General features: G+C 45.9%; 1 long non-coding RNA gene and 1 pseudogene across 1 annotated transcript; both read right to left on the bottom strand.

Annotated features, from left to right (window-relative positions):
• Window positions 1-32,086: 32,086 nt before the first annotated feature.
• Window positions 32,087-39,274, bottom strand: LOC109740766 (protein LNK1-like; annotated as a pseudogene).
• A 4,073-nt stretch (window positions 39,275-43,347) lies between these two features.
• Window positions 43,348-44,581, bottom strand: LOC120962969 (uncharacterized). The gene is made up of 2 exons (XR_005754343.2): window positions 44,186-44,581; window positions 43,348-44,090 (listed from the first exon to the last, which is right to left on the bottom strand). It is a non-coding gene; the product is annotated as an uncharacterized lncRNA (long non-coding RNA).
• Between the last annotated feature and the right edge of the window lie 27,508 nt (window positions 44,582-72,089).

Here is a 72,089-nt window from a genome sequence, read left to right on the forward strand (position 1 = left end):
AGGTATATGGTGGGTGTATGATACCGGCGAAAAGTGTGTGGTATTAGAGAGGCTAGCAATGGTGGAAGGAAGAGAGTGCGTATCATCCATGGACTCAACATTAGTCATAAAGAACTCATATACTTGTTGCAAATATCTACAAGTTATCAAAGCAAAGTATTACGTGCATGCTCCTAGGGGGATAGATTGGTAGGAAAATACCATCGCTCGTCCCCGACCGCCACTCATAAGGAAGACAATCAATAAATAAATCATGCTCCGACTTCATCACATAACGGTCCACCATACGTGCATGCTACGGGAATCACAAACTTTAACACAAGTATTTCTCAAATTCACAACTACTCAACTAGAATGACTCTAATATCACCATCTTCATATCTCAAAACAATTATCAAGCATCAAACTTCTCATAGTATTCAACACACTCATAAGAAAATAAATTACTAATCTTGGATGCCTATCATAATTAAAGCAAATTACCATGCTGTTGTGTAGGACTCTCAAAATAATATAAGTGAAACATGAGAGAACAATAGTTTCTATAATACAAATCCACCACCGTGCTCTAAAAGATATAAGTGAAGCACTAGAGCAAAAACTATATAGCTCAAAAGATATAAGTGAAGCACATAGAGTATTCTAATAAATTCCGAATCATGTGTGTCTCTCTCAAAAGGTGTGTACAGCAAGGATGATTGTGGTAAATTAAAAATAAAATACTCAAATCATACAAGACGCTCCAAGCAAAACACATATCATGTGGTGAATAAAAATATAGCTCCAAGTAAAGTTACCGATGGACGAAGACGAAAGAGGGGATGCCTTCCGGGGCATCCCCAAGCTTTGGCTTTTTGGTGTCCTTAGATTATCTTGGGGTGCCATGGGCATCCCCAAGATTAGGCTCTTGCCACTCCTTGTTCCATAATCCATCAAATCTTTTACCCAAAACTTGAAAACTTCACAACACAAAACTTAACAGAAAATCTCGTGAGCTCCGTTAGCGAATGAAAAGAAAACACCACTTCAAGGTACTGTAATGAACTCATTCTTTATTTATATTGGTGGTAAACCTATGTATTCCAACTTCTCTATGGTTTATAAACTCTTTTACTAGCCATAGACTCATCAAAATAAGCAAACAACACACGAAAAACAGAATCTGTCAAAAACAGAACAGTCTGTAGTAATCTGTAACTAACACAAACTTCTGGAACTCAGAAAAATCTACCAAAATAGGAAGACCTAGACAACTTTTTTATTGATCTACTGCAATTGGAATCAGTATTTTATCACGTTCTGTTGATTTTTAACAATGGTTTTTGTGAACAGAAAGTTTCTGGAATTTTCAGCAAGATCAAATAACTATCATCCAAGAAGATCTTATAGGTTTAACTTGGCACAAACACTAATTAAAACATAAAAACAAATATAACCAGAGGCTAGATCAAATATTTATTCCTAAACAGAAGCAAAAAGCAAAAAAAACTAAAATAAAATTGGGTTGCCTCCCAACAAGCGCTATCGTTTAACGCCCCTAGCTTGGCATAGATAATTTTAGTGATGCTCACAAGAAAGACAAGAATTGAAGCACAAAGAGAGCATCATAAAACACGTGACAAACACATCTAAGTATAACATACTTCCTATGCATAGGCATCTTATAAGCAAACAAATTATCAAGGCAAGCAAAAACTAGCATATGCAAGGAAGCAGAAAGAAACAAAAGCAATCTCAACATAACGAGAGGTAATTTAGTAACATGAAAATTTCTACAACCATATTTTCCTCTCTCATAATAATTACATGTAGGACCATAAGCAAATTCAACAATATAGCTATCACAAAACATATGCTTAACACGATCCACATGTATGCAAAGTTGACACTCTTCCAAAATAGTGGGATTAACATTAGCTAAAGTCATGACCTCTCCAAACCCACTTTTATCAAAAACTTCATAAGATTGATCAAAATCCAAATATGTGGGATCTAAAGTTGACACTCTTCCAAACCCACTTTCAATACTATTGCAAACATTATTATCAATCTCATATTCATCATGGGGCTTAAATAAATTTTCAAGATCATAAGAAAAATCACCCCAATCATGATCATTACAACAAGTAGTAGACATAGCAAACTTAGCATCCCCAAGCTTCACTTTTATTCACCACATGATATGTGTTTTGCTTGGAGCGTCTTGTATGATATGAGTCTTTGCTTTTTAGTTTGCCACAATCATCCTTGCTGTACACACCTTTTTAGAGGGACACGCATGAACCGTGATTTATTAGAATACTCTATGTGCTTCTCTTATATCTTTTGAGCGAGGCGATTTTGCTCTAGTGCTTCACTTATATCTTTTTAGAGCACCGCGGTGGTTTTATTTTATAGAAATTGTTGAACTCTCAAGCTTCACTTATATTATTTTGAGATTCTTTCTAAACAACATGGTAATTTGCTTTGGTTATGAATTTAGTCCTAATATGGTAGACATCCAAGAGGGATATAATAAAAACGTTCATATAAAGTGCATTGAATACTATGAGAAGTTTGATTCCATATGATTGTTTTGAGATATGAGGATGATAATATTAGAGTCAAGCTAGTGAGTAATTGTGGATTGTAGAAATACTTGTGTTGAAGTTTGTGATTCCCGTAGAATGCACGTATGGTGAACCGTTATGTAACAAAGTTGGAGCATCAGGTATTTTTTGATTGTCTTCCTTGTGAGTGGCGGTCGGGGATGAGAGATGGTATTTTCCTACCAATCTATCCCCCTAGGAGCATGCGCGTAGTACTTTGTTTCGATTACTAATAGATTTTGCAATAAGTATGTGAGTTCTTTATGACTAATGTTGAGTCCATGGATTATACGCACTCTCACCCTTCCACCATTGCTAGCCTCTCTAGTGCCGCGCAACTTTCGCCGGTACCATACACCCACCATATACGTTCCTCAAAATAGCCACCATACCTACCTATTATGGCATTTCCATAGCCATTCCGAGATATATTGCCACGCAAATTTCCACCGTTCCGTTTATTACGACACGCTTCATCATTGTCATATTGCTTTGCATGATCATGTAGTTGACATCGTATTTTTGGCAAAGCCACCATTCATCATTTTTTATACATGTCGCTCTTGAGTCATTGCACATCCCGGTACACTACCAAAGGCATTCATATAGAGTTTTGTTCTAAGTATCGAGTTGTAATTCTTGAGTTATAAGTAAATAAAAGTGGGATGATCTTCACTATTAGAGCATTGTCCTGTGTGAGGGAAAAAATAAAAGAGGCCAAAGAAGCCAATAAAAAATGAGAGAAAAGAGAGAAGGGGCAATGTTACTATCCTTTTTCCACACTTGTGCTTCAAAGTAGCACCGTGGTCTTCATGATAGAGAGTCTCCTATGTTGTCACTTTCATATACTAGTGAGAATTTTTCATTATAGAACTTGGCTTGTATATTCCAATGATGGGCTTCCTCAAATTACCCTAGGTCTTCATGAGCAAGCAAGTTGGATGCACACCCACTTAGTTTCTTTTTTAGCTTTCATAAACTTATAGCTCTAGTGCATCTGTTGCATGGCAATCCCTACTCACTCACATTGATATCTATTGATGGGCATCTCCATAGCCCGTTGATATGCCTAGTCGATATGGGAATATCTCCTTCTTTTTGTCTTCTCCACAACCACCATATTCTATTCCACCTATAGTGCTATGTCCATGGCTCACGCTCATGTATTGCGTGAAAGTTGATAAGGTTTGAGAACATCAAAAGTATGAAACAATTGCTTGGCTTGTCATCGGGGTTGTGCATGATTTGAATATTTAGTGTGATGAAGATGGAGCATAGCCAGACTATATGATTTTGTAGGGATAGCTTTCTTTGGCCATGTTATTTTGAGAAGACATGATTGCTTTGTTAGTATGCTTGAAGTATTATCGTTTTTATGTCAATATTAAACTTTTGTTTTGAATCTTATGGATCTGAACATTTCATGCCACAATAAAGAAAATTACATGGATAAATATGTTAGATAGCATTCCACATCAAAAATGGTGTTTTTATCATTTACCTACTCGAGGACGAGCAGGAATTATGCTTGGCGATGCTTGATACGTCTCCAACGTATCCATAATTTTCTTATTGTTCCATGCTATTATATTATCTATTTTGGAAGTTTTATATGCTCTTTTATATTATTTTTGGGACTAACCGATTAACCTAGAGCCTAGTGCCAGTTTTTCCTTGTTTTTGAGCTTCGCAGAAAAGGAATACCAAACGGAGTCCAAACAGAATAAAACTTTCGCGATGATTTTTCTTGGACCAGAAGACACGTAGGAGACTTGGAGTTTAAGTCAGAAGAGCCACGAGGCGGCGGCAAGAGTGGAGGGCGCGCCCAGGGGGTAGGGCGCTCCCCCCTACCTTGTGGGCCCCTCGTGATCCCCTGACCTAGTTCTTCCTCCTATATATTCACATATATTCCCAAACCACCAGAGCCATCCACGAAAACACTTTTCCACAGCCGCAACCTTCTGTTCCCGTGAGATCCCATCTTGGGGCCTTTTCCGGCATCCTGCCGGAGGAGGATTCAATCACGGAGGGCATCTACATCAACCCTATTGCCCTTCCGATGAAGCATGAGTAGTTTATCTCAGACCTACGGGTCCATAGCTAGTTGGCTTCTTCTCTCTATTTGATTCTCAATATCATGTTCTCCTCGATGTTCTTGGAGATCTATCCGATGTAATCTTATTTTGCGGTGTGTTTGTCGAGATCCGGTGAATTGTGAATTTATGATCAGCTTATCTATGAATATTATTTGAATCTTCTCTGAATTCTTATATGCATGATTTGATATATTTGTATTTCTCTTCGAATTATCAGTTTGGTTTGGCCAACTAGATTGGTTTTTCTTGCAATGGGAGAGGTGCTTAGCTTTGGGTTCAAACTTGCGGTGTCCTCAGCCAGTGACAAAGTAGGGCTTGCGAGGAACATATTGTATTGTTGCCATCGAGGATAAAAAGACGGGGTTTACATCATATTGCTTGAGTTTATTCATCTACATCATGTCATCTTACTTAAGGCGTTACTCCGTGCTTTATGAACTTAATACTCTAGATGCATGCTGGATAGCGGTCGATGTGTGGAGTAGTAGTAGTAGTAGTAGATGCAGGCAGGAGTCGGTCTACATGACACGGACATGATGCCTATATTTCATAATCATTGCCTTGGATATCGTCATAACTTTTTGCTTTCCTATCAATTGCTCGACAGTAATTTGTTCACCCACCATACTATTTGCCTTCAAGAGAGAAGCCTCTAGTGAAACCTATGGCCCCCGGGTCTATTTTCCATCATATTACTTTCCGATCTACTACTTTGTAATCTTTTACTTTCAGATCTATAAACCAAAAAACCCAAAAATATTTTATCTTTTGTTTAGTTTTATTTATCTATCTCTATCAGATCTCACATTTGCAAGTGACCGTGAAGGGATTTACAACCCCTTTATCGCGTTGGGTGCAAGTGTTTGATTGTTTGTGCAGGCATTGGTGATTTGCGCGTTCTTCTCCTACTAGATTGATACCTTGGTTCTTAACTGAGGGAAATACTTATCTCTACTTTGCTGCATCACCCTTTCCTCTTCAAGGGAAAAACCAACCCAAGCTCAAGAAGTAGCATCCGCCTCAACCACCGCCACCACCGGTATGCTATCTCCGTGACTAAATTACGCTCTAGGGTTTTGGATTTTCCTCTAGTTAATTAATTTCTAGATTAACTTATGATTTAGGGTTTGAACTTCAGCATACTAGTTGTATAGCATATAAGAGAGCGGCACAACATCAGCAGTCACTACTGCAGGATGCTGCTAACGCGACACTACGATCAGAGACCCTTCAAGAAACTGTGTGCGATGCCATAATCGCAAACGGTGCTATATGAAAACCGTCAAAAAGGTGAAAACGTTTGCGATGGAGGATGCATCAAACACGGTTCAGATTTTAGTTGCGTGTGCAATCCAGGGCATACGGTTCAGTCCAATGAACTGTTTGCGATGAGGCGTAACAAAAGAAACCGGCAGCCTGATGAAGGCATGTGCGATATAGAGCATATGGTTCACTCGGATGAACTGTTTGTGATTAGGCAACACAAAAGAAACGGGCAGCCAGATGAAGGTGTGTGCGATATATAGCATACGGTTCACTCGGATGAACTGTTTGTGATTAGGCAACTGTAAGTGCATCTAGTGCCACCCCTAGTTGGTTTTGGAGTATTGACGACAAACCTGGTTGAGGGACTAATGTGTTTGTGAGAATTGCAGGATAACACAGGTAGTAGTCCCTCATTGATTCGGTTTACCTACCGGAGATGACCCCTAAAAATGTACGAAGACATTGAAGGCAATGGTGGTATGTGAATATATTCACATTGAAGACTATGACAAGAGAAGACATTGCGTGAAGACTATGGAGCGCGAAGACTTAGTTGTTTCGTTGTTTCCTTTTCTTCTTTGTTGAGTCATAGGAACCACCATACTGTTAAGTGGGGTCCTAGTGAACAAAGTCAGAGTGACTGAAGTGATGCTCAACCAAATCCTATGTCTTTGAGTGAAGACAATGAGAGCAAATCTTATCCAGAGCTGGATGAGTCAGCTTTACTTGTAGCCCAAGTCAAGCTGCCGCGTGTGTTTGAAATCTGACCGTTGGAACACGTGTCAGTTCCTTAGTGACCCAGGGTCATTTTGGACAAATCAGGTCGGGTTGCCTAGTGGCTATAAATAGCCCACCCCCTACACCATAAATTGGTGGCTGCTCAGAGTTAGTGCACGGCTTTTGTCGTTTGAGAGCAACCCACCTCCGAAGCATTTGAGAGAGAGAAATCCTTGCGAGGACAAAGCCCAAACACCCAGAGCCAAAGTGTGTTAGGCATCACTAAAGTCTTTCTGTCCGCGTGACCTGAAGACTTGTTACACTTCAAGACTGTGAATCCTCCAGCCGGTTAGGCGTCGCGTTCTGAGCATCGAAGAGTCATTGTGGATCGCCAGTGAACAAAGTCTTTTAAGGTTTGGAAGTCTACCTTGAAGACTTACCAGAGTGATTGGGCGAGGACTGGGTGTCCTTAGCTCAAGGGGAATAAGGTGAAGACGCGGTCTTCTAAGTTGAATCTCAGCCTCCCTAACCAGACGTACAGTTGTCACAGCAACTGGAACTGGTGCAACAAATCAAGTGTCCTCAACAAGTGACTGGTTCTATCCTCTCCCTCTCTTTACTTACAGTTTGTCTTCGTGAAGTCATTACCTGTTTGCTTTACCTATTTGTCTTCACTGTGTGACTACTATCTTTTTTTGGCTTCATACCATCTTCCATCATGATCCTTACTACCTAGCTGCTATTAGTCTTCGTGCTTTCACTTCATTGCATACTTGACTATGGCTTGCTTAGTGTAGTTTACCTTCCGCTGCATATCAATAGGTTCATTTCTATTGTCTGTCTTCGAAACTCTCATGTTTTGAAGACTTTCATAAAAATCTCCTATTCACCCCCCTCTAGTCGATAACTAGCACTTTCAATTGGTATCAGAGCGAGGTACTCCCTTGTTCTGTGTGATTCGGTTTAACCACCTGGAGTTTTAGCTATGTCGACTGCAGGGATAATCAAAGTCTCCGTTGCTTGCCCCGTCTTCGATGGAACTGAATATCCCTACTGGAAGAATAAGATGCGCATGCATCTTGAAGCCATTGATGTCGACCTCTGGTATGTCGTCAAGAATGGCGTTCCCAAGACTGGTGAAGGTGTCACTCCTGCTGATGTCAAGAAGTTCATTCAACTGGATTCTACTGCCAAGAACATCTTCTATGGTCATCTGACCAAAGGACAGTATGGCCGTGTGAGTGCTCTGGAAACGTCGAAGCTGGTCTGGGACTGGCTCTCCAAGGTCAACGAAGGCGTCTCAACCCAGAGAGATCAAAGGATCAGTGTTCTTCGCAACCTCTTCAACCGCTTCAAGAGAAACGACAATGAGAATGTCCAGCTCACGTTCGATCGCCTCACTGACATCACAAATGAGCTTCGTGCTCTCGGCGCCACTGAGATCACCAAGCATGAAATCGTCAAGACACTACAGAGATCACTTGACAGCTCGTTCAACACCCTTGCCCTGATGATACAAGAACGCCCTGACTTCAAGACACTCGATCCGTCTGATATACTTGAGAGGCTCAACACACATGAGTTCCAGCTATCTGAGAAAAGAGATATCTATGGTCCCAACTACGGCCGAACTCGTGCTTTGAAGGCAAAAGCTATTTCCTCATCTGAAGAAGAATCTGACTGCAGTTCTGGTGATCCTGAAGACATTGGAAAGGAGCTTGCTATGCTTGTGAAGAAGTTCCAGAAGTTCACTAAGAAGAAGGGCTTCAGAAAGTCTTCACGATCCAGCTCAAGAAATGATGAAGCTTCCACTCATGATTACAAGAAGAGAACATGTCACAAGTGCAAGAAACCTGGACACTATATCTCGAAATGTCCACAGTGGACAATGAGAACAAGAAGAACAAGAGCAAGGAATATGATTCTGATGACAAGAAGAAGAAGAAATCCTCAAAGTCTTCTTCCAAGTCTTCATCTCATAAGAAGAGCTCATCTGGCAAGGCTCGTGCTTTTGTTGGCAAGGAGATGGATTCAGAGGAGGAGTCTGCTTTTGAGGAGGCGGAGGTGGAGTCTGAGGAGGAGTCCGACCCTGGCATTGCAAGTCTGGCTCTAGCTATAGCCTACGTTGCCAAGTCCATCTTCAACACTGAAGACAATGGCCCCGTCACCAACGTTGAAGCTAATGACAAGGATGACTCTGCTCCCACCTACTGCTTCATGGCACGTGGTGCCAAGGTAAAATCATGCGATCCTTACTTTCAAACTTCAAGTGAAGATGACTCTGATTGTGAATCCAAACCCAGCTACAAAACACTTGCTAAAATTGCAACTGAACAATAGAAAGCTATGGAACATACTCAAAAACTGTTAGACAAAAGCGATGACCTGTTGGACGCTGAAATGACCCGTTCTCAGTCCTTAATTGAAGACATAAAAAATCTTCATGTTAAGTACCAGGAACTTGAAAGTCGTCATGAAACGCTCTCAACCACTCATGAAAAGCTCTCCTATAATTATCTTCAAAGGAAGCAAGAGCTTGAGAAATTGAGAGCGGCTCATGAAGATCTTCAAAAAGAGAATGAGTCACTTCGCGCTCAACAGATCAGTTCTGCTCAGGAAGGATTTGAACCACCTTGTCTAAAATGCCTTGAGCGTGATTCTGTTGCTGAATGTTCTACTGCTGCTACTGTTGCAATATCTTCAACTGCTGATGTGGTAACAACCCCTCTGCTGAGGATACCACTACTATTGTTGATGAAAATGCTAGGTTGAAGACATTGCTTGAAACAGGGATGTACAAAAAGTCTCAAAGGGCATCAGACACTGTGCGATGTCCTCAAAAAGCAGATTCTGAACCGAAACCCTAGGAAAGAGGGTGTTGGGTTCGAGAGGAAAATGAATGTTGATGGCTCCTACTGGAAGCCTGAGCAGTACCCCAAAACCACATGGGTTGCTGCAAAGGGACCTTCAGTGGATCCATCCACCTTATCTGGCTTCACTTGTGCTAACCCTATTATCATTGATGAATCCTTTGATGCAAACTATAAACTTTTTAGGAATCAGAATGGTGAAGTGTTTGCCAGGTATATTGGTACTAACTGCAGGAATGGGCCACCTATGAAGAAGATCTGGGTTCCCAAAAGTTGTCTTGAGAATCTTCCTGTGAATGTCATCATGACACCACCTGGGAAGAAGATAAATCCCAGACCAAAGGCTTCATATGGTCCAAAGGCTTCATATGGTCCAAAGGCTTCACACAGACAGAGGACTCACCTGAGTCACCCTAACGCCAATGTTTTGCAGGGAAATCATACTCAGACTTATGAATATGAGCGTGTTTCTTCAAACTGCTATGTTCATAAAACTAAGAACTTTTCTGCTTATTCATATGAGTATCATTCATCTCCTGCAAGGCTATTTGCTAGGGCTCCAAAGCCGAAGTTCTCAGATGCTTCACTTAGACTCATTGCTTCTAAGCCACCCCTGAAGATGTGGGTGGTTAAGAAGAATTAACTTTATTTTGCAGGGAAAGGTCTCCAGCCGGAAATCAAAGGCGTCTGATGCTTTTGCTGGGGACCTAAAACATCTTGTAGGGCGCAAGATCAAATGCCCAAATGGTCTCACTATGTATTTTGTTCCTAAATCGTTTGCCAATCATCCTATCAATCCTAATCTTGATCTGAGCTTTGATAATCCTCTTGCCCGTCAAATGTTTATGCTTCACAATACTCTTGGTGAAGCCTATCCCCCTAACTGTACTGTAGGGTATGACACCTCATGCTTCAGAATGGATTATGGACAGCGGATGCACTAATCATATGACTGGTGATCGAAGTCTTCTCATGGACTCAACCTTACGTCCATCTGACAAGAGTCACATCACATTTGCTGACACTGGTAAAAGCAAGGTATTGGGTCTAGGTAGAGTTGCAATCTCAAAGGATCAGCACATGGATAAAGTGATGCTTGTTGAATCCCTTGGTTTCAACTTAATGTTTGTCTCAATGCTTTGTGACTTGAACATGATTGTGATATTTGGAAAATATCGTTGCCTTGTACTAATGGAATCTGACAAGTCTCTAGTCTTTGAAGGGTACCGGAAAGATGATCTGTACATGGTAGATTTCTCAGCAGGGCCACAGCTTGCCGTATGCCTTCTTGCAAAAGCTTCAGAGTGCTGGCTCTGGCATCGGAGGCTAGGGCATGCTGGCATGAGGAACTTACACACTCTCGCAAAGAAGAAGCATGTCATAGGCATCGAGGGCTTAAAGTTCAAGAAGGATCACTTGTGCGGTGCCTGCGAAGCTGGAAAGATGACTAGGGCCAAGCATCCCTCGAAGACAATCATGACGACATCCCAACCCTTCGAGCTGCTACACATGGACTTATTTGGCCCTACTCACTACTCTACTCTCACTACTACTGCTTGTCTCTATGGCTTCGTCATTGTTGATGATTATTCAAGATATACATGTGCACATAATTCTCTACAAGACTGAAGTGCAGGATGTCTTCAGACGCTTTGCCAACCGTGCCATGAACAACTATGGCGTCAAGATCAAGCATATCAGGAGTGACAATGGCACAGAGTTCAAGAACACCGGCCTCGATCTGTACTTGGATACATTAGGCATCACTCATGAGTTCTCAGCTCCGTACACCCCTCAGCAGAATGGCATCGTGGAGCGCAAGAACAGAACACTCATTGAGATGGCTCGGACGATGTTCGATGAATACAAGACACCAAGGAAGTTCTGGCCTGAAGCTATTGATACTGCATGCCATGTCATCAACCGTGTTTATCTTCACAAGCTTCTGAATAAAACATCCTATGAACTCCTCACTGGTAAGAATCCAAATGTCAGTTACTTCAGAGTATTTGGTGCTAGGTGCTGGATCAAGGATCCACATCACACTTCAGAATTTGTACCGAAAGCACATGAAGGTTTTATGCTCGGTTACGGAAAGGATTCACACTCCTACAGAGTCTTCAACCTCTTCACTATAAAGTGGTTGAAACTGTGGATGTGCGGTTCGATGAGACTAATGGCTCGCAAAGAGAGCACCTGCCAAATGTGCTAGCTGAAGTTCCACCCAGTGAATCCATCAAGCTAATGGGAACTGGAGAAATCATACCGTCTGAAGCACAGCCTGAAGAGGAACTTATCGTTTCTGTACCTAATCAACCTGAAGACAATGCTCAGCCCGAAGACAATCCACCCAACGATGACAATGATCAGCAAGAGCAAAATCTTCGTCCAGTTCATCCTCGTGTTGCAAATGAAGTGCAGATTGAGAAGATAATTGATAGCATCAATGCACCTGGTCCACTCACTCGTTCAAGAACAACACAACTAGCAAATTTCTGTGGGCACTTTGCTTTTGTCTCAATATCTGAACCCGAGAAAGTTGTTGAAGCCTTCATGGAACCTGAATGGATTCAAGCTATGCAAGAAGAGCTTCAACAGTTCAAGCTGAACAATGTCTGGGAACTTGTCAAGCGTCCTGACCCCCTCAAGCACAACATAATAGGCACAAAATGGATATATCGCAACAAACAAGATGAGCATGGTCAAGTTGTCAGAAACAAAGCTCGTCTCGTTGCTCAAGGATACACTCAAGTTGAAGGGATTGACTTCGATGAAACATTTGCTCCTGTGGCTAGGCTTGAAGCTATTCGCATATTGCTAGCCTATGCAAACCATCACAACATCTTGCTGTATCAAATGGATGTGAAGAGTGCATTTCTCAATAGCAAGATTGAAGAAGAAGTGTATGTTGCACAACCTCCTGGCTTTGAAGATCCAAAACATCCTGATATGGTGTACAAGCTAAATAAGGCACTGTATGGCCTCAAACAAGCCCCTCGCGCTTGGTATGACACACTCAAAGACTTCCTGAAGAGCAAAGGCTTCAAACCTAGTTCCCTGGATCCCACACTCTTCACGAAGACATTTGATGGTGAACTGTTTGTGTGCCAAATATATGTGGATGACATTATCTTCGGCTGCACCAACCAGAAATACAGTGATGAGTTTGGACACATGATGCAAGAGCAATATCAGATGTCCATGATGGGTGAGCTGAAGTTCTTCCTTGGTCTTCAAATTCATTAGCAAAGCAATGGCATCTTCATATCTCAAGAGAAATACCTCAAAGATTGCCTGAAGAAGTTTGGAATGCAAGACTGCAAAGGTTACACGACGCCAATGCCAACCAAGAGTCATCTGGGTCCTGACGCCAATGGTAAAGAGTTCGATCAAAAGGTCTACCGCTCCATGATTGGTTCTTTACTTTATTTATGTGCATCTAGGCCAGATATTATGCTTAGTGTTTGCATGTGTGCTCGATTCCAAGCGGCACCAAAGGAATCGCATCACTTAGCTGTGAAGTGAATTCTTCGATATTTGGCTTACACCCCAATATTAGGAATATGGTATCCAAAGGGCTCAGAATTTGATATAGTTGGATTCTCGGATGCTGATTATGCTGGTGACAAGGTGGATCGCAAGTCTACATCAGGCACATGTCACTTTCTGGGACGATCACTTGTCTGTTGGTCTTCAAAGAAGCAGAACTGTGTATCTCTCTCCACTGCTGAATCTGAATACATTGCTGCTGGATCTTGCTACGCTAAGCTTCTATGGATGAAGCAAACACTCAAGGACTATGGCATCCATCTGAAACAAGTACCACTCTACTGCGACAACGAAAGCGCCATCAAGATTGCCAACAACCCAGTTCAGCACTCGAAGACAAAGCACATTGAAATTCGTCATCACTTTCTCAGAGATCATGTCATGAAGGAAGATATTGATATCATACACGTCAACACTGAAGAGCAACTGGCAGATATCTTCACAAAGCCCTTGGATGAGAAAAGGTTTTGCAAGTTGCGGTGTGAGCTAAATATCTTGGAATCCTCGAATGTCCTGTGATCAGGCACACATCCTAACACTTATGCATGTTGATGACTTAGATGTGCAACACACGAAGTAAAGTATATCTTCAATCAATGAAGACTTACATTCTAGGTGTGAATACATTAACGCGGAATTTGACTTCGGAGCACCACGATAATTGTGCGTCGTGTCTGGGCCTAATACTTCCTATGCGGTGGGTAACGCCACCACCAAATTCTTCTGTTTGAAGTGTTTTTCTCATGGCGTTACATTTGCTATGTCTTCGCATTTGGTTTGTCTTCAATTTCAACATGTCTTCATGATTATCTTCACTATGTTGATTTGGTTGTATTCTGCTATATACATATATTAGTGTTCTGTCCTCTACAGCATTCACTTATAGCTATGTCTTCTCGTTTGAATCTTTTGAACTAAGTGAATGTGATCGGACCCTAACCTCTCTATGCTTTCTACCTCAAACTCTATCTATCCAAATCATATGCATTCTGTTGAAACTGTCGAATGTCTTCTCTGTGTCCTTGTCAGCAGAAGATACAGAGATAAACATTAAATCTGTTCTAAATGTTCAATTCTTATTGCCTGAAACCCGGAGAAGCCGGAACGACCATCCGACAGTCCAGGCGGGCGTGGGAACGTGGGACAACTCCCAATGTGTTGCATGTTCGCCACGTGTCCCTCAGATGTGAACCGCCAGGGGCACCTGCGTAATTGCGTTGTGCCGTCCCTTTCCCTATAAATACACATCCAATCGCGGTCAAAATTCTTCTTCCACCTCTCCGCCTCGACAAACCCTAGTGCCACCGCTAGCTCTCGACAACGACGGCGACGAAGCGCTTAGCTGCCGCGACCTCTCCGACGTCGTCTTCACGCCGGCCGCAGACATCGTCTTCTCCGCCGCCGCCGTAGGTGTCCTCTGTCGCCAAGTTAGGGCACGGAAGATCGAACTGCTCGGCCTCATCTTCTACTCCGTCTAGCAGTTCATCGTGTGGTAAATTAAAACCCTCTTTTTACCGTCTTTTAGATCCTATAGATTCATCCTTTTTACCAAAAGTGGTTTCTGCCTCCACAAATTTGGATCTATCATGTCTGCATCTCATAGGATGCCTAGTATATTCACTTATGCTTCACACGTAGTTAGATTCCTCACTTGTACTTATTCTTGGATTCATACAAATCTGGAACCAACTCTCAACATATAAGTGAATGTCTTCGCGCTATGAGGTCAATGTCTTCTAAACTGATTTATCTTCAAAATCTTCTGAGAATGCATATGACCTCTTCCCCTTCCCTCGCATCTCTAATGTTGTCACAGGTACATGTCCGTGGGAGAATCCCTTGGTTCTCATAGTCTGCATTCATTTGCAGAATTCTTACAGCATCACATCAACTCTCCCGAAGCCAGTTCCTGTCTGACCAGCAGACGGAAGCCTTTGACAGTGTTGAAGCCATTCAGTCTGAACCTCATGGCAACAGAGAAGTCTGCAAGGAAGGGTGGCAGACAGCGCCGTGGGAACACATCAAGAGATTTGGCTCCTGACCTCTATGAGCTGTACAAGACAGATCCAGAGGAGGACTACAATCAGCGAAAAACCCGAATCCAATGGATTCGAAGATATTGGGCAGAACAATGGTACAAGTACATGTTCGTGACCCAGGAATATGCTGAGAAGAATGCCATCAAGCGACCCTGGGGAGACATCTTGTACAAAAATCTTCCTCCCAGGTCCAGAGCTGAAGCCATTGAACAAGGCTTCTACCCTTGGATGGTCCGTGGACCACAGCCTGCAAATACCGACCCATCTTCATTGCTATGGTGTCGTGATGACAATCTGATCAAGCGCAACTTCCAGTTTGCCAAGAACTCGGCCAAAGAAAATAAGAAGTTGCGGGGATTAGACTTCAATCCAGGTCCCTCTGCTCCTCGTGTCGATGGCACGTGCGAAGCTGAACCCAATCTTGTTGGGCCCTTCTACAATCTAGAAGGTCTCATCACTCATATTATGGTTCAAGGGACAGACGTGGATCAACCTGCAGACGACGCTGATTGTGACGAAGCGCCTGCACCACCGAAGCCAAAGAAGCTGAAGAAACCCAAGGCTTCGAAGCCTTCCCCTGCACCAAAAGCTTCGCGAGTGAAGCCTCTGGCCACTGCTCCTCCTGCACCAAGTGTGCAGTCTGAAGATCTCTCACGCATCTCCAAGTTTGAGAAAAAGAAGAAGAAGCCCATGCACACCACTGGTCCAGCTCTGACCCCTGCTGCTGTTCTGAGGAATGAGAATGACGCCATTGATCTGTCAAGTGACGATGGTCTTGCTGATGACGCTCTTGAGCAGCTGATAAAGAGCAAGCAAGAGGCGGAAATCTTCAATGATTTGCCTCTCTTTGATGTGGAAGTACTGAACAACTTCATTGATGAGTGGTTTGACACCCCCAATCTCAGCTTTGACGATCTGCAACTTCCCATTGGCCTAAGCGTCTCCTTCCATGGCGCCATTGCTCCTGAGCTGGCTCTTGCTCAGAAAATTGTTGAGCTGAAGCACAAGATCGATTATGAAAAGGCTCAATTCAAGAAGCACATGGCCAAGCTCAGCGTGGCAGACGTCCAAAACTTCAAGGTCATGCTGCATGAGCTCAAGGAAGTGTTTCACAAGAAACGTGATGAAGCCAAAGGTTCTCGTGAGCGCATGAAGATTCTCGCTGCCAAGTGTGTTCAAGCTTACAATGAAGCTGAGAAGCGCAAGGCACTTGGGCGTCCTGGCATCGACCCTAAGATGGCTGCCAAGCAGAAGAAGAAGCCATGTGTGGACCAAGCTGAACCATCCAGGCGAGAAGAACCTCACATTGTCTTCCCAGCTAGTATGACAGGCGTGACGCCTAAGGTCCCCACAGTGGCTTCAGAGCTTCAGAAGACAAGGGCAGCTGAAGCCAAGGCCAAAAAGCGCAAGACCAAGAACACCACTGATGATGCTCCACCCACCAAGAAGTGCAAGATCAAGAAGAGAGATCGGGCTGCTCCCACAGAGCCCCTTGTCGTCGAGCCGATTTATGTTGCTCGTCCTGAATCTGCACAACAAGAACGTCGAATGATAGTTCATGAGCCTGCTTCCACAGAGGCTCCTGAAGCTGAAGACATTCCAGCTGTTGACCCCATCGCAGCTGAAGACATTGGTCTTCAAGACAATGTTGACGATGATGAAGTCCTTCCTCAGATCGAGCACAATGTGGTATCATCGCCTGTTCTCACGAACAGCAAACTCATCAGCATTGGTCGTCCTTTGACGCTAATTGCTCAGGATGACTCATGGGCTGATCACCCACAAGACTCCCCCCGTCAAGTAGAAACATCAGTTACTCCCCCAACTCAAGTCACCACTCCGGTGATTGAAGATGAAGACTTTGTGGCCCAACCAACTCCATCTCCACAAGCGTCGCCAGTGTTTCGCAGGCTTCGCAAAGGACCAAGGCCACAGGTCACTCTGTCAAGTGTTCCAGAAGGAGAAGAGCGCCAATCCATTTCACGCCAAGTCTTTCCTGAAGCCTCTCCAACTGTGAACAACCCCGAGACTGAAGCCAACATGGCTGAAGATATTCCGGTTGCATCAGCCGATGACCAAGAAGAACCAAGAGAAGAAGAAGAACGTGTTGCTACACCCCCAACCAACCAAGTTGTTCTCGAGGAGAACCTGTCTGACCCTCCAGCTACTCAAGTGGAGGTTAACAACATTGAGGCGACCACCAACACCAACACTGAAGCCAATGAAGTTGTCATGGCTGAAGCTTATGTGGTGCCTGAAGTCAATGTGGTGCCCGAAGTGATAGCACCTGAAGTCAATGCTGCACCTGATGCCAATCTGCAGCCTGAAGTCACTGCCACTGCTCCTGTACCGCCTCCCAGGCCACATACTATTGAGCAAGCATACAACTATGGTTAGCTGGTCACTGTCAGATGGCCTATTCTGGTTCCTCCTCCTGCTGCTGGTCTGCAATTTGATTATCATGTCGAGCACAGGCCTCAGGTCCAGAAGCCAAAGCCAAGATTGCCCAGGTTTCCAGGTACTGCCACTTCACCAGGGTCCTTCAATGCAAATGGCTTCATTGTGCACAACACTTTCTTTGATAGAGCCAAGAACCCTTATTCCAAGCCAAGGATTTTTTTCATCAGATCGGTTCTGGAGCTATCAGCAGCGCAGTTATTATTCTTGTGTTCTTTATGATCAAGGGTGCATCTTCCCTCATATGTGTCTTGACTGTGAAGCCATTGCTGGACTGCCATGCCTTCAAGAAGCCCTTGACTGCTTCCGTGATGCTGGATTGCTGAATTTTGTAACTGATAAGGAGCATTGGAATGAAGAGCTTCTGCTGCAATTCTATGCCACCCTCCACATTCGCGGCTACAACAGGGATCCGAAGACATGGGTCCTTGAGTGGATGACATGCAACATACACCATGAAGCTAAAGCTCTTGACATCATTGAGCTCACTGGTCTGCCCACTCCAGGTGAACTATATGAACCTGGTTGTCAGCTTCACTGCAATGCTTTGGAGAGCATCTTTCAGAAGCCAGAGCCCAACATGAGCCAAATGCTGAGCATGATGAAGCCTTTGCCACATGACGCTGATTACCCAAAGGAGTTCTTTGTCGAAGACCTAGAGTATCTACCCCGCACTATTTATCATATCATCAGGCGAACTCTATGGCCTGTCAAAGGACATTCTTCAGCAGCAAAACTTGAAGGAGCAATGAAGACTTTGGTCTTTTATATCTTCAATGGCATCAGTTTCAATGCTCAAGACTTCTTTATCAGGCAGTTGGCTGCATCAGGCTCTGATCTCTTTGGACTGAAGTTCTACGATCCATGGGTCATGCGCCTCATCAAGCTACATTCAGCTGTCAACTATCAGCCCTCTGTTTGCAACCATCTGATCTTTCTGCCAGAGGTTGATATGTCAGTTGAAGCCATATACCCAGATCCTGCCAAGGAGCATGTTTGTCTTCACAATGCTGATCACCAAAGCTTCACGCAACCCATTGAAGGAGTCCAGGCAGTCACTCGTGTTTATCCTTTGGCTGGCAATACACGCTTACCTCACCGTGCTCAAACTGAAGCCACTGAAAGCACTATTGCTCAAAGGCCTCGGAAGCGATCTCGTGTTCTCAATGACCGAGAACTTCTCATTGCCTTGCATCAGAAACAGGATAAGCATCACTACTGGCTGAAGCGGCAGATGCAAAGCCTCTTGGTGGACGTCAATCGCATTCGCAATCTTGCCACCAAGAATGCCTTTGTTACACATGAAACATGTCGGAGGTCATGGAAGAGTTTGACATTGCTGAGTGCTGAAGCGGATCTTCAAGACGATGGCTTCACTGAAAGATTCAAGTTTGACTCCACTCCTCCAAGGAATGCTGTCTTACGTCGAACTCCGTCTCTTGAAGACTCTGATTATTCCTCCTCCGCTGCAACGGTGAATGCCAGAGTGATAGATGATCAAGATGATGCTACTTCACCACCTTCAACTTCAGCGCGTATCGACACTGCTCCAAGTTCTTCTGCACCGCCAAACCCCGACGCCGACCCTGCATCTTCTCCTACTCCTTCTAGGAACGAGTAGAGGCTCTATGTCTTCAAACCTTTTTGGTCCTTACTGACAAAAGGGGGAGAAGCATATGAGTTGATAGTCTTCAAGCGGGTCCAAATGGGCGGTTGCTTTATATTTTGCCTAGTGTTTACAACTCTCGCTTTTGATACATTTGGTTCTTTGAGTTGTAACACTTAAACTTGATGGTCGTCTGCTACTTGTTTGCTATTCTGTGATGCGATGATAAATTCCGCATGTGCGATGATAAATCCTGCACGAAGTCATATTGCAGATATCCATTTTTCATTATGCATATCATTATCTTCGTTATATCAAATCATGCATAATGAATTGTCTTCATAAGTTGAAGAGGATCTCCACAAGTACAACCTGCCATGTGCATTTGCATTCCAAAAGCAAATTACTTATATGCACATCTTCAGGGGGAGCCTTTTGCTACTTATGAAGACAATACCTAAATCCTCTACAATTTCACATACTTTTATCCCCGTTGAAAACTTCAACCAGTTTGTCATCAATCACCAAAAAGGGGGGGATTGTAAGTGCATCTAGTGCCACCCCTAGTTGGTTTTGGAGTATTGACGGCAAACCTGGTTGAGGGACTAATGTGTTTGTGAGAATTGCAGGATAACACAGGTAGTAGTCCCTCATTTATTTGGTTTACCTACCGGAGATGACCCCTAAAAATGTATGAAGACATTGAAGGCAATGGTGGTATGTGAAGATATTCACATTGAAGACTATGACAAGAGAAGACATTGCGTGAAGACTATGGAGCGCGAAGACTTAGTTGTTTCGTTGTTTCCTTTTCTTCTTTGTTGAGTCATAGGAACCACCGTACTGTTAAGTGGGATCCCAGTGAACAAAGTCAGAGTGACTGAAGTGATGCTCAACCAAATCCTATGTCTTCGAGCGAAGACAATGAGAGCAAATCTTATCCAGAGCTGGATGAGTCAGCTTTACTTGTAGCCCAAGTCAAGCTGCCGCGTGTGTTTGAAATCTGACCGTTGGAACACGTGTCAGTTCCTTAGTGACCCAGGGTTATTTCGGACAAATCAGGTCGGGTTGCCTAGTGGCTATAAATAGCCCACCCCCTACACCATATATTGGTGGCTGCCCAGAGTTAGTGCACGGCTTTTGTCGTTTGAGAGCAACCCACCTCCGAAGCTTTTGAGAGAGAGAAATCCTCGCGAGGACAAAGCCCAAACACCCAGAGCCCAAGAGTGTTAAGCATCACTAAAGTCTTTCTGTCCGCGTGACCTGAAGACTTGTTACACTTGAGGACTGTGAATCCTCCAGCCGGTTAGGCGTCGCGTTCTGAGCATCCAAGAATCATTGTGGATCGCCGGTGAACGAAGTCTGTGAAGGTTTGGAAGTCTACCTTGAAGACTTACCAGAGTGATTGGGCGAGGACTGGGTGTCCTTAGCTCAAGGGGAATAAGGTGAAGACGCGGTCTTCTGAGTTGAATCTCAGCCTCCCTAACCAGACGTACAGTTGTCACAGCAACTGGAACTGGTCCAACAAATCCTGTGTCCTCAACAAGTGACTGGTTCTATCCTCTCCCTCTCTTTACTTACAGTTTGTCTTCGTGAAGTCATTGCCTGTCTGCTTTACCTATTTGTCTTCACTGTGTGACTACTATCGTTGTTTGGCTTCATACCACCTTCCATCCTAATCCTTACTACCTAGCTACTATTAGTCTTCGTGCTTTCACTTCATTGCATACTTGACTATGGCTTGCTTAGTGTAGTTTACCTTCCGCTGCATATCAATAGGTTCATTTCTATTGTCTGTCTTCGAAACTCTCACGATTTGAAGATTTTCATAAAAATCGCCTATTCACCCTCTAGTCGATAACTAGCACTTTCAGCAACACAAAAGAAACGGTCAGCCAGATCAAGGTGTGTGTGATTGAGGGCATACGCTTCAGAAGGATTAACTGTTTGCGATTAGGCAACAGAACAGAAACGGGTAAGCCAGATCAAAGTGTCTGCGATTGATGGCATACACTTCACATGGATGAACTGTTTGCGATTAGCCACAACAAACTGAAACAGTTAGATCAACGTGTGTGCGCTAGACGGGCACACCCATTCTAATTAAAAGACGTGTGCTGACATTGCCTATTGCCGTGCACCCTATGGTGCAAACGCCGCGTACGCGGCCGAGAAGGCGTACATGCCCACGTTACGCCTTCCGGGAATAGTGCCGCACTTATAACCGTCAGTAAATTTTGAGCATGCGTCCCGTCACATTCCAAATTGGAAACCTGTTCACACCGATCAAAACCTAAACGGTTTCCCACTTAGGAGCGTATTACTATGTGGTTATAAATACTACTACTCCAAGATGACTGTACATTCCTCCTCAACTCCTCATCCACAAAAAGTCAAAAACAAACAAGTCATTCATCATCGTTCCCTTGCGTCCGCCATGGCCAGCGTGAGTTCTGGATCGAGAGATTGCGACCAGGGATAGGCGAGCCTGGAAGCGGGAGAACGAGAGATGTCCCGCCTCGCCGCGATAGCAGCCAACATGTCCTGCCGCACGGCCGTAGCAGCAGAGAGGTCCCGCCGCGCCGCCGAAGCAGCATGGAGGACCCGCCGTGCCATCGATGCAGCAGACTGGTCCGACCGCGCCGCGGAAGCAGAAGAGATGTCCCGTCATGCCGCGAATGTAGCAGAGATGTCCTCCCTTGCCGCAGCGGCCTGGGAAAATGCCTCGCGGGCAGGCGAGGACTCTTACAGGCGCATGTGTGCCCTCGTCCATAGACAGATTGATCAGATCTCCAGGTGGGCGAGGTTGCAGGATGACCTGTGAGCCTCGTTTGAACAGTCTACCGACGTCATCCGGCAAGTAAATGAGAGCAATGCGAAGCTCCGGGCCGAGCGTGACCTGCTGAGGGCGAAGATCGTCGGAAGTGCGGAGTAGCAGGAGCAGACCACTGCCTTGTTGAAGAGGACCGGTGTCATCGTCGAGAAACTTATGGACGAGAATAACAAGCTGCGCATCGAGCGCAGAAGGTTGGTGGAGTTATCCGTGGATGCTCTCAAGCAGCATCTTGAGGACAAGAAAGAGCTCGTCGCCGCTCGCCGCGGAGACTAGTTCCCGTGGCCTGCAGCAACGCATCAAGAAAGTAGAGATCAGCGAGCCAGAGTTGCCTTCCTTCTTCTTTTGCCCTTGTGTATTTCGGGCGTTGCCGCATGTGGCTTTTTTTAATTATGTTTCTAAATATGTAAGACAATTATTATCCACTATCATCGTCCTTATATTCACCATGCTTCCTATAAGTCGCAGTCGATGCTATATAGGTCCGTCGGATCTTACATCAAGATCCGTGCAAAACTTTCTTTTCAGATTTTCATTTTTCTCTCTTAAATCTCAGTCCAGTGAGACATATAGCCACGCCGTAGAATAGGTGCTCGGGCGCCATTAATGGAGACGTTGGGAGGGAGGTGTGCGGGCGGGTAGCGGTCAAAGGGCTCTCCTCCCGATAAGCACGCGCAGGGGTCTGGTCGCACTCCTCCCGTACTCAAATAGCTACCCCGCACGGCACCTCCTAGCCAATAAAAAAGGGACGCGTGGCCGCACGTAATTGGTAAGTCGAACGCCCACGGTTTCAATAATACTTGTGTTTCCGATTTGTAACGTGACAGAACTTGTTCCAAAATGACTTTGTTGATGGTTAATGTGTGGGCCTCCGCAAATCGGACAGAAAAATTACCACAGCATGTTGGTGCCATGTCATGAGACGATGCCAGGTTTCATGATTTTCAGGCGTGTTTTGGAATTACAGGAACTAAAAAACCAAGTTTCTCAATCTTTTTGGCCGAGCCACGACGCCCAGATGTTTGAATTTCACTCCCATCTCTTGCATGGGACCTTGAAATTCACCCAAGGACACACATATGATTTTTCAAACAACTTTGGTGCACTGGAGCATGTGCTTGTAGTTCAAATTTGAATTATGCACATTAAATGCCCAGAAACTCAATTAATGTATAAACAAGGCCAAACGAACCCGGAATAATTCCAAAATTTAGCACGGTACTTCTATTTGGTCTAATCTGGCTACGTAAAAAAATAAGGCGGGAGAAGGCAGTGTACGTATGTCGTTTTGCACACGAAGGTGGCATGTTCCCTCTCGGAACCACGAGCCTTCTTGAGGGAAGCTCCGGTTTGCAAGAAGCTTACACCAAAGCTTGTCCCAATTCGGCCAAAAATACTACCGCAGCATGTTGGTGCCATGACATGACACCATGCCAAGTTTCATGATTTTCAGGCGTGTTTTGGAATTACAGGAATTAAAAAACCAAGTTTTTCAATATTTCCGGCCGAGCCACGACGCCCAGATGTTTGAATTTCACTCCCATCTCTTGCATGGGACCTAGAAATTCACCCAAGGACACACATGTGATTTTTCAAACAACTTTGGTGCACTGGAGTATGTGCTTGTAGTTTAAATTTTAATTATGCACATTAAATGCCCAGAAAATCAATTAATGTATAAAAAGGCGAAACGAGCCTGGAATAATTCCAAAATTTAGCACGGTACTTCTATTTGGTCTAATCTGGCTACGTAAAAAAATAAGGCGGGAGAAGGCAGTGTACGTATGTCGTTTCGCACGCGGAGGTGACACGTTCCCTCTTGGAACCACGAGCCTTCTTGAGGGAAGCTCTGGTTTGCAAGAAACTTACACCAAAGCTTGTCCAAATTCGGCCAAAAATATTACCGCAGCATGTTGGTGCCATGTCATGAGACCATGCCAAGTTTCATGATTTTCAGGCGTGTTTTGGAATGACAGGAATTAAAAAACCAAGTTTCTCAATCTTTCCGGCCGAGCCACGACGCCCAAATGTTTGAATTTCACTCCCATCTCTTGCATGGGACCTAGAAATTCATCCAAGGACACATATGTGATTTTTCAAACAACTTTGGTGCACTGGAGCATGTGCTTGTAGTTCAAATTTGAATTATGCACATTAAATGCCCAGAAACTTAATTAATGTATAAAAAAGGCGAAACGAGCCCGGAATAATTCCAAAATTTAGCACGGCACTTCTATTTGGTCTAATCTGGCTATGTAAAAAAATAAGGCGGGAGAAGGCAGTGTACATATATCATTTCGCACACGGAGGTGACATGTTCCCTCTTGGAACCATGAGCCTTCTTGAGGGAAGCTCCGGTTTGCAAGAAGCTTAAACCAAAGCTTGTCCGAATTCGGCCAAAAATATTACCGCAGCATGTTGGTGCCATGTCATGACACCATGCCAAGTTTCATGATTTTCAATCGTGTTTTGGAATTACATGAATTAAAAAATCAAGTTTCTCAATCTTTTCGGCCGAGCCACGACGCCCAGATGTTTGAATTTCACTCTCATCTCTTGCATGGGACCTAGAAATTCACCCAAGGACACACATGTGATTTTTCAAACAACTTTGGTTTACTGGAGCATGTGCTTGTAGTTCAAATTTGAATTATGCATAGTAAATGTCCCAGAAACTCAATTAATGTATAAAAAAGGCGAAACGAGCCTGCAATAATTCCAAAATTTAGCACGGTACTTCTATTTGGTCTAATCTGGATGTGCAAAAAAATTATGGCGGGAGAAGGCAGTGTATGTATTGTTGGGGAACGTAGTAATTTCAAAAAAAAATCTACGAACACGCAAGATCATGGTGATGCATAGCAACGAGAGGGGAGAGTGTTGTCCACGTACCCTCGTAGACCGATAGCGGAAGCGTTAACACAACGCGGTTGATGTAGTCGTACGTCTTCACGATCCGACCGATCAAGTACCGAACGTACGGCACCTCCGAGTTCAGCACACGTTCAGCTCGATGACGTCCCTCGAACTCCGATCCAGCCGAGTGTTGAGGGAGAGTTTCGTCAGCACGACGGCGTGGTGACGATGATGATGTTCTACCGACGCAGGGCTTCGCCTAAGCACTGCTACGATATTATCGAGGTGTAATATGGTGGAGGGGGGCACCGGACATGGCTAAGAGATCAATAGATCAATTGTTGTGTCTATGGGGTGTCCCCTTGCCCCCATATATAAAGGAGCAAGGGGGAGGCCGCCGGCCAAGGAGGAGGGCGCGCCAAGGGGGGAGTCCTACTCCCACCGGGAGTAGGACTCCTCCTTTCCTTGTTGGAGTAGGAAAAGGGAAGGGAGAAGGAGAAAGAAGGAGGGCCCCCCCCCCTCCCTAGTCCAATTCGGACTAGTCCATGGGGAGGGGTGCGGCCACCCTTTGGGGCCTTTCTCTCCTTTCCCGTATGGCCCATTAAGGCCCAATACGAATTCCCGTAACTCTCCGGCACTCCGAAAAATACCCGAATCACTCGGAACCTTTCCGAAGTCCGAATATAGTCGTCCAATATATCGATCTTTACATCTCAGCCATTTCGAGACTCCTCGTCATGTCCCCGATCTCATCCGGGACTCCGAACTCCTTCGGTACATCAAAATACATAAACTCATAATATAACCGTCATCGTAACGTTAAGCGTGCGGACCCTACGGGTTCGAGAACTATGTAGACATGACCGAGACACCTCTCCGGTCAATAACCAATAGCGGAACCTGGATGCTCATATTGGCTCCCACATATTCTACGAAGATCTTTATCGGTCAGACCGCATAACAACATACGTTGTTCCCTTTGTCATCGGTATGTTACTTGCCCGAGATTCGATCGTCGGTATCTCAATACCTAGTTCAATCTCGTTACCGGCAAGTCTCTTTACTCGTTCCGTAATACATCATCCCGCAACTAACTCATTAGTTACAATGCTTGCAAGGCTTATAGTGATGTGCATTACTGAGTGGGCCCAGAGATACCTCTCCGACAATCGGAGTGACAAATCCTAATCTCGAAATACGCCAACCCAACAAGTACCTTCAGAGACACCTGTAGAGCACCTTTATAATCACCCAGTTACGTTGTGACGTTTGGTAGCACACAAAGTGTTCCTCCGGTAAACGGGAGTTGCATAATCTCATAGTCATAGGAACATGTATAAGTCATGAAGAAAGCAATAGCAACATACTAAACGATCGAGTGCTAAGCTAACGGAATGGGTCAAGTCAATCACATCATTCTCCTAATGATGTGATCCCGTTAATCAAATGACAACTCATGTCTATGGCTAGGAAACATAACCATCTTTGATCAACGAGCTAGTCAAGTAGAGGCATACTAGTGACACTCTGTTTGTCTATGTATTCACACATGTATCAAGTTTCCGGTTAATACAATTCTAGCATGAATAATAAACATTTATCATGATATAAGCAAATAAATAATAACTTTATTATTGCCTCTAGGGCATATTTCCTTCATGTATGTCGTTTCGCACACGGAGGTGACACGTTCCCTCTTGGAACCACGAGCCTTCTTGAGGGAAGCTCCGATTTGCAATGCTTACACCAAAGCTTGTCCCGATTCGGCCAAAAAATTACCGTAGCATGTTCGTGCCATGTCATGAGACCATGCCAAGTTTCATGATTTTCAGGCGTGTTTTGGAATTACAGGAATTAAAAAACCAAGTTTCTCAATCTTTCCGGCCGAGCCACGACGCCCAGATGTTTGAATTTCACTCCCATCTCTTGCATGGGACCTAGAAATTCACCCAAGGACACACATGTGATTTTTCAAACAACTATGGTGCACTGGAGCACGTGCTTGTAGTTCAAATTTGAATTATGCACATTAAATGCCCAGAAACTCAATTAATGTATAAAAAAGACCAAACGAACGCGGAGTAATTCCAAAATTTAGCACGATAATTCTATTTGGTCTAATCTGCCTATGTAAAAAAATTAAGGCGGGAGGAGGCAGTGTACGTATGTCGTTCCGCACACGGAGGTGACACGTTCCCTCTCGGAACCAGGAGCCTTCTTGAGGGAAGCTCCGGTTTGCAAGAAGCTTACACCAAAGCTTGTCCCAATTCGGCCAAAAAGTTTACGACAACATGTTGGTGCCATGTCATGACACCATGCCAAGTTTCATGATTTTCAGCCGTGTTTTGGATTTACAGGAATTAAAAAACCTAGTTTCTCAATCATTCCGGCTGAGCCACGACACCCAGATGTTTGAATTTTATTCCCATTTCTTGCATGGGACCTATATATTCACCCAAAGACACACATGTGATTTTTCAGCAAACTTTGGTGCATTGGAGCATGTGCTTGTAGTTCAAATTTGATTTATGTACACTAAATGCCCTGAAACTCAATTAATGCATAAAAATGCCAAACGAACCCGGAATAATTCCAAATTTAAACACGACACTCATGTACTAGTTGCATGTTCACTGTACATAAATGTTCTAGCAATTCAAACACCATCCTTTCCCTCCGTAACACCATTTTGTCTTTCAAAACATATTGAAAAAAATCAGGTATACCACAAACAGTTTACTAGAAAGAATCGTGTGGGATGCGATATAAAATATCTTGGCGCACCGTCTTGTCTGGCTTACGCAGGAAGCTTCGTCGTCTACAGTCCACCGCCCCCACTTGAACCACACTTGCGCGCCAGTTTCTTGCGGCACCGAGCGAAATTTTTTTGCCACCGCAGAAATATCTATCTCCCCGCCCCCTCCCTCCTACCAAAATCCACATTTCCACTGTTCATTCTTGCTTTCCAAGTTCAAACCTTCACTGCTGCTTACTGGCAGCTCAGCCTCCTCGCCGGTGACCCTTCTTTTTGCAGCGCCGCCTCCTCGCCGGCTACCCTTCTTCTTGCAGCGCCGCCTCCTCGCCAGCGACCCTTCTTCTTGCAGCGCCGCCTCCTCACCGGCGACCCTTCTTACTGCGCGGCCTCCTCGCCGCCGACCCTTCTTCTTGCTGCGCGGCCTCGTGATATGGTCAGGTAATCCACACCCCACCCACACCATCCTCCTTTCCTGTCCCACATGCCCCGACTGACGGAGCGACACCTTCCACCGAAATCACTGCCCCCCTCCTCCAATTAAGCGCCGCCCACAGTCATTTTACACGCAGTATAACATGGAGCTGAGTAGCATGCGGCCGCACGCGCGAACGAGGTCGCTATGGCTGACATGCGTGTCGACCGCCAGATCTTGGAGGAGCACCTCGTCTTCGAGGCCACCGTCGACACCGCTGCGCGGTTGTCTACTTTAAAATACAGTTTGTGATGTTTTCTCGAGGCCACCGCCAGTGCCTTCTAGTGATTTGTCCTCTGTAATGTTAATATGCAATCTGATGTTCAGTTAACACTTTGGTCCAACAATTGCTACATTTCGTAGTACTGTTCTCAAGCATTCTTTGTTTTGTTAACTGTCTTATCTTCTAGTACATGTTTCTATTATGCAATGTCATGCTCAGTTAACTATTTTGGTTCATTTAGTCTGTTGTCCATTTAACTGTTTGGTTCAGTTCTGCAATTTGATTTTCATTTGTTATGGGTACAATTTTGTATTGGTATGCATGTGACACCAATCGAATTTGGTTGTACTCAATACATATTCTACTTATAGTATGGCAACTCTCAGTTAACCTGATCAAGATCTTCCTTATGTGTGTTGCAGGGAAACAATGGGAGACACTGCGGTTTACCATCGAGATTTGTTCAAGCAGGGTCCTTTGGCTAATAGCACATTATTGTGTAGTTGTAGGAATCATTCTAATATTTAGGTCTCTTACAATTTGGTCTTGCACATGTAGGTCCTGCTGTCAGAGGCTTAGACCCACTGTTCGACCCATTTTGCATATGGGGAAATGAGATGTCCATGAATATCAGTCAAGTCAAGAAACTCAAAAAGATTGTTAGGATGAAGAAACTTGCGACGAATAATAGCAAGATCTTTGTTTGCACAATGAAGAAGACATCAGTCAACTATAGGATGGTATCAACTCTTTTACCTTGTTTTTACCCCTTGGTCCATTTCAAAATTTACAACAGCGATTTATGCATAGCTTTGTTTTCAGTACTTTTCAAAGCAGTTCACCGATGATTACCCCTCAAACCACCTGCATGGTCAAGAGGCGAGGAAGGTATTCATTCAACACCCACGGTACAATATTGAAGTCTTGCTGAAGAGGACGAAGGTTGGGCAGGCAATTATCCATAGCCACTGGCCTAAAGTTGCAAGGACATTCAATATCACTAAAGGCTCAATATTTGCCTTCCGCTTCTATAGTTTCCCAGATGAGATTCATCTGTCTATTTACCATGTATGATGCTACTTTCCAAAGGTTTTTGATGCTGCATGTGAAACTTGGTGCTATTGTGTAATGGCGTAACTGAGTGCCGAAGCTATCTGATGTAATTCGATTATGAAATCCTGGTTGCTTTTATACGGATATGAAATATCTGGCGTGTTTTATAAGAAATATCAGTTTGATTAGTACATGGATTATCAATAATAGGCTAATTGCCCTGCTTATTGGGGTTTTCTATTGCAAACGGTTACTCAGACAGCACCGTGGGCGATGAACTCAAACAATCCGCATGGTTTCTAGAAAGTAGGCGTGTTCGATCAACTAACAATCACACACGGCTTCCGGCAGCGAACTGTTTGCGTTAGGCCACCTTGCACACACGTCTCCACACAAAGAACTGTGTGAGATGTACATACCTACGGTAATGATTTTCTGGGATTCACCGTGTGGGATGTACATACCTACGGAAATGATTTCTGAGATTCACCGTGTGGGATGAACATACCTACGGAAATGATTTCTGGGATTCACCGTGTGGGATGTACATACCTACGGAAATGATTTCTGGGATTCACTGTGTGGGATGTACATACCTACGGAAATGATTTCTGGGATTCACCGTGTGGGATGTACATACCTACGGAAATGATTGGGTTTCCATGCCTCGCCCGATCGCACACGGCCCCAGCCTGGGTCCCACGAGGGCCTATCCCCGACGATTTCTGGGTCGTGTGGGAAGGACCCCCCTATCGCCCACACTCACTTGGCGACAGTTCCAAATGTCGTCGCGGAAAGGGGTTTTAAACCGTTTGCTTAGGACCGACGCGCACCAGTGAGTAGTACTAGATAATTCGAATAGCTCTTTCTTGTATCGGGAGGTGTTCGAATATTTGGAACATTGCTAAATATTACAAGTGGAAATGATGTTAGAAATTTCTTACATATGAGAAGTGCATGGGCTTCATGTTATCAATAGGGATTTGAAAAAGAGTGACAAAGTTTTGGTGAAACGTTGATTCATTTCTGTTTCGCGAAATTTCTATCACTCAATATGTTAACTTTTTAGCAAAGTTCATGCCGAATTTCATTTGCTATGACAATAGTGTTTAATTTTCTTACATATGACAAGTGCATGGGTTTAGCATGTTATTCACATGGATTTCAAAATGAGTGCCAACGTTTTGATGAAACGTTGATTAACTTCCGTTTCGTCAAATTTCTGGTACTCAATATCTTCAATATTCAGCAAAGGTCATGCCAAATTTTCTCGAACCCTTCTTAGCCAGTTCCTCTTCTCAAACTTTATTTCATAAGCTAGTATTCAAGTCAACCGTTAATTCATAAGTGGTTCATAATGATTATTAGAGATCATGAGGCGTAAGATCTACCATATCTGCAAATGTACATGTATGGATACTGCAGTACAATTCAGACTCTTCTTGAAGAACAGGTTTAAAAAATCAGTGGTAATGGTCTTTAACTTCAATTAGTATTCAATCCTAACCATTTGTATAATTCTTGTACTGACTTTACTGTTAATTATTAACTGTTGCATAGTGTATCCCATTCCCGCGCAATATAAGGGTTGACTTCAACAATTTATGCGCTAACATTATGTACTTTGACAATGATATGGGAGCGCATCTGGATGTCCATAAACAAAAAGATAGAACCATCATATATGGCGATGGATGGGAGCGGTACATTGCAAAGAATAATTTCATCGGAGGAGAGTACATAGCCTTTTCCTTGAAAGGACATGTCAACGGGTTAAGGACACTGTATTTCAACAACGATGACGAGGACGAGAACCAAGATGACCAGGATGATGGAAACAACCAAGATGACGACAACCAAGATGATGACGACAGCCAGAATGACGAGGATGAGCAAGATGATGAGGATGAGACGAATGGTGATGATGGACTATTCCTATCTGCAATTTTCTCTCAAAGAATGAAGAAGCTTACTCGGGATGAGACCATGAATGTCACCGCGATGTTACCATCCAATTTGACCTTCTTGGGGAAGCCCTTTGTGCATCGTCTTAAACTAACGTCGTCAAAAAAGTCATGGTGAGATGTTTTGTATTCTTTCATCTTTGTTTGTTCATAACCAAGTATAGTGATATATCTAACAATGTGTGCTCTCTATGTGCTCTAAATGATGGGGAGTTCAGAAGTTACCTATGAAGATGTTTTTCGGAGTGGACATCCCCGCCATCGGCACCGCTGGAGTACACCATAGACCAACAAGGCGTGTCACCAACATTCGGTACAAAACGGAATCAGACGGACGCATATCCTTTTAGGAGTCCGGCTGGTGGGAGTACACGACAGTAAAGAGAGAACTAAAGGTGGACACTCTTGTGATAATCATCATAAGGAAGAGCAACCACAATGACTTTCAAATGATGGTTGTCGTTGACCATGTTTAGAAATAATATCTAAGCCGTGAATATATCAGCCAATGAACGGTTAGTTAATTAGTATGTTAAGATAGATGTAATACATTGATGTTTATTTCTTGAGTCATACAAATTTGAAATGTTACTTAATTATTTGGTCATTTGTTCTCAAAAAGAATTCAGTCTAATTCGGTTATATTGAGAATCATATGGCTACACCTTTTGGAGTAATGTGTCTGAACACGCAATGCCAACAATTGGTACATATACTCTACCCTTTCCCTCCAGTGGCAAGATTACACAAAATAGTCATTTGAATATACAAGTCAATATCTGTCTGTCTTGAGATTACACAAAATGTTAGTCAGAACAACACAAAGTCAACCTCACGAACGAATTCACAATATGGTACCAACAGTCACAGCTGGCTGGTTAACTGGTGTACTTTTTTTTTCCTTGCAGCCGACTAACGATTAAAACGGTACGTACCGTACCATATCGGATAAACATTCACGATTGCTCCTGCATTCACGGAGATGATGATTACAATATATGAATAGGCGATCCTTGAATCTCCACGAGCCATCTCCAGTAATTTTCGCAACATTAACCAACCTAGTTTTTAGCATAGGCCTTGTGGTTCTCGTTCTGCAGGATACAAATCGCTCATGACTTGAGTCGCCATGTTAAAGAGTGAAACAGCAAATCACAGGAGAAAAAGGGAACACGTGCTAACATGAGATTTTAGTGGCGAGGATTGTCAACAGCTCCAGCCACTTGGTCTGATGGCTGATGAAAAAGTAGGAGTGCTATAGAACGATCAATTGGATTTGTCTGCGTCTCAATGCTCCTATGATCAACAAACCTACAAAACAGAAACATCAACATGGAAAGGAAACAGAGAACTCCAATGCAGTTTAAGTAATGCTACTAAAAAGTGACCATTCTCAATCAAGATCAGATCTTGTTCAATAATTACCAGCTATTACCGATTAAGTTACAACTAAATCAGCTATACAACTGCAACAATCATCAAGAATAACTGTCTTCCCAGTTGCTCATCATAAAATAAACAAGTCCTTTGATCTACACAGCTTATCTTCTTAACGAGTAAGATACTTTATTTGTTTTAGTGAAATAAGATTCAATATTTCAAACTGCGTTATAAGATAAAAGATTGTGCCAGAGATAAAGTAGACACATTTTGACAAACATTATTCAAATGTTACTGGACGATGGCAAAGCCACAAATAAAAAAATCATGATTGTACAAAGTATGGTCTTTTATGAGAATCCCAACGTACTTGCCCGAAGTTTCCATATTTTGTGCATCCTTTACATCCCGGCTTTCTTCATGTCTATTCATCGCATTTGGGAAAACTGGTCTATTTTGCGCGCTTCTTGCCAAGCGGTACAAACCATCTCTAATGCACAGTTTGGTTTTCACGTCCAACTGAAACAACAATGGGGGCAAAGAAGGTAAGCTCCAAAATATAACACACACTTTAATGTCCAATGAAGCAGGACGCGGAAGCATTGCTTCTACCAATACTATAGCATTGATTTATTCAGTCCAAGATTATGACCATCTAAGGAAATCAAAATGCCAAGAGGCAAGAATGTGGAAACATCACAGTGAAGAAGCTGCTACAAGTCTTATTGCAAAAAAACAAGTTGCTTGTACGAAGAACTATGGCTGGAGGTAAAGGTATTTCAACTTGATGAACCATACATACAAAAGGAAGGCAGAAAATAAACCTGTACCTGACTAACTGCATCCTGAAGTTGTCGGAAGCTGCTTTCTTCAACAGAATTATCAGAAGAAAGAGACGACACAAAAGAGCCATCCACCACTACTGATGTACCCAGTGTATCCTTACTTCTTTTTCCAAAGCCCTTCTTTTCAACCTCATAGTTCTCACAAGGATATGAAGCCCTTCTAGTCAATGTTTGTTGACCAAGTTGTCCTTCATCATTTATGAGCTGTCCTGGTTGCAAATCAGCCACTTGTTTTTGAACTGCACTCATACATCAAGTCTGATAATTAGACCAAAAGGCAGACAAACACGCTCATAACAAATACTCATACAAATATCCTGTGAAATTTCTTTTACATATATATTACCCATCAAGTTCCTCTGTGCAAAAGATCCAGATGGACTGAACTGGCAGTTTCTATCTGAATAGCAATCAGAAGTAATGTTACTTGGTGAAGTTTTATCTGAGTGGTGCTTTTGCTTCAGTAAATTCTGGGAGGAGCTTAATTGAGATCCGGAAGATACAGAAAACTTCCTGTCCTCCAACTGTTGCAAGGCATTTTCTGATGAATATCGCTCGCGAATCTGCAATATTGCCATAGCAGTAAACAAATAAAGATAAATTTTATAAATAGTTGGGGAAAAAGTAACATCTCAAATGGATACCACTTTACTCGAAAAAGGTCATGCACTAATAGTAATAGATGATCTGTTCTCCTTACCACCTCCCAAGCACATGACGTATCAGAATAAATAATGCTAATGCAGTTACATACTGTGGTTGTCAATTCAACTATTATAGTGGCTTCTTGTAACAGCCCAGGGTTTACCACAAATTAGAAATTGGTTGTTCTTTTATTTTTGCATCATAAGCATTGCATCAGCATCATGTTGCATTTCATTAGGAATTTGGATGTTTTTATTAGACCCCAAGATCTATTTTATTTTGGCATTTTTTTAAATGGTGAATAAATAAACCCTTCTCCCTTTTGGTGTCTTAGCCCAAGACTCACCTCCACACTTTGCACATTATCTTTTTGTGATATTTGGGAGCTACTCAAATTATTTCACAATTTTAGCCTAAGCCTACCTATTAGTCGTAGTTCAAAACCCATTTATTTAATAAATGGATTTATTTTCTAAATAAATAGTAAATGAAGTCCAAATGGATTGTATTTTTCATGCGGCCTTGTTATAATCTAGAGAGGCCACATATAGATTTCATCCAATTCAGAGTTCATTTGATGCCCTAAACATTTATTATACGGAAGCTATAGTCCTTAATTAATAAAAAAAACTAAATAAAATTGATACTGATTGCAGTGGGCCAGCCTAATAGGCGCTCGTTAGCAGTAGCGCTCCTGTGCTGAGCTTAACATGAGACGCAACACAGTCGGCCCAGCAAGGCCCATCGGACCCCTTCTCCGTTTAACCAGCACGAGCTGCCCGAGGAGACCCCCAAACCCTAACCCTAACCACCACCCCCACCCCAGATCCAGCCACCACATCAAGATACGTGCGGATCCGGATCCGAGGGCCTAAGCCACCCAAAGGCCCGCAGCTCGCTAACACTCGAGCCCGTAGCCCCGTCCTTCGCCGCCAAGCCTCGCCGCAGCGCCGCTGGGGAGATCATTCACCACCACCGGCCCCGCCGCCAGATCCGAAGAACCCATCCTTCCGCCGTCACGTGGCTCCTCTGCCCCCGGCAACCGCCAACCAGAAGGCCGCCACTCCGCCACCGGACCAAGCCATCTCTACCATAGGTCGACTCCCGTCGACCCCGCCGCCTCCTCTTCCTCCCCAACGACGGCGGCCCCCACCGGACCTCGCAGCACGTTGTCAAAGTCCCACGACACGCACCAGCCCACAGCCACGACGTGCATCATGTTAATCATTTCTAAAATCATGTTTAGGGTGCAACCATAATAAACTTTTGCAATGGAGTTAGTTCGAAATGCTACATATAATGCTTCCACTCGATTTAATATGTGTAGGTAGACATAGTGGAATCCTTTACCATGCTTCATGATGCATTTGCATATCATCGATGCCATGTTGAAGCCTTCTTAAGGCATTTGTCAAACTTTACATATCTAAGGTATATTCGCTTCCATTGTATGAGTTGTTTCTTGGTCGAAAGACCCTTTTTGTATTCATTCATTAAATTTGAATCTCCGGAGTTGTTTTACATATATGTTGTTGTTCCAGATTCTTTCATGACTTGTGTTGTGATACTTATTTTCCACCCGCATAGCGTGCATGTTGTGTAAGGTGACATCTTAGGATCAATTATGCAGATACTAAAGGAAGTGCTAGATCTGCATAGTGTCGGATCTAGAGGCGCTAAAACTTGCCACAAATGACAGGAAGGAACATGCCTCAAGGACATGCAAGTTACTTACATTAGAGCAGTAGAAAATAAATCAAATCGCAATCTTACAGAGTAACTGTACTTTGTTTTTCTCGAAGACTGGACACAGGAGAACTATGAAACAATTAGGAAAACTGAAATTCTACCTCGCAAAAATAGGGACACTGGAACTGAAAAAATGAATCATGTTCCCTAATTATTCCACTGACATACCATTGACCAACATACCAACCAAGCAAACACACAATGTCCTTTTATTTAGACTAATAAAAAAAGGTCAGACTACCATATCAAGGCTACCATATCCGCACTCAAAGCATGAAGCACTATCTTAATTACTCTATTGAAAACATACCCTTCATAGAATAGCACACCCACTGTAATTTTTAATATTATTAGACAGATTAAAGAGGTAAAATTACCATATCAAGGTTTCCATCTCCATTGCATATCTGGTCAGTGGACAACAATTCCATTGCACCCCCCTGGTAAGCCTGTGGTACATACAAAAATATTAATAAAAAAAGGCTTGAATGGCAACCAGATAAACCAAATGTAGAAGAAACGATAATCAGTTTACTTGCCTGTTCTCCATATACATTAACATTCTTTTGCTCGTTGAATGGATAATTGTCATTGAATTGCTTGTCAGCTCTTGGTAGGGATTTATCTTGTGCACAGGGGAATGCTGACAGGTCATCCAGCATACCATAGTCTGAATAAGAAGTGTCAAAACCTGCCTGCAGAGCAACATCGGAAGAGTAAATGGCATCTGAAGAAGGAATCCATGACAGCTCATCAGTGTTCTCCAGTTGTTGTTCACCATATGTGGAATCACACCCCCTTAGATGGAAAAAAACGATTAGCCAAACAGGACCAGAGTCTGTTTCACTATCTTTATATAAGATCTTACACAGTCAGCAAGTGAAACATTCAAAGTACCTGAATAGTGTATCAACATCCTCAAAATTATCAATGCTAGGCCAATCAATGAAGTTTAGATCATTATCTCCATAACTGAGATCACCTTGCGGAACACTGTGATTGTTGAGAACAGCTGAGCCATTACTCGGTGCAAACTGGCAATTGTTCCAATTTTCTGTTTGGTATCTTGTTCCAGATGTAGTATCATCTCTGCTCAAGGGAAACGCACTTGATTCAATTTTGCAGTCTCTTACATGGTCGGAAGCGACCACACAGGTAGAGTAGATGTGCTCTGAATCAAATTTCCTTGAATCTGAAATAGTTGCTGTAGACACAACACCCTGCGGGTTCTCTTCAGTGGTAATCCCATGCTTCAGTTTCTTATTTGAGATATTCAAAGGCCCTGCTCCATCTTCTTGCAAGTTGTTATTACCCTGAGCAAATTCATCCTTGAATTTACCCTCAAACTGTAGAAACACTACATGCTTAGTCACAGGTGAACAGCAGGGGAGTCTAATTACTTTTATTGAGTATTAAGGGAAATGGCTGAACATGAAACAACTCTATTGCTCGGAGAGAATCAATGTGATTTGAATTACTGAATAGACTTGACAAATAATAGAGTTCAACATGTGGCTGATTATACCACGAAACATTGCTCTATCACTGGAAAGTATGTAACTAATTTTCTGTAGGTGAGACCTGTAGCGGAACATCAATCTGATCATAGAATTTCTTATGCCGGGTCAACTTGCTTCAAAGGTAATTGTCCCCAGTAGATTATTGGTATGCTGCCATATCAGGGATTATCTTACTAGCACTACTCATGTATTGTTTACAACAACTACTCATGTATTGTTTACAAGCCTTTAGTCCCAAACAAGTTGAGGTAGGCTAGAGGTGAAACCCATAAGATCTCGCGACCAACTCATGGTTCTGACACATGGAAACAAGTTGGGGTACTCATGTATTGTTTGCACATAAAAAACAAGTGAGGGTCGGCAATAGATGGCTGCTGAACAGCAGCAACAAAGAGAATGGGACGAATCAATGGCAACAGAAGATTCATGTCTTATACTCTTGGTTCACATGCTTACCCAGCCAAAGATAAGCAGGTCTTTTTCGCAAAATAAAATAAAATAATAAGCAGGTCTAACATGTGATTCAAGTTAATCGAACAGTAAAAAGAAAGCTTGAGGCATCAAATTTAGGTATAGAATACAAACACACAAAGTTAGCATGAAGGCTATGGTACATGATATACAGAATCTAGACATGACAGGCTAATTTGAACTCCTCGATTTTGATGACATATCAAATTTTTAGCCACTATCTGAGCCAGGTACTGTACTATTTAAAGTCAGAAGAACTTGTACCTCTAAATTTCTAGTTACATACCAATACATCTAACGGTATCTTATTCGGCCGCTTGGAAAACTATTAGTAAGATGCAATATCCAGTTAAGAAACAGAGACTCATCAAAATCAGGAGATCACCTCGCCCGCCTTCCAATCTGGCATCACTACAGCTTCTATCCAGGCCCGAAACTGTACCAATTCACCGGATTTGATATCATATTCAACTCAGGATCCCCAGTTGTTGATCAAATCCTAGAAAACAGTGACCATTAAGTTGAGTAATACAGTATGAATATTAGAGAGAAAGTGTAAAATAAACCCGGGGGAATTCTATCTGCTATACTGCACATGCAAAAACAGAGTGGATAGATAGAATTCGGAATTTCTCACCTTGCCAAATCAGACGATTTGGATTTGGGTTGGATCAAACCTGCAAAAACAATGAAAAATCCCTTAAAAGTCTCCAGAAATGTTGACAAGAAAAATAGTACTCTACTTGCAACCAAACACCCCCGACGCCGGATCCGAATTTCAACACTCAACAAAGGTAAGATGGAGAATTTCTCTTCCAACAGAAAAGGAAGAGTGAAAGCCGATAAACAGCTAACCAAACCGGAGAGATATGTAAGCGCGCGCGCGCACACACACACATACAAAGAAACAAATCTGAGAATCAACCACCACACGTAAAATAAACTCGAGAGAAGCAGCAAACGGAACCAAAAAGAAAAAGAAACGGAAGAAATTCACCGATAAAAAAGCCCAACCTGAATCCGAAACCAAACCAAGGTCAATCTGCAGAGGCTCCCTGATCCGCCTGCGGGAAGGAGGGACCCGCGCGTAGCTTGTGGACGTCTTGGCCGTAGAAAGAGGACGAAAGGCCTGGTTCCGCTCCTCCTCCGCCTCTAGAGCCTTCGGGAGGAAAAAAAATATTTTTCTTTTTTTAAGTAGAGCAAGGATGGGGCAGCAGGTAGCAGGATATGCAACCACGGCAGCAGCGAGAATGAGAAACAAATTGGCAGGAATAGGAAAATAGAGTAAATCAGGGAAGATTTTATATCTTATTTGCGGCTGGTGTGGTGTGTGGTGCGTGGGCAGAATAACTAGCGGCTGGGAGCGCCTCGGGGGTGGGGCCCCTGCCGGTGTGGGAAGTAGTGGACGACAGCCGCCGGCCGCGATCCGATCACTTGCACGCTCCTCATTGGTTCCAAACGCTGCCAGGCGGGCCCCGCGCGTGGCACGTGACCCGTCGCGACTTTTCTTCTCCTGCTTGCTTTGGGTTTGGGTTTGGTTCGGGCGACGCGGCGCGCTCCCCCTTTCCCGGACGCCTTCTGGAACAGAGTGTCATATATGCACAATACAAAGTATTTTTGAAGCGTCACATTTCAAAAGTCATATTCTACTCCCGAGCTCAAATGCTCCCGTGTGAACAATAAAATCAAAAAATAGTAAAATAATTTTAAAAAATCTATTTTTTTTTGTGATAAACTTTGACAAATGTTTTGTATGCATGCAAAATTTCAATACGAAACGACATTCTGCAAGGCGTGGCAAAAAAAATCAATTTTATTTTTTTGCTACGCCTTCCACGAATGTCATTTCGTGCTGAATCTTTGCCAACATACATAACATTTGCCAAAGTTCACCAAAAAAAATCGGAATTTTTTGAATTTTTTATTTTACTGTTCACGAGGGAGCATTTGAGCTCGGATCTAGATACTCCATGTCCCGTCGGATTTAATCTTCTGGAGCAAAGTGTTATATACGCACATTACAACTGATGCACTGGAGGGTCAAATGAATGTGAATTGTAGTAGCAGAACTGACAAGGCATAAGGCCAACGTTTCATTCTGAAAACCAGAGGTTTGACCCACCCTCCAATTGTACAACTAATGAGATGAACTAGAAACATTTTCAGTCTACGGCTCGAATGATATCTTCCAGGAAGAAATGCATCTTTCTTTCACAGACACAACGACAAGGCACACAACAACACATATGAGGCAAACAAACTATTATAAATCATTATTAATTAAAATTGGCTTTGATATACCTTAGGATCCGAGTGGATCAATTAGTTGAGCGCGCTATGCCTAGCTTAATGGCTTTAAAGAGAGCGTTGCCTAGGAGACAACCTGGAAGTTTTAGAAAGTCATTTTCTTCTGTTATGTGCTTTTAAAATATTTAAAAACAAAAAAAGGGGAACCTATTTTTTTCAAAAAGAGAAGTGGTTGGAAGGTTATGCACGGGAGAAGTGAGGGTTGACCTTGAACACTTGTGTTCATGCTCACGGAAACAATGTAGAATTTTTCATGGAAGTTTCTCACAAAAATAATTATCCCCTTGTACAAATCCATTGTATTATAAAAATAATGTGCCAAGATATACCTTTAGGATGTTTAAATTGCTTGTTTGGTGTGTGATGAGAACAAAATATGAACTTTTGTTGTAGTGCTTGAATTTACATAATTTACTCGAAAGTGAATTTTATTTAAAATTTTACACAGTAATGCTATATAAATTGTTTATTATTTCCTAATTTTCAGAATTTTTTGAGTTACATAAGTATATGTACCATCTGCATCTTTACGGACTATCCTGTTTTAACAGATTGGTGTTACAGTTTCTTTATTTGCTTATGTTTGAAATCTTGTTGAGCGCGATCAACCTAGAGCCATAGAATTGTGATAGCATGTAGTGGATAATGTTTGATTATAATTATACAATAATGTTACAGTAGGACGTGATGGGATTTGATGTTATATGTACTAATCCCTCTAATAAAAAGTTTGGCTAACTTTTGTGTGGATGAAGTGTTCGAAGATAGAGGAGGTATTGATATGAGAAGAATTAGGAGAGGCGAGAGTTCAAGCTTGGGTATATGACCAAGGAACCCCAAGTAAATATTCAAAGATACTCAAGCGTCCAAGCTTGGAGATGTCCCTGAAGGCATCCCATCTTTTTTCTTCAACAATTATCGGTATGTCTCGATTTTTGTTTTGTTCACATGATATGCGTAAATTCTTGGAGTGTCTTTTGCGTTTATTTTTCTTTTTCCTTTACGCACCATGCTGGTATGAGATAGTCCCTGGTTGATTTATAGAACGCTTCATGCACTTCACTTATATCTTTTGAGTACGGCTTTATAGAATGCTTCATGTACTTCGCTTATATCATTCGAAGTTTGGATGCCTATTTCTCTACATATAGAACATCGTTATTTGTAGAATGCTCTTTTGCTTCACTTATATCTATTAGTGCATGGTCATTTGTAGAAAGAATTAAACTCTCATGCCTCACTTATATATTTTTAGAGAGTTAACAGGAATTGATCATTCACATGGTTAGTCATAAAATCTTACATAAAACTTGTAAATCACTGAATGATATGTTTGATTCCTTGCAATAGTTTTGCAATACAGAGATGGTAATATGTGGGAGGTACTCGTGAATGATTGTGGTTTAGTAAGAATATTGGTGTTAAGGTTTGTTATCCCCGAAGCATGCATGTATAGTCTTTAGTTATGCTAAGAAGTTGGAGCATGATTTATTATTGAATGTCTTCCTTTGCGTGGAGGTCGGGGGCGCGCGATGGTTAACTCCTACCAACCTCCCCCCTAGGGGCATGCGTAGTAGTAATTTGCTTCGAGGGCTAATAAACTTTAGCAACTAGATGATACCCCGCGCATTGCTGCGGAAATTTATTACATATTTTTCGAGTAACATGCTAGTCAATAAGATGGTAATAATTGGATATAATATTACAATACCTCAACATTGCTGCAGAAATCTGTATGAATTAATTGTACCAAAAAATGAGGTTAGGATGTAGTGGAAATTTCCTAAAGATCCCACGTGTGTGGCAATGACTGCGACCAAGAATCAGCGACAATATGCATGTTAAGCATCTGCAGCAGCCAGCAGAAGGCATAATAAAGTAGAAAAAAGTATATCATAGAAAAGAAAGATAAAGGGCATAAATATGACTTCTTCTTTAAAACTCCAAGAAGCTATTACTCAGCTTTATACATGTAACTAAGAAAATAGTAGTAAAAATGAAAATTGGTTGTTAACTTTTCTCAAGAACATCTCCTCAAATCTAAATGCCAGTAGAAGGATCCTTCCTCCTCGACAACACAAATCCTAAATTGGATCATAAGTGTGTTTGTCTCTGTGACTCTGTCAACATGCCCTTCATGCCAAAATAAATCCCACAATGTCATTGATTTCAAAGATAGTCCCTGATAGATGGGAACGACAAGAGCTTACGATTACGAATAAATGTCAAATTTGGTGATTGCAAAGATTATCTGAATTATTCCTTTGACTGTTGAGTTAGTGAACATCATGTTAAGAGGTATATGTCTGATTGATACCAAGAACGTGATGCTCAAATGAGCTGTAGATAAATCAATAGATATCATGCTTACCGCGGGACTAAAGATTTTAGATGGCTTCAAGAACCTAACTAACCCTATTAAGTTGCATATATGCCTGCAATAGTTCTTAGCAACTGCACCGGGGCTGGTCGAATAGCACGACCCTATGAAGAACTTTTTGGGATATCCATTTTTTGCAGTCTTACGAACAGAGGGCCTCATTAAAATATTTATTAGAAACCTGTAATCAACTAATGGAATAATGGCCGCTTTGTTTTGTTAGGCGTACCAATCAAACTTAACACTGTTGTAACAAACCGGCTTATATAATCAATCTAGCTAATAATGTGCAGATATATTAAGTATGGGGAAAAATGCTAACACACAGCAGGTGTGTCTCATGACAAAAACATCCACCCATCTCTGAACATGCTCAAGGAAGGCAAGACAAACATATTCAATAGGCCAACTACATGATATAGTAGAGAAGCAACAGAGTAGAGGAAGTGCGAGAATGGAGAGATCAGGAACATGGTACGTGTTGCAGCGCGAAACCATGTTACAATTTTTTACATGGAAACGTTGTGTGCAAATGTCTTATTTGCTAAGAAGGAAGTGAGCTTAACGACCATGTTATAAGAGAAATATGATTGGTAAATCTCATGGTTAGTAATACAAATTCATGACTGAGTGTAGTGAGAAGCATGATTCACATGTTGGTTGACAAAACAAACAAACTGCTAGTAATATGAAACTACCCAAAGGATTTTGGTCCAAAAAGGAAATTGCACTGAAACGAACCTCTCAATAATCAATACACATGCTTGGAGTTTTACCAAACCTATCAACTTGTTGATGGGATTACGCAGACTTAGACAATGGGAGTTCTAGTGAGTTCACTATAAACCTGCACAGTTACATGAAAGAAGAAGCCATGCCGTCAATTATTTAATTAATGGAATTCATGGCCATGCCGTGAGGAGATGATCAGGATCAGTAGTTCAGTACTACTACTATGAACAACAAAAGGTTTGACTAATTTAGTAGAGGAGGCGGGGGGAGGGGATTGAAAAGGGTCGGGAGGGGATTGAAAAGGGTCACATCAGGCGCGATGGTGATTGCCGCATCAGGCGCGTCCGAGGCCGCCGCCACAATGAGGGCGCACAGCAACGACATGAGGGAGCTCCCCCTTTGGATCACGCTGGAACTGGGCCGCGCCGGGGATGACCGTGTCTGATGCATCAGAGGCGGCCAGCGCTAGGACGGTCCGGAGCAGAGCAAGGACATGAGGGCGCTTCGAGGAGAGTCTGGCCATATGCATGAGGAGACCGCGAGGTACTCGCCGAGGGTGGCTGGGGCCGATCCCAGCGCGACAGCATCCTCCGCAAGGCGCTGTTCTTCCATGGCTGGCGCACCTACGATAGGAATGCCGGAGATAGGGCAGGGACGGCCGTCGGGGTACCTCATCGCCGAGGAGGAACTCCTTTCACCATCGCTCACTGCCACACCCTGCCAAATTGCGCGCATGTGAGCGAAAATAAATACCAGCTGGAAGAGCAACTGAATCGCCAAAGTAGTGGGATTTGATGGAGGGAGAAGAAAACCTATCTGTTTCGGTTGCAAAAAAATAACACAGTGGGATTTGATGAAGGTTGGAGAAGACGAAGAGGAAGTTGAATCTGTTTCGTGGGGAAGATGCGAGGCTCTGCGTTGGGAATCATAAATGCCAAGTTGATTTGGTAGTATTTTTTCCTCGAGGGGAGAGGGCTGGATTTTCGGAAGTTTTTTTTTGAGCGGTGAGCACCGACGCTGGGCTGGAGGTGGGTGGATCGTGCGGGATGGCCGGCGGCCGTGCGGGCGGCAGGTGAGGGGAAAAGCAGGTCTTTTTTCCACCACCTTGACCGCAGGGTAATAAGAGTGATTGGATGATTTTAAAAACTGAAAAATGACGTGGCAATCCGCTGATGTGGACAGTGTGCATGTCGAGAGAATAGGGAGAAGTGGGGAGCAACTTCTTAAGAATGGTAGATTAGTATGTGAGTTCTTTATGACTAATGTGAGTCCATGGATTATACACACTCTCACCTTTCAGCAATTTGCTAGCCTCTTCAGTACCGTGCATTGCCCTTTCTCACCTCGAGAGTTGGTGATAACTTTGCCGGTGCATCGAAACCCCATGATATGATATGCTCTATCACACATAAGCCTCCTTATATCTTCCTCAAAATAGTCACCTTACCTACCTATCATGGCATTTCCATAGCCATTCCGAGATATATTGCCGTGCAACTTCCACCGTTCCGTTTTTATGACATGCACATTCATTGTCATATTGCTTTGCATGATCATATAGCTGACATAGTATTTGTGGCTCTGTTGGTGCAATGATAGGCCCCTTATGTTTTGGAGTTTGTTGACAACAGTTTGGGGACTTATGTGTTTGCTAGTGCACACAGAGTAACAGGTCCCTGGAGTAATCGAGGAGTTTGATGAAAACGATGAAGATAATCTCCCTGTGAGGCAGCGAAGGTTATCACCAAAGATAAAGCTAACGAGAGTGACCCCTAAAAATTGCTGAAGTCTAAGCAATTGGTTCGGTGGTTGTTTGAAGCAAATGACGACGTTCGAGGAAGAATGAAGACGAAGTGAAGATGTGGCATTTATTTCATTGTCCTTCTTCTTTCATTGGGTCATAGGACCATCGTACTATTAAGAGGGGTATAGCGTTTCGAAGCTTTGATTCTTTGATGCTAAACCCAAACCTATGAAAGTTGTGAGAGAAATCTCTTTGTGCTCTGAGCGAATACTTGCCAGCAAGAGACTGTGATCTTCTTCGCTGCGAGAGATTTGCCTCGAACCGAGGAGTTAGTCATCTCCCATCTGGGAAGGCTGCGGCTATAAATAGCCACCCCGCGCCGGTGTTGTCCGGTGGCTGCTCCGTTTGATTTCTGAGAAGATTGTTGAGCAACCCCCTCTCTGAGCAATTTGAGTTTAAAATCCACCGAGAGAAAAACCCTAGCGCCAAAGAATTAGATAGTGGTTCAGCATCACTGGAATCTAAGTTTAGTACGCTCCGCCTATTACTCTTGAGAGCTGCAAACTCTCTAGACGGTTAGGTGTCAATTTCTTCAGAGACCAAGAGTAATTGTGGTTCTCGAAGAAGAAGTCTGTAAAGGTTTGGAGATCGCCTTCAAGTATCTACCACGAGTGATCGGCATTGGTTGATGAATCGATTGTTGAGGAGAATAGGGTGAAGAGTGTTTATCTTCCGTGTTAAGTCACATCCCCTCCAACCAGACGTAGTCCTTGTACAGAAGGACGAACTGGTCGAACAAATACCTTGTCGCCATCGAGCACCACCGGTTACCTCTGTTACTCAAGTTTACCTTTGATGCATTTTATTCATGTATTTTACTTCGATACATGCTTTAGTTTCCTTTCGGCCATATGTTGTAGTTCCTCTTAGTCTGTTTGTTGTTTATTCCGCTGCTGGGTTCTGAGAGATTTAAGTTTTCCAAAGAAAATTTAAAACTCCCATTCACCCCCCCTCCGTTAGACATACTTCGTTCCTAAAATTGGTATGAGAGCAAGGTACTCCTTGACTCTACTCATTTTATTCTAATGACTTTGGAGTTTAAGTATGTCTTCAGTGAACTACAAGTCGCATCTCAAGATTCCCATATTCGATGGGACAAATTATCCCTTCTGGAAGGAGAAGATGAAGATCCGTCTTCGAGCTATAGATGATGACATGTGGAACGTCGTGCACATTGGGTTCACAGTTCTAATTGCTCAAGCACCTACCGATGAAAAAAAGAAGCTTATTCAACTAGACGCTCAAGCCAAAGATGAAATTGGTGGCCATCTCTCTCGAGCTCAATTCCTTCGATACCTATAGTGTGAGACTGCAAAAGAACTGTGGGATATCCTCGAAAAGATCAATGAAGGAGTGTCAACTCAAAAGGAAGCTCGAATTTATACTCTTCGGGCGAAGTTCAATCGCTTCAAGCGCATTGGAAATGAAAGCTGTCAGCAAACCTTCGATCGCCTCAGTGACATAGCAAATGAACTTCAAGGACTCGGCGCCAGAGACATCACTGACCATGAAGTTGTTAAGAAACTACTTCGATCCCTTGACACCTCATTTGACACGCTTGTTCTGATGATTCGTGAATGCCCTGATTTCAAGAGCCTCAACTCTGCTGATGTTATGGAGAGAACTCATTGATGCAGGATGCTGACGAGCACTACTTTAATGTAAGGCGACCGCATGATAGGACGGTTGAATGTGTAACAAAAAAGGACAACATTGCATATTCACAGCTATGATGTGTAAACTAAGCAGAAGGCATTTCAACAAATTAGAAGCAATGAAAGCTAGAGACCATATGAAAGATGCAACAAATATCACTCTACCAAGTTAAAACTGTCTCGTCATAAGTGCCATTTCAACAAATTGGAAGTAGTACAAGCTAGAAAAGAATGTGAGATGTGACCTATGTCAGACTCCCAAGTTAAACGTGTCTTACGCTAAGTGATTGTTGTGGGTTACACAATAGTAGTACTTTGATGTAAGAACATGGTGTGATAGACAGATATTGTATGTTCTAGAAACAGGAACACTTGTCTTATTCACAAGTATAATGTGTAAAGTAAGCAAATGGAATTCAACAAAATTAGAAGCAATACAAGCTAGACATCATACATCACATGCAACCACATATAAAAGTTGTCGGCGTTCTGGGAACGGGGGTCCCCAGACTTGCCTGCCTGCGGCCCACGGCGTGGCTCCACTAGCGGCCTGGTACGACCCATCTTCATCAGCAAACACTCAAGACCCTCGCGAGGGGCCAAGCCTCGCGAGGCGGACGACACAAGACCTCCTCAGGGGCAGCATCACTAGGCTGTCTCGCGAGGAGCGGAGAGATCAAGGCGAGGGGCACCTCGCGAGGTTTCCGTGACGTGAGCCATGATGACCAAGGCCACGCGGGCGCCAGCGGGCGCAGAGTATCGGTTGCCTCTTTGGTGCTAAAGGGGCAGGTGCAGGCGAGGAGTCCCGAGGCATCAGGCAAAGGTTTCCATATCGGTGCAACGAGACCAAGACCAGCAGGACGGTAGGACGGAGGTCATCGCGGAGCCTACGACGTCGTCACCACCAGAGCCTTTGGCAGGCGAAGACCACCTTTTGTCAGGATAGCTTGTACTAGCTGTCCCCCTTCAAATTGGCCGTTGTGGGATCCCTTGCTGCCTAAACATTTGGGAAGAGGACCAGGGTCTCTATAAATAGGACTAGCCACCACCATAGGAGGCAACTCATCTGGGATCGGATCCATTCCATCCTGACATGCACAAGCTCACCGAGCTCAAGAACACCTCTCCTCAGGAGGTTGTTCTTACCTTGTACTTGTTCATCCCCAGCCTGCAAGGCAATCCACCACACCACACTAGAGTAGGGTATTACACCACAACGATGGCCCGAACCAGTATAAACTCTTGTGTCTTCTGTTCCTTGGGTTCAGCGAGCTAGGCCTTGAGATCGTGGCGAGAGTGTGAGCTAGGGGGAGAGAGATCTTCATGCGCACCCCAGAGTTCGATCCTTAAGGGTTTTGCCGGAACCCGTAATCCGACAACAGTGCCAAGTTAGAGGGAGCACCTGTGATGGTGGACTTGGGGAGTCGTGCTCATCATCAACACAACTACGTTGAGTGTCTATGCATGTGTTGTATTGCAAATCTTGTTGGGGGGATGGCGGAGTAGAATCAGTAGAGGCCCTCCGTTTCAGTTGGTCAGAAGGAGCACCATTACCCACCGCCTTGCTAATTTCCTTCCGCTTTATTGATTTTGCATTGTTAATTAAAATCGACATGAAAAAGCAATAAAATTCACTCTTCAGAACTCATTCATGCATGATACTGACAATGCTACTTTGATGTACGGCAAACACATGATACGAGGATGGAATATGTACGGAAAACAGGACGGCATGGCATATTCACAACTGTTTGTGTAAACTAAGGAGAACCCATTGTAGGATCGAAAGTATGTCTAGAGGGGGGGGGGGGTGATTAGACTACTTGACCAAATAAAAATCTATCCTTTTCCCAATTTTAAGTCTTGGCAGATTTTAGCAACTTAGCACAAGTCAAGCAATCAACATACACATGCAAGTGTGTAAGAGTATAGCAGCGGAATGTAAAAACATTGCACATGAAGGTAAAGGGAGGAGTTTGGAGGAAGCAAACGCAATGTAGACACGGAGATTTTTGGGGTGGTTCCGATAGGTGGTGCTATCATACATCCACGTTGATGGAGACTTCAACCCACGAAGGGTAACAGTTGCGCGAGTCCACGGAGGGCTCCACCCACGAAGGGTCCACGAAGAAGCAACCTTGTCTATCCCACCATGGCCATCGCCGACGAAGGACTTGCCTCACTAGGGTAGATCTTCACGAAGTAGGCGATCTCCTTGCCTGTACAAACTCCTTGGTTCAACTCCACAATCTTGTCGGAGGCTCCCAAGTGACACCTAACCAATCTAGGAGACACCACTCTCCAAAAGGTAATAGATGGCGTGTTGATGATGAATTCCTTGCTCTTGTGCTTCAAATGATAGTCTCCCCAACACTCAACTCTCTCTCTCATAGATTTGGATTTGGTGGAAAGAATATTTGAGTGGAAAGCAACTTGGGGAAGGATAGAGATCAAGATTCTTGTGGTTGGAATGGAATATCTTGGTCTCAACACATGAGTAGGTGGTTCTCTCTCAGAAAATGTATGCTGGAAGTGTAGGCACGTTCTAGTGGTTCTCTCCTTGAATGAAGAGTGGGTGGAGGGGTATATATAGCCTCCACACAAAATCTAACCATTACACACAATTTACCAAACTCGGTGAGACCGAATCATGAAACTCGGTCAGACCGAATCATGAAACTCAGTCAGACTGATTTAGTTCAAAATGTGAACGTTAGGCTTTTCGGTGGGACCGACATGTCAACTCGGTGGGACCGATTTCATTAGGGTTAGGGCATAATGTAATCTCGGTGAGACCGATCACATAAACTCGGTAAGACCGATTTCTGTAATAGGCAAACAGAGAGTTGGTCAGGCAAACTCGGTGGGACTGAATCGCTCATTTCGGTGAGACCGAAACATTACGAAAGGGAAACAGAGTTTGCATTGTGTACTTGGTGGGACCGATCGCTCATCTCAGTTAGAGCAAAACTTTATGAAGGGAAACAGAGAGTTTGCAATCCCATCTCGGTGAGACCGAGATCCCTATCGGTGAGACCGAACTGATTAGGGTTTCTGGCTATGGCTATGTCAAATGAACTCGGTGGCGCCGAATAGATCAAATCGGTGGGGCCGAGTTTGACTTTTTGTTTGGGAATATGTGGATATGAGAAAGTGGTTGAGGCTTTTGGAGCATATCACTAAGCATTTTGAGCAAGTAAGCCATTAAGCAACACCTCATCCCCTTTTAATAGTATTGGCTTTTCCTATGGACTCAATGTGATCTTGGATCACTAAAATGAAAATGTAGAGTCTTGAGCTTGAGCCAATGTGAGTCCTTAGCATTTTGAGGGGTCCACATTCCTAGTCCATGGCATGCCAATCATTGAACTTTCTGAAATAATCATCTTGAAAGAGCATTAGTTCAATGAGCTATATGTTGTTAGGAATTACCAAAACCACCCACGGATAGTTGCACTTTCAATCTCCCCCTTTTTTGTAATTGATGACAACATATAGATCAAAGCTTCGACCAATGATAATAAGATTGAAATACATTTTCACTTTGAGAAAGTATGTGATAAGCAAGAGCTCCCCCTAAATTTGTGCATTATTTAAAATTTGCTTTTGAATGCATATGTACAATCAATTAGGATCATGGGTTACTTTTCCATGTCACATACATCTTGGTGGAGCGCTCAAAATGGTAGAGAGTAAAAATATGCACTCATCACCAAGGCAAAGTGAATGATCATATAAGAGAGATAAAAGATAACATCATTCAAGCACAAGCATAAATGTAGGATATGATCAAACACATGATCATACAAGTATCTCACACACAAAGACAAAGAGTATCAAGCAAGCACACAAATAAGTATCAACCAAAAGACAAAGAAGGCAAAAGAAGCAAAGCTCTCTCTCTCGAAGCCTATGATCTATACACTTTCTCCCCCTTTGGCAACAAGTTACCAAAAGCTTGAAAATGCATAGTGTTATGCGTCTCTCTAGGGTTGATCTCCGGGAGGAGGCGTTGAGAGGACTCCAAGGATGAATGCATCTGTGGAAGTTGTTGGAGCTGGTGGAGTGGCAACGGGAGGTGGCACTGATGCTGCGGCTGCAGGTGCTGATGTAGTTGCTCTGGTGTCAGCCATGGACACTGCAGCATATATCTGCCCTCTTGGCACTCTCTGAAAGGCATCTGTGATAGCCTGCCCTTTCCTCTCCTCAGCTTCTTCCTGGAGCCGCTCAACTGCTGTCTGCATCTCTGTCACTTTTAGATCAAGATCATAAAATTTAGTCTCAATGATCCTTTCCAGGCTCTCTTGGTTCTGAGTCAGGGTGGCCAAGCCCTTCTCAATCCTCAAGGTGGCTTGAATCAGATATCCAAGTTGATGTTGCTTGGTCTTTAGAAACACTTGAGATGCCTCTTCAGCACTTGGCATCTTTGCAGCTTTCTCAGCCTTTGCTTTCTCTATCTTTTCTTGTGCCTCTACAGATGTGGGATCATCTTCATTCATGACAACAGTGTTGTCCTCAAAATCTGGTCTCAAGGGTAGATGTTCCTTGTCTAAAATATAAGTGCATGTGCCCATCTTGGAGTTGATGAGCATTTGAATGTGTGGAGCATACCCACATGACCTCTTCTGATCTGCAGCTATCCTCTTGATTGTCTCAACAATCAGGCTCATGACTTTGAATTTTTGGGGCACATCAAACAACTACAGCAGGTTGATGGAGTGACCTTTGATCATTCTATGATCTCCAGACTTGAGCAACAATGTATGCCTCAATATAGTGTTGATTGTGGTCAAACCAGGCAGCGAATAGTGGACAAAGCCCATCTTATGAGTTTCCAAGGCTTTGTCAGGAATTTGCTTGTACATATTTGCCATAGAGTTGTGATCCTTCTTCTTCTTTGCATAAACATCTATGTCATCCTCTTTCTCTTCAGGTGCATTGATCAATTTTGCCCATTCATCAACTGTAGACTGGTACCAAGTACCTTCAGACATCCAGACAATTTTCCCATCAGGATAAAAGTGTGCTGTGGAGTAGAATTGCATGATGAATTAATCATTCCACTTGGTCAATTTCTGACCCACAAACTTGTCCACTCCACATAGCCTGAAGCTCTCATGCACTCCTGGAAAATGGTCTCATTGTTGTCAATGTATTTCCAATCTGCCCACTTCATGTCACAAACAATGGGCTTCTTATCAGGCAAGATGGTCTCATAGAAATCCTGCTGCTCTTAGGTATGGAACCTGTAGTCCACAACAGTCCTTCTCCTTACAGCATATGGATCAGATTGTCTCCATAGTCTGAGACCTGCATCCTTTCTGATCTTCATGTTTTCTGCCACTGGATGGCTATCATCATGGTATGGGATCTTGGGTTTGAGTTTCCTAAGCACTTGGGCTTCAGCATCTTCTTCATCAATCTCAGTTTCAGGCACCGGGGCCTTGTTCTTCTCAGCAGCTGGAATATTTCTTGTGCTCCTCTTGGGTGTAGTCTTTGGAGCTGGAGCAGAAGCTTTGGGAGCTGTCTTGGGCTTGGAAGGGGCAGCCCCAGACTTGATGGCATCTCCCATCATCTTTTGAGTCTTTGATGCTGGTGCAACATCTTCTTCCTCTTCTTCTTCATCTTCAGATGAGTGCTTCTCAAATTCTGCCATGGAATCCACTTTCTTGCACCATCTTCCTCTCTTCCTTTCCTTCTTATTCTTGCCCTCACCAAAAGCCTCTCCTCCAGTTGATTTGGAAGATTCAAGAGTGGAGGCTCTGGCCTTAGACATTGGAACTCTCTTGGCAGGTGCCTTCTTGTGCAGTCCTTGCTTTGTTGTAGCAGCAAAAACATATTCCTTTTTCAGCACCTTCTTCTTGGAGCTGACCTCTTCCTCAGCAGCAAGATAATCCTCATCTTCTGAGTCAGAGTTTCTCTTCCTCCTTGTCCTTGTAGCTGCTTTGGGCAAGTTGCTTGGGGTGCTCCTGCTACCCTCATCATAGCTGCTAGAGGGACTAGTGCCCTCACTCATGTTCACCTGCTCTTCTGACTTGTTCCGGCTATCACTCTGATCAGACATTCTGGCAAAGCAAACTGACAGCAGACCCTGTGAATAGTTATGGATGAGATAGAGTGGATGAGCATCACAAAGTGCAGAGATTTTGCAAAAAAAATGAGTCAAAAACTTAGTTTTAGTTTTCCACAGAAAGCATTTCGGAGCTACAAATTTGTTAAACTCGATGACACCGAAGCAACTTTTGGAGTCTAAACTAGTGAAATCGGTCAGGCCAAGACACAGTTCGGTGACCCTGAGATTGCTAGGGTTTCACTAAGAGTTGAACTCGGTCACACCGATTCGCAAGTTTCGGTCAGACTGAAAAGTGCAAGTGCAATGGCCTAAGCCAAATCGGTGAGACCGATTTCCACAACTCGGTCGGTACGAGATGAGTTCGGCGGAAACCTAACCCTAAATTTTTGAATCGAATCTAATCTAAAGGATGTTTTTGCTGGACAGGATGATCTCATACGTGGTAAAGAATGTGGCATTTGCTTTGTGCTAAGAATCGGAGTAAGGAATAGCACAAAGATTCGAACTCATACCCTAGTTCGGTGATGAGCTCGCTATGGCGGCAACGACGGGTTTGAATTTCGTTGACGGCGACGGAGACCAGTGGCGGGAGGTCGCTGGCGATGAGAGGACGATCCGGAGACCCGAGGCAGCAGAGCAGGACACACGCGGGCTGAGAGGTTTTGGAGAAATTTCCAAAATTTGACCTGTCGGTATATATATCCTGACCCTGTCGGTGTGACCGAGTGGAGCAACTCGATGGCACCGAGCTGCAGAATCGCAAGCGGTTATTGCAACTCACTGTGACCAAATTTTTTTAATCGATTGCACCGAGATTGAAAACCTAGATCAACCCAGTGAACTCGGTTAGACCGAAAAGGATGAATCGGTCAGACCGAAATGCAAAGAGAGGTTTTGGAAGTTTAAGTCTATGACGAATCGGGGACTCCGAGTGCTCCTCACACAAAGTGTTCGAATCTAACTTGATCAAACTTTGTGATGTAGCATGAATAGAGTTTGAGACGAGAAAATCATAGATAGCTAGAGGAAGTTCTTAGGCATTCTTGTCCATCCATTTGGCAAAAGAAAAAGAGCCAAAAAATCAAAGCAACAATTGGATGTCCTCGAATGAGTAAAATATGCAACCAACATGCTCATGCAATAAAATGGCAAATGAAATATGTGACAAAGCATGCACAAACACTCTAGCATCTATTAAGCAATTGGTGATGACTAGGTCATCTGTATATGAGTATATTGACTTAGGAGTCAAATGAGAACACTTGATCATAGGTCATACTCATCGTTTAAGCACAACTGGGGTTACCAATTTTACATAAAGCATTGTTGTGTTCACACCATTAGAGTTGCTTTAGCTCAATATTTTGAGTAAAGCTCCCCCTAGATGTGATATCCCCCTAAGAGGGATGAACTAACCTTGGGTTTTGTCGATGATGACTTCATGTAGATGTTGAAGATGTGGATGCTCAATGTTGATGTAGATCATTCGGAGCAATCCATTGGAGTGAGTTGCACTTTCAATACCTACATGGGTTAGTCCACAAGGAACAAACAAGGATATCCATAGACATAGAGTGAAGTTCATACAAGATGATCTTCATGAAAGCATTAGGTTACCCTGTCCCTTGTCTTACCAACAAGAGGGTTTGTGACTCCTTGAACTAGTGCAAGATGTGGAAGTTATTTGCACTTGTCCTCGCCAAGATGATATGAGTGAAGTATGTTGGCGGAGTCACCCTCAAGAACTCTCTAGTTCTTCTTCTTCGGGATCCACCAACTTGACGGGAATCCTTGGAGTTGTAGTCGTACTTGATGAAGTAGAACTTGATGAAGTCTTGGGAACCCACTTGACCAAGGCCTTGGGAGCTTCTTAAAATGCATCAATCTCTTCTTGAAGCTTGTCCTTGCCTTTTTGCTTGTGGTCTTGTGGTGGAAGATCATCTTGAGCTTGTGTCCCCTTGAAAGAAGTAGGATCATACTTCTCTTGTTGAGGAACAAACTTCGTCTTGGGGTATTGATCTTCTTCCCACTCAACTCCATTGGCATTGAACTTTCGTTCAAAATCAACACCTTGATTCTTCCGGTGCCTTCCTTGCTTACGTACATATTTCCTCAAATTGCTTACTTCCGGCAAGGCTCTTGTAAACACCTTTCTCTATAATTCCCTTCAATAAGCTATTTTCTTGCTCAAGTGTAACTTGGCTAAGAGAATCATTAGTGGAATCAAGAGAACTACTAGAAGCAACAATATTGGATTTAACATGATTATTGTTACTACTAGAAGAAGAATCTTTCTTACTCTTGTTGCTAGATTTAACTTGTGGCATGTAAGTAGACAAGAGTAAACGCTTGGCAATGTAAGAAGAACTTTTCTTGCGAAGATCATCATTGATTGCTTTTAAGAACCCATGATCTTGCTCAAGGCTGGTCTTTTCAAATCGTAGCTTCTCATGAGTCTTTAAAAATTCTCGATGATCTTCCAAGGTAGTTTCATGAGCTAACTTAAGAGTGTTTAGTTCTTTAGTTAGACGCTTAATCTCCTTCTTATCATCATCATTCGTTTCATCTTGATTAGCATGATTAATAGCAAGTTCATCATAGTTTTCATCACTAGAGTTATCAACAAGTAAATCATCATCACCTAGAAAATCATCTACATCACTATTGAAATCAACATACTCGGGGTGTGATACCTTTGGGCCTTTAGCCATGAAGAATCTTCCAATTCCTTCATTTGGTGAATCAAATATGTCATAGGAGTTGGTTGACACAAGTGCTAGACCGGCAACACCTTCATCTTGAGTATATTCGGAGTCAGAGTGATAACTTCTCTCGGAGTGATGGTCGGAGTCAGAGCCGGATACCCATTCACCAACGTGAGCTTGATGTCTTCGTTTTGTGTAGCTCCTTGATGACTTGTTCTTCCTTTCCGAATCCTTGCTTCTGCGAGAGGTTCTTCGTTCATAGTGATCATCTCTACTCCTTCTCTCTCTTGGAGGCGATTCTTCTCTTCTACTTCTCCTTTTGGGTGAATCTTCTCTTCTTTTGTAGGGGGCCGTACACTCATTGGAGTAGTGTCCGGGTCTTCCACAATTGTAGCAATTTCGCTCACGACTAGAAGATCTTTTGTGATTGTAGGACCTTGACTTGGAACTTCTTTATTTGCTTCTACTCTTGTAGAACATGTTGAAATTCTTCACCATTAGGCTCAATTCCTCATTGAAGGCTTTTTTCTCACTTGATGATGTAGGAGCATCACATGAGGCTTTGTAAGCACCATTTGACTTGTTGTGAAGCTCTTCCTTATCCTTGAGTGGCATCTCATGAGCAAGAATTCTTCCAATCACTTCCGTTGGCTCAAGATCTTTGTAATTGCGCATCATTTGGATCAATGTGCACACGGTATCATATTTTCCATCCAAGGCTCTTAGGATCTTCTTGATGATGAATCTATCGGTCATCTCTTCACTTCCTAAGCCGGCAATCTCATTTGTGATGAGAGCAAGCCTAGAGTACATTTCAGTGACACCTTCACCATCCTTCATTTTGAACCTGTCAAGCTAACTTTGAAGCACATCCAATTTGGATCCCTTGATGGAGTCGGTACCCTCATGCATATCAATCAAAGTATCACAAATTTCCTCAGCATTCTCAAGACAACTGATTTAGTTGAATTCTTCGGGGCACAATCCGTTGAAGAGGATATCGCAAGCTTGAGCATTGTATTGCAGCATCTTCAACTCTTCCCCGGTAGCTTCACGGTTTGGTTCTCTTCCATCCAAGAATTCACCTTGCAAGCCAATACACACAATAGCCCAAACGGCGGGGTTATGTCCAAGAATATGCATTTTCATCTTATGCTTCCAACTAGCAAAATTAGTACCATCAAAGTAAGGACCTCTATGGTGGTAATTTCCCTCGCTAGGCGCCATACTCTCCTAGATTGTGAAACCAAGGCTATGATCACCAAAAGCTATGGAAATCAAGGCAAATGGAGACCAAAGCTCTGATACCACTTGTAGGATCGAAAGCATGTCTAGAGGGGGGGGGGTGATTAGACTACTTGACCAAATAAAAATCTATCCTTTTCCCAATTTCAAGTCTTGGCAGATTTTAGCAACTTAGCACAAGTCAAGCAATCAACCTACACATGCAAGTCTAAGAGTATAGCAGCGGAATGTAAAAGAATTGCACACATGAAGGTAAAGGGAGGAATTTGGAGGGAGAAAACACAATGTTGACACGGAGATTTCTGGCGTGGTTCCGATAGGTGGTGCTATCGTACATCCATGTTGATGGAGACTTCAACCCACGAAGGGTAACGACGCCGCGAGTCCACGGAGGGCTCCACCCACCAAGGGTCCACGAAGAAGCAACCTTGTCTATCCCACCATGGCCATCGCCCACGAAGGACTTGCCTCACTAGGGTAGATCTTCACGAAGTAGGCGATCTCCTTGCCTGTACAAACTCCTTGGTTCAACTCCACAATCTTGTGGAGGCTCTCAAGTGACACCTAACCAATCTAGGAGACACCACTCTCCAAAAGGTAATAGATGGTGTGTTGATGATGAACTGCTAGCTCTCGTGCTTCGAATGATAGTCTCCCCAACACTCAACTCTCTCTCACAGCTTTGGATTTGGTGGAAAGAAGATTTGAGTGGAAAGCAACTCGGGGAAGGCTAGAGATCAAGATTCTTGTGGTTGGAATGGAATATCTTGGTCTCAACACATCAGTAGGTGGTTCTCTCTTAGAAAATGTATGCTGGAAGTGTAGGCACGTTCTGATGGTTCTCTCCTCGAATGAAGAGTTGGTGGAGGGGTATATAGCCTCCACACAAAATCTAACCGTTACACACAATTTACCAAACTCGGTGAGACCGAATCATGAAACTCGGTCAGACCGATTTAGTTCAAAATGTGAACGTTAGGCTTTTCGGTGGGACCGACATGTCAACTCAGTAGGACCGATTTCATTAGGGTTAGGGCACAACGTAATCTCGGTGAGACCGATCACATAAACTCGGTAAGACCGATTTCTATAATAGGCAAACAGAGAGTTGGTCAGGCAAACTCGGTGGGACCGAATCGCTCATTTCGGTGAGACCGAAACGTTACAAAAGGGAAACAGAGAGTTTGCATTGTGAACTCGGTGGGCCCGATCGCTCATCTCGGTTAGACCGAAACTTTACACAGGGAAACAGAGAGTTTGCAATCCCATCTCGGTGAGACCGAGATCCCTATCGGTGAGACCGAACTGATTAGGGTTTCTGGCTATGGCTATGTCAAATGAACTCGGTGGCGCCGGATAGATCAAATCGGTGGGGACGAGTTTGACTTTTGGTTTGGGACATATGTGGATATGAGAAAGTGGTGGAGGGCTTTTGGAGCATATCACTAAGCATTTTGAGCAAGTAAGCCATTAAGCAACACCTCATCCCCTTTTAATAGTATTGGCTTTTCCTATGGACTCAATGTGATCTTGGATCACTAAAATGAAAATGTAGAGTCTTGAGCTTGAGCCAATGTGAGTCCTTAGCATTTTGAGGGGTCCATATTCCTAGTCCATGCCATGCCAATCATTGAACTTTCTGAAATAATCATCTTGAAAGAGCATTAGTTCAATGAGCTATATGTTGTTAGGAATTACCAAAACCACCCAGGGATAGTTGCACTTTCAGCCATTTCAACAAATTAGAAGCAATGCAAGCTAGACACCACATGAAAGATGCAACCAATATGACTCTGCCAAGTAAAACGCGTCCCATCATAAATGGCATTTCAACAAACACGAGTGCAGAGACGTGCTATACAAATGGTTTTTAACCCCTTTCCGTGATGGATTTTTAAACCGTCGCCTAGTGAGTGTGTGCGATAGGGGGGGGTCCTTCCCACACGACCTAGAAACCATTGGGATAGGCCCTCCGGCCACACAGGCAGGGGCAAAATGAGCTCGTGTGCGACTGGGCGAGGCATCGAAGCCAAATCGTTTCCGTTTGCATGTACATCCCACACAGTGAATCCCAGAAAAACATTTCCGTTCGTATGTATATCACACACAGTTTTTTGTGTGGAAATGTTTGTGCAAGGTGGCCTAACGCAAACAGTTCTCTGCCAGAAGCCGTGTGGGATTGTTAGTTGATCCAACATGCCTACTTTCTAGAAACCATGTGGGTTCTTTGAGTTCATCGCCCACGGTGTTGTCTGAGTAACCGTCTGCAATAGAAAACTCCAATAAGCAGGGTAATTGGCCTATTATTTGATAATCCATATAGTAATCAAATTGACATTTCTTATAAAACACACCATATATTTCATGTCCGTATAACGACAACCAGGATTTCATAATCGAATTACATCAGATAGCTTCAGCACTCAGTTACACCAAAGAGTGATATAGCTAGCTACGCCATTACACAAGAGCACCAAGTTTCACATGCAACGTCGAAAACCTTTGGAAAAGTAGCATCATACACGGTAAATAGACAGATGAATCTCATTTGGGAAACTGCAGAAGTGGAAGGCGAATATTGAGCCTTCAGTGATGTTGAATGTCCTTGCAACTTTAGGCCAGTGGCTATGGATAATTGCCGGCTCAACCTTCGTCCTCTTCAGGAAGACTTCAATATTGTACGTTGAATGAATACCTTCCTTGCCTCTTGACCATGCAGGTGGTTTGAGAGGTAATCAATGGTGAATTGCTTTGAAAAGTACTGAAAACAAAGTATGCATAAATCACTATTATAAATTTTGAAATGGCGCAAGGGGTAAAAACAAGGTAAAAGAGTTAGTACCATCCTATAGTTGACTGTTCATTGTGCAAACAAAGATCTTGCTGTTATTCGTCGCAAGTTTCTTTATCCTAACAATCTTTCTGAGTTTCTTGAGTTGACTGATACTCATGGACATCTCATTTCCCCATATGAAAAATGGGTCGAACAGTGGGTCTCAGCCTCTGACAGCAGGACCTACATGTGCAAGACCAAATTGTAAGAAACCTAAATATTAGGATGATTCCTGCAACTGCACAATAATGTGCTATTAGCGAAAGGACCATGCATGAGCAAACCTCGATGGTAAACCACGGTGTCTCCCATTGTTTCCCTGCAACACATATAAGGAAGACCAAATTGATCAGGTTAACTGAGAGTTGCCATACTATCAGTAGAATATGTATTGAGTACAACCAAATTCGATTTATTTGTCACATGCATAATAATACAAAATTGTACCCACAACAAATGAAAATCAAATTGCAGAATTGAACCAAACAGTTAACTGGACAGCAGATCAAATGAACCAAAGCAGTTAACTAAGCACGACATTGCAGAATAGAACATGTACTAGAAGATAAGACAGTTAACGAAACCAAGAATGCTTGAGAATAGTACTACAAAATATAGCAATTGTTGGACCAAACTGTTAACTGAACATTACATTTCAGAATATGAGTGTCGGTGCAACAAACCCTGGGTCCGTTGTCCAGACTGTGCACAGGCCCAAGAACAAGATTACAACACCAAGACCAGACCAAACACGAGGGAGCAGTTCTTTGGAGGATCAAAGTGCAGACCTAGAAGACCAAGACTAGCCAGAGAGACAAGATACCACTACGGGAAGAACCTCCCTTGCCGGGCAGGCGAGCCTGGCCAGGTTGGGGTTGCCCCGGAAGCAAGCCTCCAAGATTGTCCTGGCAGGCTTGCTGGGGCTTACGGAGGCAAACCACTCCACCGCGCCACCTCACAGCGACGCAAGTCATCGATCAGTGCGGTGTCAAGCACCTAAATCATCATTACCCAATCCTCCGGCCGCCCCTGCTGCGGGCACAGTCGCAGGACATGCACCACCCCCGGAACAGATTGGCCCAGCCAACGCTCTGAACGGGGTCATTGGTCCACACGCGCCACCGCCTCGTCACCACGCCATGACAGCGACTGGCTCCCGGCGATGGGAGCCCGACGCAGCCACCGCCGGCACCGTCAGGAGCCGGGCGACGATCCACATCTTCATCACCCATGCCAAGTACCGCTTCAGAGGCCATGGCGCGGGCCCAGCTGTTGCTGTGATTCCCGCCGAAGGCCGATCAGATGGACGAGTGGAGAGCCACCATTCAAAGTCTGTTGGCTTTGCCGAGGCTGGGGGCTCCACTACAAAAAAATACACTTCCGTGATGATATGTGTTTGTCACAGTAGGTCACGTTTTCTGTCATGCATGTACATCCATGACGATTTTATGACAGAATCAAGATAGTCATACCTGTGCTGTCGTAGAAGTGTTCCATGAAATTACCAAAATTATCATCACGAAAGTGTCCACTTCCATGACGATAAATCGCGCGTCAGAGAAGTGCTTTCGTCAAGGGTGACCGACATGTGGCATCCACCGTAACGGAACACCGTTAAGCTATCGGGTCCGGTTTTGGATCCGATAACCCGTTAACAGCCCCGACCAATGGGGATTTTCCACGTGTAAAATCATCATTGGTTGGAGGAAACACGTGTCGGCTCACCGTTGGGACAGATGTCATCCACTCATTGGACCCAAAGCGCCTATGATACGTCGACACGTGGCACGACCTAACAGAGGCCCATTCGTGTGAAAAGGCTGGCCCGTTTGACTTGGTCAAAAGGTGGCGGCCGGCCCACGGCAGGCCTGTTAACAGCTTGTTCGCATATAGCCCATTTACAGCCCGCTAACCCAGGGCCCGTTTACAGCCTATCCGAATTAGGCCCAGTAGCGTCATCTGGGCCGTCTGAGGGAGTCCTGGACTAAGGGGTCCTCGAGCGTCCGGCCTGTTAGCCATGGGCTGGACTGATGGGCTGTGAAGATACAAAGATCGAAGACTTTACCCGTGTCCGGATGGGACTCTCCTTGGCATGGAAGGCAAATGGTCTTGAGATGAAACTAAGCGATGCACCAGTGTTAAAAAGAACTTTTGCAGGAAAATCATTAATTGAGAGATTACCCATTATCACATCAGTAGATTCCTCCGCTTGAGCTGCGTTCATCATGTTGACCTTTGCAAACTTGGGATTATGCTTGACCACTGCATTGCTGGAAGATCTCACAGGAGGAGGAGGCGGAAGGCGCCTTTGGTTGAAGCACTTGTTAGCATAGTGACCTTTCTGCTGACACTTGTTGCAAGTCACCTCTGAGAGTGGACGATGATAAGGAGCATTCGACTTTGGAGCTTGATTCTGAGACTTGTTCTGATAGCCAGGGTTGGTTGGGTGGGAAGATCCATGGCCACCTTTGTACTTCTGCTAGAAAGGCTGACGAAACGGAGGAGGAGGAGGCAACCAAAACTTCTGTTGCTTAGCAGCCACTAGTGAGGAAGAAGAAGACTGAACTGCGTCCCTAACTCTCTTCTTAGAAGCCTCACACTTGAGCTGAGCAGCCTCTTGCTTCAGTGCCATATTGTAGAAATCATCATACTTGGTCGGCTCAAAAAGCACGAGAGATAATTGCAGATCTTCTCTGAGGCCACCTCTGAATTGATAGATCATGCTCTTTTCATCAGGAACGTCTTGCTTAGCGAAGCGAGCGAGTTTCTGAAACTGAGTATTGTATTGATACACGGACATGCTGCCTTGCTTGAGATTGCGGAACTCCTCACGCTTGCTCTCAACAACACTTTGTGGAATGTGGTGAGCTTTGAAGTCTCGGCAGAAATCATCCCAGGTAATCACACGACCTCCTCTAGAATCTTTGTATTGTTGATACCACTCGGCAGCTTGATCCTTGAGTTGAAAAGAAGCGAACTTGACAAAGTCCTCAGGCATGACATTGCTACATTCAAAATGCTTGTTGATGTCCATGAGCCAATCATCGGCGTCTGTGGCCTCGACACAGTAGCTGAATGTCGGGTGGTAGGTGCGACATATGCCAACGGGTGGCTTATCATGGTGGGTGCCAGTAAGACGTCGCCGGTGCCTGGAAACGGGATGAGGCGAAGACATGCATGCCGGCGAATCTTACCCAGGTTCGGGGCTCTCCATGGAGATAACACCCCTAGTCCTGCTCTGCGGGGTCTCCGCATGATCACTAGATCAGAAAGAGTAGCTACAAATGCTCCTAGAGCTGTCGGGCTCAAGAGAGAAGAAGAGCAAGGCTAGCTCTCACTTCCCTCTCTATATGGTGTGTGTGTAACTCTAAGAAGCCAACCCTTTGCATGGGTGCCCCGGGGGGTTTATATAGGCCTACCCTCGGGGGTACAATTATAATCCGGCTGGGCGCGGGTCCCAGTCATCAGTGTCTGTGCTCGCCGGCTTCTCCGCCGGCCGTTGGGGCCCGCCGACTGGTGGGTCCTGCCGGCTGCCGGCCTCTTGGTCGACAGGCCGGCCCCACTGCCTAGGGGTCTTGTCGGCGGCTGCTTACTGTAGCCTCGTCCCTGATGACGAGGGCTTCGTTGAGGTAAGCGTGGCTACAGTGTGCCGCCTCGAGGGCTCTCACTGTGGCCTTACCTCGTCTTGTCTCCGTAATGTGGCACATGCTTCGAGGGAGGGGGGTAGCCGGCTTCTGGGGGCCAGCTACGCCCTTGGCCGACTGGGGGAGGCCGGGCCGCCTTCGCGCCTCTCTCTGGCTAAAGGGGCCCGCCGCCCGTGGGCCGTACTAGCGTCTGTCGTGGATGACGTTGAGGCCAGCATGGCTACAGTGCCGAGCCGGACGGGAGATGGCTGACCCGTACGGCGTCCTGTGGCCATGCCTGCCTCGGGCTTCAGGGGTAGTGGGCCGCACTGTGGCCACACCCCGTCTTGTCACCGTTATGTGGGTGTAGTTTTGGTGGGTGCAGTCTTGGCCGGCTTCGTGGAGTCGGCGTGCTTCATGGCTGGCTCTTGGGAGTCGGTCCTCTTGGTGCCGGCTTCCTGGAGTCGGCCATCTCGCAACCATCTTGGGGGAGGTTACCGGGGCCGGGTCGCCTTTGGAGAGCCGGCCCCTGCGGTAGTCGGCCAGGGGAAGTCGGCCCAATACTTCGAACGCTTGAAGGCTCAATCGGCCTGATAATTTTTGAAGAACCATGGGTAGTCGGTTAGGCTACCCGTGGCCATTTACTCCGACAGTAGTCCCCGAAGCTGATTGGGCTTCGAGGTTGGGTGGGAGTTGAGAAGCTCGATCAGCTTCCTATCTTGACGAGTCGGCAGCTGGGAGCCGACTTTGGTTGGGGGCGCCGTCTCGGCGAATTTTTTTTGGGAGTCGGAGGGCGGGAGCTGGCCAGCGCGCGCACCGGGCCGGCCACTTGCCGCCCGCGACCCACGTGGCAAAAAAGCCTGCCAGCCCACACGCGCGACGGGACGTCACCACAGGTCGGGGGCCCGCCACGCCCACGCCCGGGCCCAGGCGTGGATTCTCTGCGGCCCGAAGCCGCCCGCACGTCTTCCTGCGGCGGTTTCGGCACGCTTTTAGGGCGTAATAATCGCGAGGCGTGGGGGGAGTGGGTGTAGTTAATCCCACGTCTCACCCCACGCCCTGCCTCCTCGGCTTCACCTTGCGAAGCTATAAGTAGGGGGAGGGGGAGAGCGGCAGGCTCTCGCACGCTCCTCCTCTTTCCACCATCTTCTTCCTCCTGCCCTTTCTTGCAACAGCGCCTCGCCGCCGCGCTGTTCCACCACTCGCTCCTCCGCCGCCGCGCTTGTTCTCGACAGCCCCATGCCACAATGCAGTATGGCGGGGATTGGGACGGCTCCAACGTCCATGAGGATCACGTCGAGTTCCTCCGCAAGACGCGGCGGCTTCCCGGCGTGGACAAGGTGGAGGTCCGTCTCGCGCCGGCAAAGGAGATTACGCCGGAGCCGCAGGAAGGCGAGCGGGTAGTCTTCCGCTCGCATTTCTTGCGCAGCATCGGCCTGCCCGTGAGCGCCTTCTTCCACTCTTGGCTCGAGTTCTACCAACTCCAGCCGCACCACCTCACCCCGAACACGGTGGTGCTGCTGTCCGCCTTCGTCACCTTGTGCGAAGGCTACCTCGGCATCCTCCCTACCCTCGAGCTCTGGGGGGAGTTCTTCCAGTCCAAGCTGGGCACGCGCATGCAAGGCGTGCCGGCTCAGAGTGGCGCCTTCATCACGATGCAGAGGGTGGCTGCCAACAACCCCTTCCCCGTCATCACGCTGATCCCGTCGGTGAAGCTATGGAAAAAGTCATACTTCTACGTGAAGAACGTCGCCTCGCAGGGCGACTACGTCAATCTGCCGGCTTACGTAGCCGGCCCACCGGCGGGCAGGCGGCCCCAGTGGTCCTACCGGGCCGTGACGCTGACTGGAACCGCAGCCGTCGCCCGAGTGCGAGCGATGATCCAGTCGGAGGGCTTGTCGGGGCCCGACCTGCTGGCCGCCTTCGTCACGCGCCGGGTACTCCCGCTCCAGAGCCGCCCTCATCTGATCTGTCAGATGAGCGGCCAGCTCGATCCGAGCCGGATGTGTACCAAAGACATGCCGCACGACGAGGTGGCCTATATGGTGAACTACCTTGCGAACTGCAAGCTCTCCGCAGAGTGGCAGTTCGGCAAGGAGCCATATTGCCGAGCCCATCCACAGCCCACGGTATGTTCTCCTTGTCTCTTCCTCTTCTCTCAGTTTTGTCGCCGAGTTCCTTTTGGCCGACTCTGACTAGTCAACTTGTCTCGACAGAGCCCTCTTCTTCGGCCTGCAGGCGGGTCGGACGCGGAGCGCCGATTCGTCCCCGACCGGCCGGAGCACGATCTGGAGGACCCCGACTTGGGGGCGGCCGCTATGGACGACAACACCGAGGCGGGCGGTGGCCAAGCCGGCGGCGAAGCAGGCGGCTCCGGGCTTGGAGTCAGCTTCGACGACTGGCCGGACGACAACGAGGCTAAAGTTGTCCCACGCCGTCAGCCGGCGTCTGGCCACGGCGCGGGTTCCTCTGCTGCGCCGCCTGCTCGGGGCGGCGGGCAAAAGCGTCGTGCCGCGTCGGGTTTGTTCGGTAGTCGGCCGAAGAAGCCCCGAGGCGGGGCAGCGGCGACTAGGCGGGAGGAGGCGGCCGCGAAGGCGGCCCGCTTCCGCAAGGCGGTGAAGCAACCACAGACGGTGTCGGCGTAAGTACATACTCCTTCGTGTACTCTTTTTTCTTTTCTCTGGTAGCTCCTGAATCCTTGTCTTTTTCTCCAAATAACCCAGAGCTCCCTTGTCGCTCGAGCGGGCTGCTGCCGCCTCCGTCGTTGGGTCACCGGGAGGATCCGGGAGCACTACTCGCCGCGTGGACCCCCGTGCCGATCTTCAGGCGGCGACGGAGCGGAACGCGCGGGAGGTGCGAGAGGAGCGGGAGGCGGAGGCGTTGAGGGCGGCTGCCGCCAAGGCGGCGCAGGAGGAGGAGGCGGTGAAGGCGCGCGCTGACGCCGCAGCCAAGGCCCAAGCAGAGGCTGCGGCTGCGGCGATGGCGGAGGGGGCCTTGTTGGTCACCCCACTGCGCGTCGTAGCGCCTAGGGCCCCGGAGCCCCCGCCAGAAGAAGCCGGCAGTGACCAGCCGGGGCCGGAGAGGGATGACGATGTCGTCATCCTGGAGAGGGTGGCGGTACCGACCCCGCCGACTGGGGCGGCTCAAGGCGGCCGGCCTGATCTGCCGCCCGCGCAGTCGGCGGGGGGCGAGCCGGCCGCGAGGGCTGAGCTGGTGGTCCGAACGCCGCCGAGCCAGCGCGCGGGGAAGGCTGCGTCAGAGCCACAGAAGGCTGCGTCGGAGCCGCAGCCGGCCGCGGGCTGCAGCTCGTCGGCCCAGGATGTGGAGGTGGCCAGCACCACCTCGGGGTGGACGCCGGGCGGAGGGACGACCGTGATGAACGTGGCCGCGCAGGACGTCCGGACCCGGCTCCAGGCCCAGGCTACGACGCTGAGGCGATACACCGACGAATTCCTTGCGACGCGGGCGGCCATCCGGGTTAGTCTTCTTATCTTGCTTCTTCTTGATCTTGGTTTCTTCCGTGGGGGCGCGTAAGCGCACCCACTGGGTGTAGTCCCCGAGTTCCGAGTCGGCTGCTGAGCAGGCGGCTTGGAACTTCTTAGTGGATTTAGCTTTGCTATTCTTGTTCTTACTTCGATCTTCTGCCTGTCTAGCAGGACTACCACAATCTTCGCGCGGCTGCCTTCAACTCCCAGGCTCGGGAGCTGACCCAAAAAACCACCGACCTAACTGAGAGTCGGGGTAAGTGCGTCGTCCTTTATCTCACGTGGGGGCGCGTCAGCGCACCCACTGGGTGTAGTCCCCGAGATTCGGGCCGACTGCTGAGCAGTCGTGTCGAATCTTCCTTGACGACTTCCTCTTATTGTTTCTTCTTTTTCTGCCGTCCCTGCAGCGGCCAACGCCAGTCTGAGGGAACAGCTGGGAGGGTCTCAGGCTGCCCTTCGTGCCAAGGAGGCCGAGTTTGCCGCCTTGGTGCAGGAACGTGACCGCCTGGCCAAGAGGTTGGCCGACCAGGAGGAGAGCCACAAGGCGGCTCTGAAAGCGGTGCAGGACAGCGAAGCCGCCCTCCAGGCCGAGTACGAGACAGAGGCGGCTGGCTGGGCCGAAGCAAAGCAGACTCTGATCAATGGCTATGGCCAGATCGAAGATTTGGTTGACGGTAAGCCGCCTACTTCTTCGTCCTTTCTTGTCGCTTGCCGCTTTTGGCTCGTTTTCTGACTTGGTGTTTTCTCTTCTTTCTCTTTCTTTCTTGCGCAGAGTACTTCCCTGGCTACTCTACCGCCGCCAACCAGATCATCGAGGCCCGCCGCGAGGCACGGAGGCAGGCTGGCGCTGAGATTGCGCCAAATGCTAGCCGGTCCCTGGAGGAGCAGCTCTTGGCGATCCAGGCCCGCCTCCAGCCAGCTCATCGACTGCTCCGCCATCTTCAACGTGCCCGGGCGTAGGTGCTGGCCGCCCTTTGGCCTGGCGAAGTGGTTCCCCGCACCCCCAGTCGGACTGCCGACTGGCTGGAGGTGGCGGTCGGCCGCTTTGAAGCCTGGAAGGCTTCGGCGGCTCGGTCCGGCGCCAGGCGGGCGTTGGAGTTCGTCAAGGCCTGGTATCCCGGCCTGAGTCTGGACCAGCTGGCTACCTGGCGGCAGCAGGCCGACACGAAGCTGGAGCCGACGCGGCCGGCTATCATCCGGCGGGCTTCGGCGATCGCCGACTACACCGACACCAGCGCCTTCGCCCCTGAGGTAGATGACAATGGTGTTGCCTAGCCGGAGGACTGGTTCGGGCTGAACCCAGCAGACGGCGAAGACTCGACGGAGGAGATCGACTCCAGCGACGAGGGTGAAGAAGAGGAGGAGGAAGGTGAAGACGCCGGGCCGGATGGTGGGGCGACCGGCCAGCCTCAGCCTAACCGCGCCTCCAGCAACACGTCGCATGCGGGTGCGTCGCCTGCCACCGGTGGTGATCAGGCTGAGACCCGCCAGCCGGCCGCTCCTTCAGCCGGCGACGCCGTCTCCACCGACCAACCCGGCTCCCACGTCGCACCTTTAGTCTAGTCTGCTATCTTTTATTTTCCTGTCTTGTCACTTTTGGAACAATATTCTGTTAAGTTTACACAATTCCACCCACTGGGGGTGTATTCGAACTAGGTCGATTGCCGGCCTGTTGGGGGCTTTATATGTGTATATGACTATGCATGTGTTTGGCTTTTCCTCGTTCTTTGCTTTTCATCCTTCTATTGTTTCCTTTGCCGCCCTCCCTTGGTTGCCGCCTCCCCAGTCAGATAGTTGCTCTGCAATCTGTGGCTGGAGAAGTGCTTAGCCAATTGGGAGGGCAAGTACTCTAGTTTTGTTGGATTATAGCTAAGTGTTTGGGAAGCCGGCCAGCCGGCTGTTCTGACAGCCGGCAAGCATGGTTGGAGGTCGTCTTTTCGCTATATGAGTTCATTAGTCCTTAGCCGTTTTTCCTGTGGGCATCCTTTCTGCCTTTGCTCTTGCTAGTCGGACAGTCGGTTCTTCGAGCTGCGACTTTCAACAAGAGAGGACTCGGGAGCCGGCACACTACTTGTCTGACTTCAGGTAGAACTTTTAATATAGCTTAAGGCGGCCAGTCCCCGGGCCGACTAGTCGAACCCGGTGCCAGACAAGAAATCAAATGTAATAATACATTCATGGATATGACACTCGTCACTCATAGATAAATAAAGGCAGTCCCCGAGTGCTCCTCGGGGGGCCTGTTGTTTCATACTTAATACAAAAGGGTAGCATGATACATACTGCTTTCAACTGTAAAATCTTCTCAGGAGGTTCTCATTCCATGGTCGCTCCGACTCCTTGCCGGAGTCATCTCTCTTGCGTGCTCTTGGTTTTTGCGCGTCGATCAAGTAGTAGGAGTCGTTGCCTAGTGCCTTGCTGATGACGAAGGGGCCTTCCCAAGGGGCCGAGAGCTTGTGCTAGCCGGCTGTTCGCTGGATCAGCCGAAGCACAAGGTCGCCCTCTTGGAAGGATCTTGGCTTGACCTTGCGGTTGTGGTAGCGGCGCAACCCTTGCTGGTAGATGGCGGACCGGCTGAGTGCTAACAGCCGGCCTTCTTCTAGTAGGTCGACGCCGTCTTCTCTTGCTTCCTTGGCCTCCGCCTCCGTGTACATGGTGACCCGAGGCGAGTCGAACTCGATGTCGGTTGGGATGACAGCCTCGGCACCATATACAAGGAAGAACGGAGTGAAGCCAGTTGACTTGTTGGGGGTAGTACACAGACTCCAGAGGACAGCCGGCAGCTCATCGAGCCAGCAGCCGGCCGATCGCTCCTGTGGCACAACCAGTCGGGGCTTGATGCCGGAGAGGATGAGTCCATTTGCTCGCTCGACCTGGCCGTTTGACTGCGGGTGGGCAACGGACGCTAAGTCCAGTCGGATACCCTGCGTCGCGCAGAAACATGCCAATGCTCCTTTGGCAAAGTTCGTGCCGTTGTCGGTGATGATGCTGTGCGGCACGCCGTACCGAGTAGTGATGTCAGTGATGAATGTTATGGCAGTCGTCCCGTTCAGCTTCCTGATTGGCTTCGCTTCGATCCACTTTGTGAATTTGTCCACTGCGACCAGCAGATGTGTCAAGCCGCCACGGGCTGTCTTGAAAGGACCCACCATATCCAGTCCCCATACGGCAAAGGGCCAGGTGAGGGGAATGGTCTTGCGTGCAGAAGCCGGCAGGTGTTGCTTGGAACTGAAGATTTGGCATCCTCTGCAGCTCTTGACTATCTCTTTGGCATCTTCCAAAGCAGTCGGCCAAAAGAAACCATGGCGGAAAGCTTTGGCCACGAGTGATCTTGAGGCTGCGTGGTGGCCGCATTCGCCTTGATGGATATCCTTGAGGATTGCCACTCCTTTTTCTGGCTCGACACAGTGCTGGAAGAGTCCAGTGACGCTGCGCTTGACAAGCTCTCTGTTGATTATTGCATATGCTCCGGCTCGTCGTTGCACTAGTCTTGCTGAGATCTCATCAGCCGGCAGCTCTCTGCTGACTAGGAATCTGAGGATGGGCTGGGCCCAAGATGGAGCTGTGACTTCTTCTTCTGTTAGTGTAGCCACCATGACTCGGGTGGGTGGGTCGGGTGGCGTGAAATTGGAGTCGGCCACCGCTTCTTGTGTTGCTGCAGTCCCCGGGTCGACTGCTGTAGTCCCCGGGCCGGGTGCGACTACGGTAGTCGGCGAGCCAGTTGTCGAAGTCCCCGTGCCGCCTGCGGGATTCTTCCAGTCGGATCCGGCTGCATCGGGGACAGGCGGTACGAAGATAGAGTCCGACTCTGGGGACGGCTTGATGGATGGCTTGAGGAGGCGCTGGAGGGAGACGCCGGTCGGTATAGCCTGTCGGGTGGAGCCGATCCGTGCCAGGGCATCTGCTTGGTCGTTGTCGGCCCTTGGCACGTGAAGGAACTCGCACCCTTCGAAGTACCCGCTGATCTGCTGGACGAGGAATCGATAGCTCGCCATGTTCGCGTCCTTGGCGTCCCAGTCGCCAGACGACTGCTGGACCACCAAGTTTGAGTCGCCGTAACATAGGATCCGGCGTATGCCGAGCTCTTTGGCTAGCCGGAGCCCATGTACGAGCGCCTCGTACTCGGCCACGTTGTTGGAGGCGGCGAAGTGGATTTGCAGCGTGTATCTGAGTTTGTCGCCTTTGGGAGAGGTGAGGACGATGCCGGCTCCCAAGCCAGTGCGCATTTTTGGGTCGTGTGGTTGGACGGCTTCGCGCCGCTGTGGAACTTGCAGGGGGCGTCAAGAGTCTGCTCGTAAGAGAAAGCCGGCCTGCCACCCTTCTTCTTGGGAGCGGGCCGCTCTTCGGGCTGTTCATCTTCAACTGTGGCCACCTACCGACTGGTGGAAGGCGGCATGGGGGCCTTGCGCTTGTGATCGTTCTGGTAGGGGCGCCGATTAGAGTCGCCAGCCGGCGTCTTTGGAGTCGGAGCGAGCACCTTGCCAGAGGCGTCCACTCGGAGCTCGGTCTTCATTGAGGAGTCGGCCGTGGCGTACTTGTCCGCGATGATCAGCAGTTCGTCGAGGGTAGCCGGCTCGTCGCAGAGGAGTCGGTGCTTGAGGAGGGTGCCCTCTCGGCACCCGGCGGTGAAGTACTCGATGGCCTGAACCTCGTGCACCCCCTCGCAGGAGTTGCGGAGCTCGGCCCACCGCGTGAGGTAGTCGCGGGTCGACTCGTTGGGCCCTTGGACGCACAGGGAGAGCTGGCGAGGCTTGGGAGGCCGCTTGTACGTGCTGGTGAAGTTGCGGACGAAGACTTCTGTGAAGTCCAGCCAGCTGTTGATGCTGTAGGGCTTGAGGCTGTTGAGCCAGGTGCGCGCCGTGCCTTGCAGCATGAGGGGGACGTACTTCATGGCCACGCGCCGATTGCCGTTGGCTATGCTGACAGCAGTGGAGTAGTCGATGAGCCAATCTTCCGGCTTCACAGAGCCGTTGTATTTGGGCGTGTCTCTGGGGAGCGAGAACCCTTTGGGGAAGGGCTCGTCGCGGATGCGGGGGCCAAAGCATGGCGGGCCGACATCGTCTTCTTCTTCTAGCGCCAGGGATCGAGCAAGGCGGTCGATCCGGTGGCGGGCGTCGTTCTCGCCGACTCCTTCTCGGCGGCCTAGTCGGTCACCAAGAGTCGGGTGCGTGACGGGCGGCGGGGTGAGACGTCTCTCCCTTCGAGGCGGGGGAGGAGGCGGATTTCCTTGGCGCTCCACCGCTCGAGGGCGGCCTTCCGCGTCGCGCTCGATGGTGAAACGAGTCCGGCTGCG

The sequence above is a fragment of the Aegilops tauschii genome, chromosome 4 (assembly GCF_002575655.3).
Source record: "Aegilops tauschii subsp. strangulata cultivar AL8/78 chromosome 4, Aet v6.0, whole genome shotgun sequence".
Taxonomy (NCBI): Eukaryota; Viridiplantae; Streptophyta; class Magnoliopsida; order Poales; family Poaceae; genus Aegilops; species Aegilops tauschii.